We start from the raw sequence: 72,089 nt of genomic DNA, 5'->3' as shown, positions 1-72,089 counted from the left end.
ATGGCAGGAACCTAACCCTAGCAGAGCTTTCTGTGAGAGGGAAAAGAGGTGACGGCTGAATCTGTGAGAATGTGAGAGTGGAAGCGTTAGGGCAACTGCGGACCAGCTTTATCCTTTGGGCCAGCTCTTTGGCCCATCAGATTTTGGGGCAGCCCTTTTTATTAAGGGTTATAAAAGAATAGGGCCTTACATTCTCCCCAACAAAAAAAAATTTCGACCTCGAAAATGAAAGCTTACCAGGTAAAAGGATGTGGATGTGATTTTCTCATATCCTCCTCTAACTCCTAAGTCGAGTCACCTGTCCTCCGGTCCCAAATGACTTTAACAAGGCTAACAACTTTTCCTCGGTGCTCCTCAACCTTGTTGTCCTCTAAAGCGATGGGTGGTACTTCCATCGTGAGATCTTCCCTAATCTGTATATCCTCGGCTTCCAACACATGAGCCGGGTCAAACACATACTTCCTCAACTGCGAGACATGAAACACTAGGTGAAGATTTGCCAACTACGGGGGTAAGGCTATCTCGTAAGCCACCGACCCAATCCTCCTCGTGATCTGATAGGGGCCAAGGAATTTAGAAGAAAGTTTCCTTGAGCGGAGAGCCCTTCCCACTCTAGTGGTTCGGGTCACCCTCAAGAACACATGATCGCCAGCTGCGAATTCCAAAGGCCTCCTCCTATGGTCTACATAAGCCTTATGCCTACTCTGAGAAGCCTGCATCTTGTTCCTCACCATCCTCACTTTCTCAATGGTCTGCTCTAACAATTCCGGTCCGACAAGTACTGCTTCCCCATCCTGATACCAACACAGGAGAGTCCTACACTTCCTACCGTAAAGAGCCTCGTACGGAGCCATGCCGATGCTCGCATGAAAACTGTTGTTGTAGGTGAACTATATCAAAGGCAGTACCTCATCCCAAGCACCCAAGTGGTCCAGTATACATGTCCGCAATAAGTCCTCCAGTGACTGAATGGTCCTCTCTGATTGGCCATCAATCTGGGGATGGTAGGCTGAGTTCATAGTCAACTTGGTCCCCAAAGCCTCCTATAAGGTTTGCCAGAACCGGGATGTAAACCGTGGGTCTCTATCAGAAACTATGCTCGAAGGTACTCCATGCAACCTCACGATCTCCTTAATGTACAACTGAGCTAACTTGGCCATGGACATCCTCAAGTTCATCGCCAAGAAGTGTGCACTCTTGGTCAACCAATCCACTATCACCCAGATGGTGTCATGTCCTCTAAAAGTCTGTGGCAAATGGGTTACAAAATCCATGAAGATGCTGTCCCATTTCCACACTGGTATTTCCAAGGGCTGTAGATTCCCACCGGGCCTCTGGTGCTCCACATTCGCCTTCTGGCAAGTTAAACATGCTGATACGAACTGAGCAACATCCCTCTTCATTCCCTGCCACCAAAAGGTTTCCTTAAGATCCTGGTACATCTTAGTCATGCCAGGATGCAGACTAAGACGACTCTTGTGTCTTTCCTCCAGAATTAACTTCTTCACCTCAACATCACCAAGTACGCATACCCTACCCTGAAATCGCAGTATACCATCATCACCCAAAGCAAAATCTCTAGTGTGAAGGTTGAAAAGCCTTGGGGATTAAGGTCTGGGCCAAGAATTAACTAGAATAAAATAGATGGGTGTATCTTGATTTTTTTTATTAACTTATATGTTAATTATTTATGAGCTCACCGTATCTGCTTGTGTTTGGCGATGATCGTGTAATGCGTTACACGGGAGCAGATGATGTTGCAGGTGGTGCTGATGAGGCATAGCATCGGAGAGAGGGTTAACTGGGAAAAGCTTTTACTGGAGTTTTACCGTTATTATTTTTATGAAATTTGTAAATAGTGTCTTACTGATTTGTGAATTTGGATACTGTATTGGAGTTTCATAACGTATGGATTTTTGGATAACATCCGATTAATAAATGTTTTAAAATTTCCCGCGTTTTGGGAAGCGAAGTATAATAAATAATGTTTTCATCATATTTCTTAATTTTTATTACTTAAATTAGTAATATCCGACCGGGATGTTACACTTAGCGTCTAGTTCCAACGCTAAGCGTCGTTCGTCTCGCAAATTTCACCACTTAGCCTCATATCCAGCGCTAAGCCTTGGGATTTACTTTTCGTTCCAGACCTGTAGAGGTCCCAACGCTGGGGCACCGCTCGGCTGGCGCTCAGTGCCATTCTTCTCACATTTTTCAACGCTAGGCACCGCTGGGCTGGCGCTCAGTGCTGATCCTCTAGCATTTTTCAACGCTCAGCCTTGAATTCTGAGGCTTAGCCTCACCAGAAGAAAACATAGATTTGGTTTCTCTTGAGGACTTTGTTACCTGCTTTCATAACTATAATTGGCAGGTCCTTTGCAGAGTTGTTAGGTTTTCAAATTAGTTTTTAATTGAGGAATCTAATGCCAATTAGAGTTATGACTCAAGTATTCATCATTCTCAATTCAATCTCAATTCATACAATGCATACACATCTCAACATATATCAACACCAATCAGTTCAAATTCTAACAGCAATCAAACAAGCAGTTCTAATCATACACAATTACACTCACTGAATTCCTTTAAGCACAATCAATTATTAGCTTCCCTTACCTGATTAACTCGCACAATTTATTGCCAAAAACCTAAAATTTCCCCTTCTCCTTCTGATGCTCACAAATCAACCTAGAATTATCAGAAATACGATCAGAGGACATCATGAGAGCCATTGATCAACATGGATTCTTACCATATGCAAATCTCACATGTGATACGAATTACATCACATGTAGGGTTTTCAAGAGAAGATCAAGAAAAGAGTAGAATTATGACTTACTCAATTCAAGGTTCTGATCGGATAAACTTAAAGATCTTGCCGTAGTGATCACCTCTGACGGTCTCTGATCTTAAAAAGGATGAGAGAATGGTGATATATTTTAGAGAGAAGTCAGAGAGAATTTAGAGAACGGAGTTTTAGAGAGATAGTGTTTTCTAAATAATGAAATCCTTTTATGAAATTTCTATTTATATATAAGCGGTTTATTATTAAAATAATAATAATAATAGGATCTCCTTATTTTAAACACAATCACTTTTTTAATGTGATTTTCTAGATTCTCACAAATTCAGTGTGAATAAAATAGTTGAGTGTTTTTAACTTTAAATATCATTTTGAAGGAAATTTGTAAAATTAAAATATTGGAAGGAAAACATAAACTTTATAATCTATTAAGTGTGATTTTATTACATGTAATCAAAATCTTTTAATTTCATATATTATTGAAGATAAATGGTTATTTTAAATATAAGACTTTGGCCTTGGTAGAAACTCTTGGATAGTTAACATCTCATTCACTCCAACTTACGACTAATTCTTAGGTTCAACAACTATTTTCCTTGGTCAGATGCTTATCGGTCCTCTGAGTCGATACGTCCTCAATCATATAAACAAGTGTAACAGATTCGGCTGAAGTTGTCATCCATCTATAAGTAGTTGGGCTCTAGAAGATCTTGGTGATGACTAGGGGAGCCACGACTTCCCTAAAGCTTTTTTTTTTAATTTTAATTTTTATACATATTTATATATTTTTAAAATTATATTTATATATTATTATATTATTTCAATTAATTTTATGTTATGAAAAATTATAATAAAAAGATAAAGATAAAATAAAAAGTAACTTGCTAAAGTCCTTTGTTAATAAAAGAAATTAGTGTTCTTTCTAGCTATAAGGTAAACCACCAAGAAAGTGTAAGAGGAAAAAAAGAGAAAGAGATAAATTGAGAAACGTATATTGAAGAACAAAGATATTAAAAAATGCACTCCCACATTATCCCTCATAGAGAGATTGAACAACGCACTCTCACATTATCCCTCACAGATAGATTGAATAGCACACTCTCACATGATTTCACCCAAATTAAGTTTTTTCCAAATTAGTATGAATCTCAATTATGATTTTAGAAATTCTTTTATGAAAAACCTTAATTATATTTTTTCCAAATTAGTATAATCCTAAATTTTGAAATTTAGGGATTTTTGTGTTTATTTTATGGTTATTTCATGATATAATAGTGAATGATAGTCATATTTTTTTTATTATACTATCATGTGTGATTGTTTTGAGTAGAGAAAATGAAAAGTTTTTTAATTACAAATAATAATTTATATATAAAAAATATAATTTGGCACCACTGAACATTTTGTCCAAGTTTCGCCATTGTAGTTGGGCCTCCTCGCTTAAGCCCATCTAGGTAATTGGGCCTCCTAGCTAAGGTCTATCCAGGTAAGACTCATAAATATTATTATAAATAACATATGGGTCAAAGTAAATAGATTACATTTTTCATTAATTAATGTATTGATTACTTGTTGAAATGTTTCACTGACTTGAGTGTCTGAGTGTCTTCTATAAACATAATATGTATCTAACTAGAGGAAAATAAGTATTTGAAAGAGAAGATGACAAGTGCATAGTGAAACAAATAATTTGGAGTGACTATAACCATTTGCATAATATTACTTTGACTATGATAATATTACTTTGACTATGAAAGAACATTCCTAAGTACTCTATAACAAGTAATAACATATTGTATTTTTAGGACACTAAAAGAAACCAATTTGAACAACTTGATTATGTTAGTTTTATTTGAACTAGTTAGTATATTTAAGCACGTATTTAATAACTGTGACGTGTTTATTAAAACAATTAATATTAAATAGTTTCTAAAAATTTTAAAATTATAAAAAAAAAACCAAAAAGTAAAAGAATTTTCTTAAAAATAAAATAAAATATTAATATTAATATTAATTTTTAACACATATGACAATTATTAATAAAGACAAAATTTTCAATTACCTTAATTATTAAATGAGTTAAAAAAATTAATTAAATTAAATATTTTCTTTTAGAAATATAATTTATTTATTATATTAAAAACGAATATTTTAAAAGTTTCTTTCAAATATTTCTCGTTACCAAAAAATGAATTATCACATGGTAACTACAAAAGTTATTTAGTTAATAAGAATTTATATGTCACGTTTATTTACACAATCTAAACTAATATTATTTTTATTTTGACAAATTTACCATTACAATTTTATTTTTATTATAAATTAATTTTTTTAAGTGTTTTCCTCATTTATTAAAAAAATTATTAAATTCTTTTTAGGTTAGAATTCTTCGAAAACTAAATTCTTTTTTTTTTATCTTTTTGGAAAATCACTCACAATTGAAATAGGTCTAGTGCGACACATAAAGTGTGCGGATTCAGATTTTTTTTCTATTTGATTAATTTTAGTCAGTCTAGTGTGATAACTAGTATACATGTACTATTGGGCCTTCCTTGTGTAATATATGTCAATGAAAATTAAACAGATTTCAATGATACAAACATTTTAGGAATGTCACAACCTAAAATAAGATAAGGATTCTTGGTCGTTTGTGACGACTATTTGGTTTAGTAATTACAAACCTATTCCAAGACCTCAAAATTGTTGTCAACTATATTTGTGTTAAATTTTAATCTTCAATAAGAAAATAGAAGTCTTCTTGGCCAAGGCAAGGTGGATGCTCCTTCTAGATGTTTCTAGACTTCTTGGTGGCCAAGGCATGTGGTCATCCTTTCTAGATGTTTCCAGAAAGCTTTGCCCTTTCTTTCCTCCACATGTCCTCTCCAAAAGCCATCTAAATGTGCCACTTGTCCTTCCTTGTCCCACCTCTTAATGATCCTACAAAACAAGTTATTTTTGAATTATCATGTTAGCTTTAGGTTAAGCTAATTCTTTGAGTCAACAAGTCAACCCAAAGTCAAGGTCAACAAGTCAACTTAAAAATAGTCAACCAAGCCAACTTAATGGAATTTTAAACTAAAGAAAATAAAAGCAAAGGAAGGAATCAAGGAACTCCCTTTCTTCTAAGCATGGGCCATGGGCCATCATCCTTGGTAGGGATCAATCCTTTATCACCCTGGGTTTTTTTGGATTCTCATAGGGGAGGAATTATGGAGTTCTGCATCTGATATCTGATGCATCGCCTGGCGACAGGTATGCATTGCCTGGTAGCAGGTATGCACCGTCATGCGACGCCTACTACGTAGTAGAAAATATATGTTTGGGTGCGTGTTGGTGCGAATTGAATTGCTATGTGAGTCCATCTTTTGGAATGCATGTTATATTGACATAAAATGGACCTAAGTTATCTTTGATGAGTCTACTGTGTAAGAATATAGGACTTTGTGATTATGACTTTGCATGAATTGTATGTAGTATTTGGTTTTTGGAGTTATCTATGATCATGTTTGAATCCTTGTTAAAGCCAAGTGTTGGCATGGCCTTAATTGGTGAATTCCTATATATATATATATATATATATATATATATATATATATATATATATATATATATATATATATATATATATATATATATATATATATATAATACATATGAAGTATGGTAGTGTAATTTTTAGTCACATTGAAATATATGAACATGTATTTAGTATTCTAGATGTGTGCCTTGGATGGTTGGATGTTAGAATTTGCTTTGAGGTGCAAAATACGCAGTTTCACACTACTGGTATAACGTCTGGCGGTGCTGTGGGACCGCCAACCGATAAATAAACCAAGGAAGTCCCTGCAGCGAGCGGTGCCCGGCGGCACGTTGAGACCGCTAGGTGGTCTACGTTGGTATCGCCTGACATCGCTTAGGTAGCGCCAGGCGATAGCGCAACATGCAATGTGCTATTTATTTTTTTTTTTTGCGTTTTGTGTCTTTTAAGATGTGAGACCTAAGCCAGGGTATGCTTGATAATATCATGAGCATGTAGGTTCGTGATTTAGTGATGTAACACATGATTAATATGAGGAGGGAGGTTTATATTAATGATACTCTCGTGTGAGGATACGAGCGGGGAGGTTTGTATGTTCTATGCTCACACTTGAGAGTTGCTACGAGTGGGAAGGTTCGTAGTGGAATGGATCACGCGTATTGGACTACGGGTGGGGAGGTCCGTAGGGTTGGACTACGAGTGGGGAGGTTCGTAGAGTTGAACCACGAGCGGGCAGGTTTGTGGAAGCATATGGAATCCTTAAGACCCATGATGTGTGTGTACTGATCTTGTATAGGTCAAATTAATGAGATTGAGAGTTTTACATGACTTGTGATGATGACTTTGAGTATGAAACTTGTTAAGGCCCATTCACGAGTTATGGCTCGGAATGGATGGTAAACATGTGGGATCCTAGGTAGTGGCCTGGTGATATTGGAAATCTGGTATGAGCAAGCGAGTTGTGGCTCGTATTGGTTGGCTCCATTGATTATCAATTATGGGTAGTGGCCTGTGATGTAGGGAATATTGTGTTTAGAATATGGATTGTTGTTCGTATTGGGGAGCTCCACCTGACATTATGGATGGTGGTTCGTAACATGATATTTCTGAACGTGTGATCTACGAGTGGGTGCTTGTGTCAGCCAGTGTTATCTTAAGGTCATTATCAAAGTGTGTAGAAGCTGGATGAACATGGTGGAAGGCCATGATTTCTTGTGCATAATTAAAGGTTCTCAGAAGAGGTTGTCGAATAAATTATTATGCATTGGGTGAGGGTTTATAATTCTTTACGCATGGTTAATTATATTGAGTTCACCCTTTTTGTATGTGTTTGGCGATGATCGTGTAATTTGTTACACGGGAATAGATGATGTTTCAGGTGGTGCTAGTGGCGCATAGAGCCAGAGTGAAGGCTAGCATAGGGATGATTTTAATTAGGCATGTTTTTTTGACATTTCCTTAAGAAGGAGGTCTACACTTTTGTAACTTGTAATAGTTCAATTTTAAATTCTGAATTTTGGAACTACACGAGTTAGTAAAGATTTAAATTTCCCGCATTTTGGAAAAGAGAGGTTTGTTAATTGAAGAGTAATTATTATTTATACTTTTATTTTTATTTAAATTAGTAATATCTGGCCAGGATGTTACATAGATTCAACACTAAAAGGTGGGTTTCAGTAGAAAGAGCCTAGACTTATCCAGTTCTCACGATACACAATTTTCATTTTGCATAATTAAGCTTTTTATTCATTTATTTTTTTTTTCTTACTATATCAGCCTTAATTCAGCATTTTCCTCCATTACATCACTGCACCCCCACACATTGAATTTCACACACTCTTTTAACGTTGTTCCACTACCTTACACTCTTAGACAAGGTGAATTTCATGGTTTTTCAGGTTATTGGTTGATCAAAAGTTTATTAGAATAAAGAAAAGGCATAAAGGCTCAAATAATGGGTGCAATGGAGTATGAATGTAGGTAAGTTGTATTAGGCTAGTGATTATCATAAAAAATGGCATATATCACGTTAAAAGTGTGTTCAAAACATATGGTATCAACAAGAGTCATCACAAGTTATGGAATGTATAAAAACACAAGTGAATCACACTAACAATAAAATATTTATGCTCTAGTCTCTCAAGGTATTTATGTTACAACTTTAATGTCTTTCAAAAGTAAATATATTGTAATAAGTACATTCATTCAAAAATATAGATAAACATCTTATTTAGTACTAAGTTATATGATAGATCTTTAGTGACATGCCCCACCTCTTGAACTACTGACACCATTTGTTCCTACCTTTGCTCACATATTATTGTATGATCATCGCAGGAAGAAAAAAAACATAAGGGTAAGCTAATGCATTTAAATTGAAGGGAACTAAGACATAAATCAAGGTAAAATAAAAATTCAATTATTAACTTATGATGTAGCAAAAACACTTCTCAGATTTACTAGCCATCGTTAACATAATATTCTTCTCAATCATTAACTTAGTGAACATTCCATGTAAGTCAACGCACAACTCATACACTACTTATGTATCCCAATCAACTATTCACAAGGCACTATCCATTCATCTCAGAATAAATCAACCCATATGGCTCATATTATAACCATACCCTTAGGCTAGTGTATTGAATGGACTCCTAAGTCTCTACTCTTGTCATACTTACTCACTATCCATGAGACCATGATTAAAAATGGTATTAAGGTGAAACTAGTTTGATTCAACAAGTCATGATAAGGTTAACTTCACTAGCTCCCTAAGTATGATCCTCTTTAATATCATATTGTTTTCCATGTGAAACCTCCTTCAACTCTCACCACCTAGTTATCATACCTTGTGAGGTAGATAATATAGTAGAGTCAAAATATTCTCACTCTTGGAATCTCCTTTCAATACATTTTGACACCCTAATCAGTAGTATTTTCCCTTGCAAATAGCCATTGGGACTCAACTTGACATTTTCAAGCCAAACAAGGTTTACAAAATATACATTCATATAACATGAATAAAAATTTTCCATCTACCGCAACGTCCCCACCGCTTTGCTCCCTTGAACAAGGAGCTATCTGTAAAATAATTTGCCAACTGTACAAACAAGTCACAAAGCTCAACTTAGACAATGGCTTATTGTCAAAAATCGCGCCTAACGCCATCCACACATCGCCTAGTGTCAATTTTCATTGGAGCCCTCTATAAATAAATTATTTGTTTCGCTGAGTGCTTAGTTTTCATCACTTAATGCCTACACCCCTACAACTATAGCACCCAATGGTATACAAGGCTTGCTCAGTGGTAGAAAGTCAGTGGTTGTTTCCTCAAAAATATTTTTATCCTGAAACCCATCAGTAAGGCTTGTGCACCCTGTGATATCCCAATAAACACGAACAAAACACCTGTACAAACTTTAACTATCATTTATCCAACAATACTACATTCAATCTTATCAATAAACTCCAAATCACATTCACAACCACATCAATTCAAGACTTTCCTTTACTATTTATTTCCATTTATCTATTACATACCATAAGAAACATAACAACTCATAACATTTCAGCATATCAGATATCAATCAAACATTCAGTCTCCACTTCAATTTCTATAGGGCAATATCAATTTCAAACCTTTCTTTACCAAAATTTCATCCCAAAGCCCTAACCCTCTCAATACCATATCTATTTTACATTGACCTATTACTTATGGTTCATAACACAATTTCTTACTAAAATTCTTCACCAAAATGATGCAGATCTTTAATTTTTGAACTTTTATTTATCATTCAGCACCTCAACAAATAAAAGTTTTGCTACATCTAAAATTTTAACACAGTGCATAAAACTCAAATATACATTTCCTGTGCTCTTTTCCTAAATTTTTCATTTTCTCCAAGCAACATGAATACTAAAAAAACAACTTAAATGATTAGCTTCCTTTATTTTAAAGAAGACGCCTATCATTACTCTCCCCTTACACAACTTCACCACTTACGACTGTTTTATCTATACAACCAAAAACCCAATCAGCTATTAGAGCATGATTTTAGGATCACAACTAGATGAGGTTGACCTAGCAGTCAAAATGCAACCAAAGAAAAGGTTATGCACAAGAAATCATATTTGCACTTTGAAAAGTGTTGATTTGAACTAACTTAAAGTTAAAAATGATTGGGATATATGGTAAAACTCTTTGCAAGGATTGCTTTTACGACTTTAGATCTTCAAAAGGAAGAAAATTGAAAGAGTGAATCTAGCTTTGAGAGAAATAATAAAGTTTTTCTTTTATAAAAGAAACTCTACACTTTCCATAATATTTAATATTTAAAAACAATGTCTAAAAATACGTTACTCTTTAAAAATTATTTTCTTTTTCTCGCACTACTTACTTATTGATGAACTAATAAAAAACTAATAACTAACATTTGTTGATAAAAAGTAATTTTTAATATTTTAACATCGATAGTACTACTCAATATCGCATTCTTTAGTGTAGTTCAAATACTAACAATATCAAATTCTCCACCTTATGTATGCTCAGATTTTGTAGATAAACTCTTATTTGTTACGAGTAATTTTCATAAATGAGTATGAGAATTGTTTTAATTTCTTATAAGTATTTTTCAAAATAAATGTGGATAAGAATTTTTTAATCTCTTATAAATATTTTTCATAATAATTAATGTTGACAATTGTTTTTAATTTATTATAAGCATTTTCCAAACTAAATGTGGATAAAAATTTCTTAATATCTCATCAGTATTTTTCATAATAAATAAGGATAAGATTTTTTTTTTGAGAGAAGATAATATGTTTTATAGAGTATGATCATTGGGAAGTGAAAAAGTTTAGTAGTGTGTCTGGATATGGTAATTTAGTGAGTCAATTCATTTTTTTAAGGAATTTAAATTTCCTTGTGATGAAATGTGTTGTTTGGACAAAGAAATTAAAAAAAAAAACATTTGAAATGCAAATATTTGTTTAAAGAATTTTAATTAACTAAAACAGTAGTAATTGAAATGCTCTCAAAATAGTTGGAATTTAAAATTCTTCATCCCACACTTTGGACTCTCCTTGCTCACGAGACCATCCTGGTGCTCTCTCTAGCTCAGCCTCTCACTGCTCCTCTCTCACTGGCTCAACCCATTCTACTCCTCTGTAGGTACACACCATTCTTCCTCTTCCACCACATTTTTATTTCCTTCACACCATCACAACTTGTTCTTCCCCTTTTCTTCTCTACTCTTTGTTTTATCTTCATTGTTCTTCCTTTTTTGGTTGTTGCTTTTGGGATTTAGGTTTCAATGTTAGTTTAATTATTTTATGTTTATCATTTTTCCCATTTGCCTACTACATGTTTGGTGAAATGTTCGAGTCACAAATTGTTGTAACGAGAAAGAATTGTGAAACCATTTTAATAATAGCTATAACTTATTGCTTTTTCTCCTTCTCTTTCATCAAAATTTGTGGACTGTGTGCATAATGTAATAGAATAGAATTGTGAAACCATTTCAATGTTATTTATTAATTGATAGGTTTGATACTGTAGGAATGTCTACGTATAATTGGTAGGACTCACCCTCAATATATATATATATATATATATATATATATATAGAATTTTATGCATTACAAAAATTATTAAATGTCTATTTAATATAGAAAGTATCTATGCACCATTTCTGTTGTTTTTGAAATATTAATTTAGTAAAATGGTATACTTGAAAAAGGATTTATCAGTGTTTATATATGATGTCGACAATGACCTAAAGCCTCAAGTAACGAGTTAGTAGTTATTTATCTCTATAATTTTACTTAGTTAAAAAAAATGTCATATATATGTTCACTATTTCCTGACGCTAAATATATATATATATATATATATATATATATATATATATATATATATATATATATATATATATATATATATATATATTTGGTTTACTTAAAGTTTGTTTCTTGTTGCATTTGCCAAATATGGTCTTTTTTCAAAAATAAAAAATAAAAAAACTTAACAACTGTTTAAAGTTAGACCCATATCCCATTTGGTTTCTTTTTAGTATAAAAGACAAAAGAGATATAGAAGCAGTCAATTGACTATAATAATTTGGTGTAATAGCACTCTTTCTTCCAACTTTTAGCAATGGGGTTGAATTTAAGATCTTGAATTAGAGACCACCAAATTTGTATGATAGTCCCTGTTGGTTTATATTAGATATATGTGGTCCTTCACCCATGACTAGTTCAAATGGCTCTAGATACTATATCATTTTTTTCCTCTATTTTTTCTCTACTTCAGCTCATACCAAACAATCGTCCAAATTTATGGCATATTCAGTATGGATTTTGTTATTTAATTAGTATTTCCTAAAATGTTCCCATCTACATTCATTCAACCCAACTTCCACTTTATGATTGACTGAATTTTGCTATTGTCACGTAGTTAATGTCCAAGTGCTCTCATGAGTCAGGTTCCACGAGTACATACTTAACTAATTGTTGTTTCTTTTTACCCTTATAGTGCCAACATATTGTTAAGAAATGGATACTACTATAAATGATGGTGCAATTATTTCAAGGAAACGTAAAAGAGAGGAATTTAAGAAAATCATTATGATTGTTGCTGCTTATGTCGTCTATATGTTTATGAGTGTAGCAGTATGGTATCACAATAATTACTTAGATAAGGAACCTGCTCGTAATTGGGAATTGGAACGACATAATTTCCTTAATCGTCTTTATAGAGGGACAAAAAGAGATTGTATTGAACAACTAAGAGTTAGTAAAAGTGCATTTATCAAACTTTGTAAAATTTTACAATAGAGAGGTGGATTGGTAAGAACGAAAAATGTTCCAATAACTGAGGCAATGGCGATGTTTTTACATATCCTGGCTCACAATCTTAAGTACAGGGTGATATAATTTAGTTATTATAGATCAAAAGAAACAATAAGTAGACAATTCAATAATGTCTTAAGAGCAATAATGAAAGTGAGCAAGGATTATTTGAAGTTTCATACTTATAATCTGGAAGGTCTTGATGCAAGTAGATGGAGATGGTTTGAGGTATGTTTATTAATAATTATACTAGATTAATTAACTTTACACATTTTTGTAGACATTATATATTACTAAATGTATGTTGCTTGTAGAAATGTGTTGGAGCACTTGATGAAACTCATATTCCAATAACAGTTTCTCTTGAAGATAGGCCTAAATATCGTAATAGAAAGGGTGATTTTTCTACAAATGTGTTGGCAATTTGTGGTCTAGATTTAAGGTTGATTTACCTGTTACCTGGGTGGGAAGGTTCTGCAGGAGATTCTTGAGTATTACAAGATGTTTTACATCGTCAAAATAAACTTAAGATCCCAACTGGTAATATCTATTAAAAATAATATTTAATTTAATTTTAATTGAAGCCTACTTTAAACTGTTGTAGGTAAGTAATTTCTTATGGATGCGAGATATATTAATGGTCTAGGATTTTTAGCACCATATTATGGGACTAGATATCATCTCAATGAGTGGTTTAGGAACACCCCTCAAACTTACAAGGAGTTGTTTAATCTTCGTCATGCAAGTGCACAAAATAAAATAGAAAGGTCATTTGGGATATTGAAAAAAATGGTGGAGCATATTAAGAACTCCTTCAGTTTTTTATATAAAGACACAAATAAAGATTATCAATGCTTGTTTTATGTTACACAACTTCATCAGAAATGAGGGACTAACTGACAAAGTTTTAGAAGTTTAAGACCTAGAGCTTTTAGCTAATGTAGATGAAGAGTTAACCCAATCAAGGGAAAGGGTTCAAAACAATATCACAGATCAAGTTGCAACTATTCAAGTCACCAAAGAATGGACAAGATTTCGAGGCACATTAGCAATGAATATGTTTGCTAGTTATCAAAGATGAAGTCACGTTTTATGTCATTAGTTGGCTTATTTCATCATATGATTATTTCATTAGGTTGTCTTGTGGCTTATTTCATTAGGTGATTACTAAACATGCCATTTCTTTATCTAAGACTAAGACTAGAGTTTTTAAGAAGAATTTATTAATTTTAGGATATGATTCTTTCTTTGAGTTACATAAATGTTATGCTAATATGATTTTTTGATTATAACAATTGTCGTGGTTTATATAACATTATTATGATTGATGGATTACCTTTAATAATTATTGTTGTAAGAAAAATATACTGGTTTGTTTGAAATTAAACCAGATTTGTATGAAGGCTTCTTAGCCCTTAGCCAACAACTATTTGACCAAGCTAAGCTTTCTTAGAATTATGCTTATATAGGAAGAGTTAATAGGGCAACAATTATTGTAAACTTCAAATCCGAAGGATACTTTATTACATTTAAAGGACATATGGTTGGACCAACTATTCAAAAATATTTCAGTTCTTGAAATTGCTACACAAGTAGCATATGTGATATTAGTCTAAGAATCTTGTACATTTGAGCATTGATAAGTAATTGTAGATTATCTTGCTTATCTTTTAGAATCACTTCTGTAAGTTATTTGTTTAGATGTAGTGTGTTGAATATGACATGTAGTAATGTGTTGTATATGGTATTTGTTATGTGTATGCTGAGAAAATATGAAGGGTAAAAAGAACATGACAAAAAGAAGCAATGATGAAACAAGAAGTTATTTTTCATGAAATTTGGAGATGGAACATGTGTTAGCTGAAGTATTAAAAGATCAAAGAAACATGGGCAATAAGAGCGACGAGCTTGGAAAAGGGTTGCATATAATGTTGTAGTTGTAGTGTTATCCAACAACTTCAAAGTCCAAGTCACTTGGGAGAATGTTAAAAATCGAATCAAACTTTGGAGATCATGGTATGAAGTTGTTAGTGACATCCTTTGTTAGAGTGGATTTGATTGGGATGGAACCAAACACATGATTACAGTTGGTGATGAAAATGTATGGAAGGAATATGTCAATGTAAGTACTCTTTTACATGCAATCCTGTAGCAATTACTTTTTTTTATATGGCATTATATCTTTGAGTAAGCAATGATTGTACAGTCTAATTCCTTTGTATGGAATTGTAGTTGTGTTCTTATTGTACTTCTTCCTTTTATTCAAGTTGTATAAGGAGACTAGACATTTTTTATTCAAAGAAATTCCAAATTGGGATGATATAGTGGATTTATGTGCTAAAGATAGAGCTACTGGTCATGGAGCTAAAACTGCTATGGATGCTGATGAAGTCATGAGTAGAAAGGTAAATGAAGTAAATTTTGTGGGTTTAGAGGACTTGAATGCTACTATAGATTTGGAGGAACCAAACTCTAACTTAAAAAGAAAAGCACAATCTACTTCAAGTTCTACTAGTACACAATCTCAAAGGAAAAATATTAAGGAAAAAGAGCTAATGACTGCTTCAATGAAAGATGTAGCTAAGTCTTTTAAGCGATTGACACATGTATATGGTGAAAAGGTTTATGAAAAAGAAATCAAAGAAGTGTTAGATGAGGTGCGTTTACTGCCAAATCTTACTAAGGAACAATGGGCTAAATCTATTAAATAGTTAGCTGACATGCCAAACTAATTAACTATTGTAAAGCCCTTCCAATTGAGCAGAATGAAGATTATGTTTTAATAAATATTTCTAAAACTTAAATCATGGTATGTAATATATATTTTCTTATGATTGATTAATTTTATGGTATTTGGTTAAGTCTGTTGTATATTCGCATTAATTGTACAACACTGTGATTGATAAATTTTGTTGCACTTTTGTAGGTCAAGCAGATGTTGAAGAGGACTAAAACAAGATGTTGAATGGAACTAAAAGAGGGTGTTGAAGGACTTGCTAGTTAGATGTGGAAAAATTATAAAACAAACATATTAAATAAGAAAACACTTGTTTTAACAAGTTATTTAGTTTTCATTTTTAATGGTAAAATGCTTAACATCATAACTTTGGATAATAAGTTTGGTTAATTGTGATATCAATTTATGGATTTATGTTATATTTGTGGTTAATTATATCACATTAATGCTATTGTGTTTTTATGTTATATATTATGATTTTTAGACTTATTATTTTATTGTTGGTAAATGAAGTAATTAGTAATTAATATTATATTTCTTTGATAAAGTGAATCGATATTGATATAAAAGTATATTATTGTTGATCCAGAATTTTTAATATTAATTAATATTAGAAAGTTGGCTAATATTGTTAAATTGAATTATTAAATATTATTTAAATATTTTAAGTTCACTAATATTTTTTAAATTTAATTTAAAAATTTTATACATTAAAATAAATATTGTTAAAATAAATTTTATCTTATCCAAATAAGAAATTCAAATGTAAGGTATTTTAATTACACTATCTAAACAAATTATTTAGAAAATGATGAAAATTCAATTGAAAGAATTTTAAATGCTATACATTACAATTTTTTAAAATTGTTAAAATCTTCATCAAACACGAGGTCGAGTTATTAGGTTCAACTTTTAAAATATTTAATACAATCAAATATTTTAATTTAAGCTAAAAATTACTAATTTATATAAGTTTCAATAATCTAGTTTTAATATGTAAGGCCCACTATTTATTTTGCCCTAATATTTAAGGGCGGCCCCAAAATTTGTTGGGTCTAAGGGTTGGCCTATAGGGTGCTCAGACCCTTAAAGCAACCTAACCCCTCTCATTTCAATTCACTTTCAGAAAATCAGTACTCTCACACTATCCCATTTCTCTCTACAGAGCCTCTGCTAAGGTTTGAACCTCCATCATCTTCAAGCGAGCCCAGTCCCGTCCTCTAAGTCACGTAAGTTGCTTCTTGGCTCATATTGGTTCTTTCCTAGTCATTTTTTTCGTAATTCTAGTTAGGGTTTTGTGGTAACCCCATCCCTGTTCTGTTCCACTGTTTGTTTTCCAACTTCGTGACCTGTTCTTAGAACTGTTGTGCTCGCTGCTTGGTGTAGAAGTCTTGTACTAGCATTTTTCAAGTAAGGGAAGCTAGGGTTTTCATATTTTGGTTGTATGTTGGTTGTTTTACCTCTGTTTTATGATTAATCTGCCTGGATGATGTTTGGGTTTGGATGAATATGAACTGAACCTTGTTTGGAGTTGGTGTGCTGCCACTATTACGTGAAATAAAGGACCAGAACTACTATTTTCGCCAAAGCGAGCTCATCGCGCCTAGGCGAGAGTAGCAGAAACTCACCCAACGATTTTGCTCGAGTACTCGCTCAGGCGATCGAATTGAGTTTTGAGCGAAAGATCATCTTGCTCAGGCGAGATGGCCTTGCCTAAGCGAGCATTCGTAAAACCTCCAGGGCCTCTGTCACGGTCTCGCCTAAGCGAGAGTCTGCAGCTTGAGCAAGAGCACTCCTCTCGCCTGAGCGAGGGCTCCTGGCTTGAGCGAGATTCGCTACAGACCACATTGTTTCCTCTCCTGGTTGTTATTAATTGAATGATTGTTATGAGATTTCTGATGTTATGGACTGGAATTGTTAAGTTTGACAAGACATTGGCATGTGACATGTATGGTATGGTTGATTATAAAAGTGACATGGAGTTGGTATGAGCATGAATGTTATATTGATTAATGGAACAAGTTAGGACGTAATTCCACGATAGTTTCATGGTGGTGCCTCATTGGTCAGGGCGTAATTCCATGAGTCTCTAGGTGAGACCTCATGGTGGTGCCTCAGTTGGTCAGGACGTAATTCCATGACCCCTGTTAGTGGGAGTTCATGGTGGTGCCTCATTTATATAATTTAGTAAGGATTCAAGGTAAGGATTGCATCCTGACACTCTAAAGAGTCAGTTAGTCTCAAATAGAGTGTACTGACTCGAGTGGTGAGAGTAGCAGAGGCCTGAAACACTTTAAGGATTAGCCTTGTGTGAGGGGGGGGGGGAAGAAACACTGTAACAATTAGCTCGGTAGAGCAGGAAAAGCCACCACAAGTGCAAACATCCACTAAATTTGACTAATTATATGTATCCGGATGAGTCGTGTCTTGAGTCTTAGTGTATTGTTTGCAAGTCATAATATAATTGGTTGACATATGCATCGAGCTATGAAATTGTATGTAATTGTATGATAAATCATTTTCTACTTTAACTTACCCTTTGCTTGTTTGATTGTTGTGTGTGTGATTTTCTCCCTTTGCGATGATCATCCATTTATTGATGTGAGCAGATGTGAGAAATCCTCGTGGTCAACAGGAAAATGGTGATTCCACTGCATAGCCTGCTTGGGCTGGATTCCTTTTGCTTGGGCTTTTATTTTAGGGCTATGGCCCGTGTATTGTCTTGCCTCTGGGTTTTATTTTGTACTATTGTTGATCTATTTACTATACTTTATATTGCCATCATGGTGTGTCTTGTCTTCTCTTTTATATCTTAGATACTTGTGGAAGTGACATTATACTCTAAAACTTTGCTCTTCATATTATAATATGTGACGTATCGTTTAAGTAAGTTTATTTATTAAATGAGATACTACATAATACATTAAAGATTTTTTTACATAATACATTAAAGCATTTTTTTATTTATTTGTTTTTGCAATTAATCAAGTTATGGCCTCGCTTTCCCCGAGGTCGGACACCAGAGTGGAATACTTGGTCTCCGAGCAGAGTTCCTCGCTGGAACTTCCTCTACCAGTAGATTCTTCACACACCTCGAACATTCTGTACTACGCCATTTTTCATCCATATTCCGGTTTGGTGCAAAGCATTTTTAAGAAATTTGTATAACCAACACGCAGTGGAGGGAAAGATGGGTAGTAGTGAACATCACCCTCTTCACATCTTCTTCTTCCCCTTCTTGGCTCCTGGCCATATGATACCGACAGTTGATATGGCAAAATCATTTGCTGAAAAGGGTGTGAAGGCCACTATAATCACCACACCCCTCAATGCTCCTTTCATCTTCAAGGCCATTGGAAAATCCAAAACTAACGGCAACGGGGTTCACATCCAAACCATTCACTTCCCTTCTGCGGAGGCTGGTTTACCTGATGCCTGTGAAAACTTGGACTCAATTCCTTCTCCAGATCTGATTGAAGCCTTCTTTTTTGCCACAGCTTTGCTTCAAGAGCAGCTTGAGCAACTGTTACTCAAACAACGTCCCAATTGCATTGTCGCTGATTTTTTCTTCCCATGGACTGCTGATTCTGCCGCCAAGTTTGGAATACCTAGGCTCGTCTTCCATGGAAGTGGTTTCTTCTTCTTGTGTGCTTCCACGTGTTTGAAACTGTACGAGCCTTACAAGGATGTTTCATCTGATTCTGAGTTGTTCCTCGTTCCTAATCTTCCGGGAGAGATTAAAATCTCAAGGATGGAGCTGCCACCATTTGTCACGAGTAAGGAGAAGACAGCCTTCGCCAAATTGCTGGAAGAGGCAAAGGAATCAGAGGAGAGGAGTTATGGGGTTGTTGTTAATAGCTTCTACGAACTTGAGAAGGTCTATGCAGATCATTTCAGGAAGGTGTTTGGAAGAAAGGCATGGCATATTGGTCCCTTGTCTCTTTGCAACAAAGATGCAGAAGAGAAAGCACATAGAGGAAAGGAGGCATGTATTGATGAGCATGAGTGTCTGAAATGGCTTGAGATAAAGAAACCAAATTCAGTTGTTTACGTGTGCTTTGGAAGTATATCAATGTTCTCTGATTCTCAACTTAGAGAGATTGCTATTGGTCTGGAGGCTTCAGGGCAACCATTCATGTGGGTGGTGAGGAAAAGCAAAGAAGATGGAGTTGAATGGTTACCTGATGGATTTGAGAAAAGAATGAAAGGTAAGGGACTAATCATAAGAGGGTGGGCACCTCAAGTGCTAATTCTTGAACATGAGGCAATTGGAGCGTTTGTGACTCATTGTGGATGGAATTCAACTTTGGAAGCAGTGTCTGCAGGGGTTCCTATGGTCACTTGGCCTATTGCTGCAGAGCAATTTTTCAATGAGAAGTTGGTGATTGAGGTCCTGAAAATAGGGGTGCCTGTTGGTGCTAAAAAATGGTCACAATTAGAGGTGGATAGTATTAGATGTGATGCGGTGGAGGAGGCAGTGAAGAGGATACTCACCGGGGAAGAAGCCATTGATATGAAAAACAAAGCGCAGAGGCTTTCGCACTTGGCCAAGCAGGCTGTGCTTGAAGGAGGATCATCATACTCAGATTTGAATGCTTTAATTGGGGAGTTGAGTTCATTGAGCCTCTAATATACATCACCACAACACAATCCAAATGTGAAGTTCATTTCCTCTCATGATGTTATTTTGCTATTTTAAATTACTTTTCTATGATTGAACTAGAATAGTTTGAAGTCCTATAAACTTATATTTAAATATGCTTTATTCAACATAACCCTGTTAAAACGTTCTGTCTCATTCTTCTTTTAAAGTTTCCCTGCAAACTGATATAATGTGTTACAAAATTGGTGGAAGGTGGGGGAAGTGTTCATACTTAGTCTTATATTATTATACAATCAGTTATTTGGCTCGATTCGTTCAGATATTCCTTCGCTTCTGAAAAAGGTTTTGCTAGTTTAAAAAGTTTATTTGTTCATGACTGAGAGTTACGAATTAATGAAAAGGTTGTTTATAATTTATTAATCATGAAACTTTGTAACTCTTAAATGTCTTCTCCTAATTGTCTCTGAAACTGAGAGTTACATTGTTTACTGAACCAATACATTAGTATCTTGTTCTTTTTATATTAGTTAGTTGTCAATATGTATTTTAACTATCTTGTAACTCTTTCAATAACTGCTGAGGTACCGAGACAAATATATCAAAAGACAAAGGTACCGAGAAGTAGAGGAAAAGAAGGATGTGAAGAACAAGAGTAAAAGAGAAGTCGCGACACAGGATTTTATTTTTATTTTGAACTATCTCTTTATGATTTTATAACCTATAATTATTTCTTTTATCTTACCTTCACCTTATTCATAATTCAAATATAATAAATTTATTTTGATATTTAATTGTATGTATTTCAAAATAATAAATTAGAGATATAGCAAAATTTGGCAGTGTTTAATGTATGAGTTACTTAAGTGTTAATAAAAATCTAAATAAAAGAGAGTTTAGAAAAAAAAACCAAAACAAGTAGAAAGTATTTAATTTTATAATTCTTTAATTTAGTTTATGTTTCTCCCTTTAATACTTTTAAAGTAGAAAAAATAGAAATACGTTTATTGTATGGGTTGCTTAAGTGATAATACAAATCTAAATATAAGAAAAGAGAGTTTAGTAGAAAAAAAGAGAGTAGAAAGTATTTAATTTTTTCATTCTTTAATTTAGTTTATATTTCTCCCTTGAATACTTTTCAATTGGTGTGACATCTTGATGTTTAAGATGTAGAAATTAGAGTTCTCATTTATAAGAGTTTGAAAATTTATTGAAGACTTGATATTTTTTTCTTTTAGTTTTAATTATTCTTCTTTATCAATACATATATATTAGAGTTATTTAATGATCATGAATCAGCATAAAATTTTCATAACTAAAATAATGGCGATCTTGATATAGACACTAACATCACGAGAAAAAATAATTAAGCTTAAATACCTTTTTTTTTTTTTTCAATATTTGTGACTTTGTTTTGTTTGTTCCTCGTTCTTTCAAAATGTTCAAAATGGTTCTAATTTTTGTAATTTATGGTCAATTTGGTCCTTTTTGCAGACGCCATTTAAATTGTTAATGGGAGGTGAACAATAACTGCTACGTGTCACTTTGTAGTTTTTTAATTTTTAAAAAAAATTTAAATATTTTTTAATTTTAAAAATGTTGTCCACGTGTCAAGTCAACATTGTGGCATGTGGTAGTATCTTGTGGCTTATATTTAATTTGGTCCTGATTTTCGTTAATTTTGTTCCATTTAGTCCCAATCTTCGTTAATTTTGTTCAAATGAGTCCCAATTTTGCTCCTCTCCAAATTGACCAAATTTAATTTCTATATAAATGTTGTACTGAATCATTTAAAAAATAATGAAGAATTTTCTTTCTAATTATAAAAACAATGAAGAATTTTTTCTCTAATTTTAAACTAACTTTAACCCTATTTTTTACATGTACCAAAAATCAAACATATATAATAATTTCCCTCCAATATTATAGTTAGGTTTGGTATAAAAATAATGAAAGAAATATTTAAAATAAATTTTAATAAAAATAAAAATAAAATTTTCAATATAACATTTATATAAAAAATAAATTTGGTCATTTTGGATAGAGAGACAAAATTGGGATTGAATTGAACAAAATTAACGAAAATTGGGACTAAATTGAACAAAATTAATGAAAATTGGTACCAAATTGAATACAAGCCACGAGATACTGCCACGTGTCACAATGTTGATTTAACACGTGGACAACATTTTTAAAATTAAAAAAATATTTTTTTAAAATAAAAATAAAATAAAAAAACCACGGAATGACACGTGGCAGTTACTGTTCACCTTCTGTTAACAATTTAAACGGCGTCTACAAAAAAGAACCAAATTGACCACAAATTACAAAAATTAGGATCATTTTGAACATTTCGAAAAAATGAGGACCAAACGAAACAAAGCTCACGAAAATTGGAACCAAAATGATATTTAAGCCAAATAATTATGTCTTTTTTTGCATTTTAAATCGGAAAATGGTATAGTGACTACCCATTTTGACTACCCATTTACTACCTTACGTGGAAAATAATATTTAATTTATTTTTAATTGCATCAAATGGAGTGGCACGTGACTAAAGGCAAATGAAATTAAGTTACCGTTTTCCATCCTGCCGTCAATTAACATCCTTTCCGTGAAATTGAAAAAAGAAGCTAAAAGTGAAATTTCAGAAAAAACTTCGCAGTCGCATATCACTGTGCCTCCAAACCAAAAGTTTTCTTCTCCATCGTGTGTCTGAACTCCACCACACCTTCGAAGTCCACCCCGTAGGCACGAATTCCACCGTCTGTTTCGAAAATCCACCACCACGACGAAGTCCACCGGTATGATTTGCATCTGAAGAATATTTATTTTTTTACTGTTTCAATTTCGTCTCATATTTTTTCGTGTTTCATTTCTAGATATGTAATATTTACTTTTGTAATTTTATCTATGTTTGTAATCAACCAAAAATGAACAATTTTTTTTTGAAACCATAATTTGACATCTTTGGCTGTTGTAACAGTGTATATAACTCTTTTGGAATTGAGATCAATTTTTCATTTGTTGTCATCCAGTTACACAAGGCATATCATGTAGTCTTTTTTTATTTTTTGGTACAACTTTGATCCTCGAGATCGATGCTTTTGTGTAAAGAGCTAAGGAGGTAAACTAAACTCTTTTGATATTTTTATAGTTTTGACGTTTTTCCATTTGACTATTTGAATTGCTATATTCATAAAGGATTCTGAGTCTGAAGTTTGTACTCTTGGGATGTTGTTGCAGTGCATAATAAATTTTTATTCTTTGGTGGCTTTGTTTTCCTTTGCCTAACATTATCATATTTGGTGATACAATCTGCTTCAAACATTAATTTGCAAATCATTTTCCTTTTTAAAACTCATCACAGGATAAAGGTAGTTGTCTCTAAAGAATACATATGTGAACGAGTCGTTGTAATCCTTTATTGATTTCATGGAATTCAATAAACTTTGTTTGTGATTTAGGAATTGTTATAATATTGATTAGATAGACAGTTGAATAATTAAATTTGAGGTATGTTGGTTGGACTAAGTATTTTTCCCATTAAGTTCCTTCAATGAGTTCACTAGTATTCAATATATTGATAACAAATGCATTGATGTAAGTTTCACTTATGAATTTGTGATGACCTCAATTATGTTTTCAGGTGAGAATTATGAGTGAAGTTAGTGAAGGAAGCGATTTTAGTGTTGACCGGAAGGTATGATATGTTTTAATTCATTTTGTTTTGGATGTGTCTTTGATTAAAATTGTTATAACTAGTTTTTTTTGTTTGTTGATCCAGATTTGTTTTAGGCATTCATGCCGAACCAAATTTATTGGTAGTTTGAATAAGAAGTTAACAAATGATCAAAAGTCATTTATTGAGGCAACACCATTTGCATGGTTGGTTGAGTTGAAAGAGTCTGTGAAGATATCTAGGAATATGTTGAGTCTGTTAATTAGTCGGTGGGTTGAAAGGATGGTGGGGGGGAGGGGTTTGACATGGGTACAAAAGTTGTTGCTTTAAGCTTATTAGACGTATGTCTTGGTCTTGGTTTGAGGGTAGTTGGTCAGAACATTGATTTAACCCGAGAAGGCTTAGATAGTCATTGCAATAAGTTATTTGGACCTAACAAAGTTGTTGATGTTGAAATGGTATATGACTACCTATTAAAACATAGTAAACATCTAGAAGTTAATGATTTTTGTAAGTTTTATCTTTTGTTAGGAATTTCTGAGTTTTTGTTGGCCAATCTAATGGTAGAGTCTTTTTTATTTTGTTCAACATTGTTGCTGACGTTTGTAGTATTGGGAAATATAATTGGGGTGGTGTGGTGTATGGGTATTTGGTTGGAAGCATTTGTAAAGCTAAAATGTTGATGAGAGATAAACCAGGTTCCAAAAAACTTCCATGTTATGGGATGTGTTTACTTGTTACAGGTACCGTATCTTTAATTTGGTTGATTTTCCATTTCATGAGATAAAACTACATGAGATAAAACTAAGTGGTGAAGAGTTGTGACTAATTTTCCTTTAAAATGTTCTAGTTATGGTTGTTCGACCATTTTCTGATGTCCAACTCAAAGGAACGACGTCCAACCACCAAGTTCCCCAGAATCTTGCATTGGATGGAAGTGAAAGTAGGGGACTATGTAATTAAAAGGAGTGTGCATAGAAACATGGTAGGCTGTTTAACATGATTAATATTAAGCTTTTCTTAATTATGTCATTAGTACTTGTTGAGAGTTTTTCTGAATTCTTGCAGGTTGTTTCAGATGTTGCTGCCTCTGTAGAAGAGCTCAGCAATACCTTTGTCAAAGAAGGTTTTGAGGAATTTGGACGTGGAAGTAAGGCTTGCAGAAAAGATAAACTAATGGAAGTTGTTGAAATGCGAAATACGAAAAAAACTTTATGAGTTGAAAGCAAATATGAGTGACAGGAAGAAGCAAGGCTGTGATGAGGTTGAAGATAATTATTATCAATGGGATGAATCTAGTGTTGCTGACATAGGTGAAGAAAAATTTAGCGAGATTGCTCAACATAAATCTGGGGATATTGATGAAGGTACAACTTTGTTGAAATTGTCATTGATTTCTAGACTTGTTACTAATATTCAATTATTTTGTTTAAGATACATATTTTGGTTTATAAAATTATATTGAAGTGAATACAACATATTGTATTTTATAATTGTTTGCCATGGAACCCAAACAGTAGACCCCACTTCATATTTTTGTGCAAAATGTTATGAGCAGGTCACCAAGTATTACATCATGGGTCAACAGATTATTCAGTCAATGTTAGGTTGTGTGTGCTGAAGCACTTGTGGGCTAATTATTCCTCACCATTTTTTGTACGAGTAGATATACCTATTATAGTTGTCATTGAGGTATTCCCTGACAACATGAAGGTTTTAGTTATGGACATCCTTACAACAAAGCAGGGGTAAATAAGTTGTGCAAAAAGTTCAGGGAAGGTCACTAGTTATGAATCGTGTGGTCACCAGATATTCCGTGCAAACTTCATTTATGTGTGGTGAATTTTTTGGACCAATTATGTGGCATCAATATTTATTAGGTTCAACATACTTTGCACACATGCTTTGAGGGTCATTTTTGTCACTAAATGTGGGGAAGAATTTTACTGGCCATACACCAGACCCCAATTAATATTTTTGTGCAAAATGTTATGGGCAGGTCACCAGATAATACATCTAGTGTCAACAGATTATTCAGTCAATGTTAGGTTGTGTGTGCTCAAGAACTTGTGGGCTAATTATTCCTCACCATTTTTTGTACGAGTAGATATACCTATTATAGTTGTCATTGAGGTATTCCCTGACAACATGAAGGATTTAGTTGTGGACATCCTTGCAACATAGTAGGGGTGAATAAGTTGTGCAAAAAGTTCAGTGAAGGTCACTAGTTATGAATTGTGTGGTCACCAGATGTTTTGTGCAGACTTCACTTATGTGGTGAATTTTTTGGACCAATTATGTGCCATCAATATTTATTAGGTTCAACATACCTTGCACACATGCTTTGAGGGTCATTCTCTTCACTGTATGTGGGGAAGAAGTTTACTAGCCATACACCAGACTTCAATTAATATTTTTGTGCAAAATGTTATGGGCAGGTCACTAGATAACAGATTATTCAGTCAATGTTAGGTGGTGTGTGCTCAAACACTTGTGGGCTAATTATTCCTCACCATTTTTTGTACGAGTAGATATACCTATTATAGTTGTCATTGAGGTTTTCCCTGACAGTATGAAGGTTTTAGTTGTGGACATCCTAACAACATAGCATAGGTGAATAAGCTGTGGAAAAAGTTCAGGGAAGGTCACCACTTATGAATTGTGTGGTCACCAGATATTTCGTGCAGATTTCATTTATATGTGGTGGTTTTTGTGGGCCAATTATGTGGCACCAATATTTATTAGTTTCAACATACCTTGCACACATACTTTGAGGGTCATTCTTGTCATTGTAAGTGGGGAACAAGTGTACTGGCCATACACCAGACCCCAATTAATATTTTTGTGCAAAATGTTATGGGTAGGTCACAAGATAATACATCAGGGGTCAACAGATTATTCAGTCAAAGTTAGGTTGTGTGTGCTCAAGCACTTGTGGTCTAATTATTCCTCACCCATTTTTGTAGGAGTAGATATACCTATTATAGTTGTCATTGAGGTTTTCCCTGACAGCATGAAGGTATTAGTTGTGGACATCCTTACAACATAGCATGGGTGAATAAGTTGTGCAAAAAGTTGAGGGAAGGTCACCAGTTATGAATTGTGTGGTCACTAGATATTTCGTCCAGACTTTATTTATGTGTGGTGAATTTTTTGGACCAATTATGTTGCATCAATATTTATTAGGTTCAACATACCTTGCACACATGCTTTGAGGGTCATTCTTGTCACTGTATGTGGGGAAGAAGTTTACTGGCCATACACCAGACCCCAATTAATATTTTTGTGCAAAATGTTATGGGCAAGTCACCAGGTAATAGATCCGAGGTCAACAGATTATTTAGTCAGTGTGTGCAGAAATATCATATGCAGTACGATTTTATTAGTGAATGTTGCTTAGATGAATAAAAAGGTCTGCATAATAACAACAATGTCAGACATTTACTACATTTCTTTAACCAAATATTGTTTGATATTTCAAAGTACAAACAACAAACTTCAATACTTAATCAAAATTTAAATAGCATAGAAATAAAACACATCAAATACTTTTTAGCTAACTAAGTGAAATATTATCCAAAGCAGATGATTCATCCTTGGAGGTCTCCCTAAGTTCATAAGAAGGACTTTGAGTTGAGGGAGGAACCATCTTCTATAGTATTTTGTCCACATTGACCGACACAGCTGGTGGGTTGTTGGTGTCCACATTTGCCCCCACATTATGATCCATATTTATGTTTTGATTTACGTTTAAATCAGAATGCACATTTGTCTCCATATTCTCATGGACAGTTTGTTTTGGAACATAGTTAAGTCGCACTACAGGCAAAGAAGCCTTCACTTCTTTTTCAGTTGGAGGGCTAATGTCATATTTGAAAACCTATTAAACAGAAAAATGAGGAAAGTGTATCAAATTCAACCACCAGTACAAGTAAAGAAAATAGATAATTATGTGTTGTTATTTTATTTGTCTGTACAATGTTCCTTAGAGTGATATTTAGGTATTGAATCCGTCGATCAACCTTGAAGACGACAACCTACACATTCAATATGCACGCACTTTTAGCAAGAGTAGTTTATGATGATGACGAATAATATTTTAAAAAATGAGTGCTCTGTTTTTGTACTTCTTTCAATAGCAGAACAGATCCAACAACAACGTCTGAACCAAATTCAGCATCCTTAAGCACTTTATTGTGGATGCTAGCTTTCGCGATATCATATGGGTCCTAATATAGTCATTTTCAACATAAGTGATATCATAATGAATGAGTACATCACAATCGCTTAAAATAAACTAACCTTCATAGTGATAAGCATGTCACCAAGCCCGTTTGGCTTACATTCTTTCACTACACAAGCCATAAAAGGCATTCTTTTCAATGATTTCCTTTGTGACAATGGAGTTATATTTTTAATGTCTCCATCCTCAACCAAAGCTACGGGATAAATGATGAAATCACTCATTAAAGTAATATCATGGATATATATTTTGAGAACTCATTTAGTAGTACGACAAGGAGGCTAACCATGGTGTTTGATGAACTGCTCTACCCATTTCCAGGCATTTGAGTAAAAATCACGTGCATGACTCGCAACAACCATTTTGTTCATAAACTCCTGTGTATTATGTGCTTCATCTAACTGCCTGTTCAGGATAACAGATTGGGCGTTTCTAGCTGGTCTAGTGATGAAAGTTGTGGCTGAGTTCGACCTTTCCAGAAATTCTTTGAGAACCTCATCATCTACCGCCAATGCCTCCCACGGATCCATTATTGAAACAAAATGGACTTCCCTTTAGAAGTGGGTTGAGAAAACTCCAAAGTATACCTTGACACTGCGAGATGTACTTACGGACTTGTGAGATACTTGGTCAGGTCATCTTACTTTTATACATGGACAAATAAAAGGTATAATTACTACTTTTCCCTTCACTTGCTTTTTGAACACGCCAGACTTAATGCATTCCATTCAAGCTGCTCTATTTCATTGCATTTACGCGTCCCCCCACCCACCACCCTAAAATCATTTACGCAGCATTAAATGGGTTTTATTGCATTGCATTGAACTACCGTCTTAAAAAATAGGGTTTCATTGAAGCAAAATAGAACCATGGAAATGAGCAATAAATGTTAAAGGCCTACTTCCCAACTGCACAAACAAGTTTGCTGCAAACCATCAAACAATGTAAGTGTTTCCTTTTCATTTATTTATTTCAAATGCCATTTCGTACCAAAGCTTATTTAATGAACACTGCACCACTGATGCGAGGGTTTTTATATAATGAACACTTCAGTGGACGTCACATGAAAGAACTTTTTCACACTTATGAATAAACTATTAATGCTCATCGTTATAAAGATCAAATTTTTATCTTTAAAAGGAAGGATTCCTTTGAATACATTAAGTTTTAAGCAACTTCTATGGTCATGTTTTATATGATAACTTACGTACCTGGGCTTTCATCATGATATTCGATCTTTTAATAACAGATGGAGGACGATGAACAAAACAACATTATGGGCTTGGATGACATAACTTTATTAGACATAGATGGGGCCACAGGAAGTGTTATTCAGGAGCACTGAAATGATGACTACCATCATTCAAAGCACTTTGATGAAGTTCTCTGTCCATATGTTGGGATGATTTTTGAAAGTGTTGATGAAGTGAAGATTTATTACAGAGAGTGCGCAATTAAATCTGGTTTTGGAATTAGAATAAGAACATCTAAAAAGGACGTTGACAACCAAATGTGTTACTTAAAGTTAGTTTGTTCTCATGAGGGGAAGGGTGTCTTCCATTCCACCTGAAATGAAGACTCTTCCAACACAAAGAAAACAATGTCCAGCACGCATGATAGCGGTTAGAAAGCAAGATATGTCGATGATTAGTATTGTGGTAGATGAACATAACCATGACGTTAGTCCAACAAAATCCAGGCTTATTCGTGGGAATAGAAAGCTGAATATGCAAGTCAAGAGAACCTTTGACCTAAATGACCAAGTCGGTGTTCGCATTAACAAGAGCTTTTGGTCCTTGGGGTGTGATGCAGGGGGATTTGAAAATTTACAATTTGTGGAACGAGACGCTAAAAACTACATTGGTAAGCAAAGACGTGCATTAGGGAAGGAAGGTGACGGACAAACTTTGTTAAACCACTTTTCAGCTATGAGGGAATTGAACAAAGATTTCTTTTTTGAAATTGATATGGATTCAGATAATCAAATAAGCAATGTATTTTGGGCTGATGTTAGGAGTAGGGCTACCTTTATAGAGTTTGAGGATGTTGTATCGTTTGATACAACGTACTTAACCAATAAGTGCGACATGCCATTTGCACCATTTGTTGGGGTTAATCACCATGGTCATTCAATCTTACTAGGATGTGGACTTCTATCTGTAGAAGACAGTAGTACATTTGTGTGGCTATTTTGATGTTGGTTGCGATGCATGAGAAATAAATCCCTGGAAGACATTGTCACTGATCAGTGCAAGGCTATGCAAAATGCAAACCAAATGGTCTTCCCCAACACACGACACCGTTGGTGCCTTTGGCACATAATGAAGAAACTTCTCGAAAAATTGATTGGATATAGAAACTACAAGGAAATCAAGCATACCATGAAGCAATTGGTGTATGAATTATCTACTGCTGAGGATTTTGAGAGTGGATGGAATAATTTCATTGAAATGTATGAGCTACAACTAAATGAATGGTTGTACACCCTATTTGAAGAAAGGCATCGATGGGTGCCATGTTATTTGAAATGTGATTTTTGGGCTGACATGTCGACAACACAAAGAAGTGAGGGGATGAACGCCTTCTTTGATGGGTTCATCAACTCTACAACCACACTAAAACAATTTGTGGTTCAATATGACAACGCCCTCCGTTCCAAGGCAGAGAAGGAGTATGATGCGGACTTCAGTTCTCTTAATACTACCTTTCCTTGTGGATCTCAATCATTTATCGAGAGGCAATTTTAGGAGGAATACACTCATATAAAATTTGGGGAAGTGCAAAACGAATTTCGGTGCAAAATGAATTGTAACGTGAAAAATGTTGCATTTGATGGGATTAGGACAAAATATTTTGTCAAAGAAGCTTTGATATGGAAAGACAAAAGTGCAGACAAGATGCATGAAGTTTTATTTGATCCTTCAACAAAAGACATTGAATGCTCTTGTAGGCTGTTTGAGTTTAGAGGTATTCTTTGTCGACACAGCCTAATGATCCTTGCACAAGAAGATGTGAAATGTGTTTCACAAAAGTATATTCTGGGTCGGTGGAGCAAACGAATACAAGAAGGCATACTTTGATAAGAGCATCATAAAACACTAAGAAAGGCGAACCTAATGTTAAGAGTTATGACTTATTGTGTAAGAAATTTTATGACATTGTTGAGGTTGCATGTGAAAGTCAAAGTGGAACAGACTTCCTTGTTGACCAACTAGAGTTGTTGTAAAAAAATGCATCCATAAGAGGGTCCAATGTGGGGGCAACTTCATTGGGGACTGAAAAAGACATTTCTTTTACACCTAATACTGCGATTGAACACAACAATATACTAAGCCCATCCCATGTGAAAAGAAAGGGTCGACCACGAGGATTAAGAATGCAATCAACCGTTGAAAAGGTTTGCAAAAAAAAAATGTAAGGCTGCAAGGAACAAAGCATGTAGGGATGGAACCTCAGTCCATGACAGTGACCTTGGAACTTCTACTAAACATCCTACTCATGAAGAAATACATGGAAGAGATACAAACAACATGGTAAGTTTTATTGTAATAAGTAGGTTTGCTAAGTTATACAAAGTCATTAATTATTTTAAATTATGTGTTTGCCAAGTTTGTGATGTGTAGTGCACAGGCTTTGTATCCTTGTTGACATCAGTATAAAGCACACAAATTCTTCATGAAAGTCAACACATTAAGGTCAAGTTCAGATATGAGATATTTAATTATAATTACACTTCATCACTTCTACCTATTATGACCATAAGTTTTGTGTTATGTGCAAGAACTAGTTTGCAAAGAACATCTACTTTTGGATTGGTTGATGTGTTTGTGAATGACATGTTTAGTTATCGACATAATTATTTTGCTTCAAATTTTAATGTGGGTGAACTTCATTGCAGTGTATCCTTGTACAAAAATATTGTATGGGTCACCACTTATTTTGTTAAGACTCATCACATTTCGTAAAGGCTGATAAATGTTATTAAAATAATTTACCCTACAAACATTTTGATGGATGTATTTTATTGCATTTAAAATGCATGTGGAAGTAATGGTAGTTTTCGAGTGAATATGTGGTGATAGCTTCCCTCATTCATCTCACTTGCACAACAAACAAATTCCTATTCTAATCATTTCAGTTGAGGTTTTAAATACCCAATTTTAATAGCATATTCAATTAACAACAATTCCTATGAAGGAGTTCATTTATGCCATTGCATAACTGATTCAAAATGATGTAACTTCAATTTACTTAAAATGAGTATGTCGAATTGATTGTATGGTTGGTTTCATTTATTTGGTTAACTAAATTAACTATCTCTTTGGTGAGAACTTTCTTTTAAACAAAAGAAAATAATTAATTTTTACTCGATCACTTAAGTAAGTTAAAGGTGATGTCAATTTAATCATTGTACATGAAATAAATCATTCAATTCAAAACAGGAGTGCAAACTACCTTGTTAACTGAACATTTTGTCATTTTAATCATTGTACATGAAACGGACATTCTTTTCAATTCTGGAGACAACATATTATTTATCAAACAATCCAATATTGAGATAGAAAGTTGTACTTCCATTTAACATGGCCACAAAATTACATAAATAATTGTTGTCAAATGTATTTTAAATTTTTGATGTCAATATTTAAAAGCGTAATCAATCTACAAAATATTCAAAAGACCACTACACACCCATATATGGACAAACTCCCAGTGACTCCCATATAATACTAATTCCTAAGGTATGGTTGAAATCTTTGAAGAACATTCTCTCTATGCAAATTTTCTGGTCAAGCAACCATTCACAAATGTAATGTTGTCTCAAAATGTTGCAGCTCCTCCTGTAATTCAGAAAATAATTAGAAAATTCCTATTTAAATATCATAATTTAAGGAAATGAAAGTTGAAGGCAAGCACTTAAAAGGTTTTGGTACTTACACAAGAGTATGAAGGCATGTTCTTTCCATCAAATCTTTTAAGTCCATCCCACATTTAAAGATACTTTAAGACCAGAATGCCACAGTAATGCCTGAAATCACCAAAAATTAAATGTAATCAAATATACACAAATTTTTACAATGGCATTACCGATATAGAAGATCGACGTCCATACAAATTTGGTTGATGAGGAAGGTTGTCAATGACTAGTTCAAATGTTGGTTTCATTTGGTTCTTATCATTAATTAGAAGCCAAAAAAGGTTCTCCACATTCTACATCTCACCAGTGTAATAAGGGCTTTTGGCCCCGGTTATTTTCGTCATTCTGCCTCGATTTTAGAATCGAGGCATATTGGGGTGAGGCCAAAAGGGGGTGCCTTTTGACCTCGGTTATAACCCGAGGCCATAAAAACACTTTTCTGCTTCGGTTGCAAAGGAACCGGAGCCATAGATTCACAATATTTTTTTAATTAAAAATTTTGCAGAGCCTTTGGCCTCGGTTATGGTAAGAATTGAGGCCATATAGTCACATCTTCAACCCCGTCAATACCCATCAACTCAGTTCGATGATGATAACCATTCTGACCAGCCCTGGCAACAGTGAAAGAAACACGGGTAGGGTGCCAAGCACCAATACAAGCAACCTTCCTCAGACCTCTGTGAGTCTTGCGAGGGAGTCGAGTAACACCCCAACGAGTCACAACACCTTCATAACCCTTACCCTTAGTCACACCAATGATATCAATCATCTCATCTTTCTGAAAAACTACATCCATTGGGATTTGCTTCTCAAAGAAGCTGTATGCGTAGTCCATCTTCTGTGCTACTGTTCCACCATTAACTTGGATCTCCATCAAATGTGCTTTCTTCTATTTCAGACCCCTCAACATAAAAACTAACCAAACTCAGACAACCTAAACACTTCCTCTACCTGAGTATGAGCAAGAACACGAATGATAGTTGAATACTTCTTCAGTTTCTCAAGCTGAGATTCAACATCTTTGAGTGGTGGGTGGCTGGAGCAGAGGTTGTAGAGAGAGAGAGGAGAAATGCAGTGCAGGGACCTCCAAGGGTTTCTTCTCCTCCATATGCTCGGACCACAACATCTCCCTCCATTCACGGCCACGACTTTCTCACTCAACCAAGGACCCTCTCACTCGTTGTTGTCCATTAGAACACCACCTCCCTCACACGGTAGGCCATGACATGCGTTGACAACGCCGACCACCATTGAAGGTCACGACCTTGCAAGCTTCCCGGTCCACCAGAGCCACCGGTGACAGCTCGCGGAGACGGTGGCCAGAGTAGGGCAGTGGCAGCACAGCGTGGTTGCAGAGCTTCACGTGGTGGTGGGTGGCTGAAGCAGCAGGTTGTAGAGAGAGAGAGAGAAAGAGGAGAAATGCAGCACGGGGAAGAATAAGGGTTCGCCAATTTTGAACCCTAATTAAACTATATGGCCTTAGTTCAATTAATAACCGAGGCATATAGCCCTATTTGGCCCCAGTTCAGTGACACCCGAGGCCAAAGATGTAATGGCTAGTGGCATTTTTGAAATATCCAGCCACATTTTTGGCTTCGGGTCTATGGAACCGAAGCATATAACCCTCTTTTGGCACCGGTTTTTTTGAACAAAAGCATATAACCCTCTTTTGCTTCGAGTTTTCGTTGAACCGAGGCATAAAAGTTGCCTAGAATTGCAAAAATGCCACCGCGCCATTATATGCTTTGGTTCCTGACCAACCGAGGCATATAAGGCGAGGTAAAAAGCAAAATTTGCACTAGTGTCTGAAAACACAAATATGTTACAATTCAATTGTGCAAATTAAGTAAGCAAACAAACTTATAATTATCCAAATGCTATAACATACTTACAACATGATTATCTATTTGTTTTTTGCGACGAAAATTGTGGGGAAAAGAATCCAATATAATAAACTTCTTGTTGTAAAATTGGATAGCATAACACCACCAGTGTCCATCGTAAACCACTGGTGCAAATAACTAAACGGAACAACCATTAATTAAAGTAAAATTCAATTTTATAAATTCATTACTTTATCACATGACATTGGATACTAACCAGATCTGCTCTTAAAATTTCTTGAATAGAACACAAATCAGGCGGAAGGTAATGCCTATACTCGTCCACACGCCAGACACGTCTATTAATCTTTCTATTGTTACAATCGATGATCACTGCATTCTGCAGCACAAAAAACTCTTTAAATTATTTCAACTATTTAAATCACAAATATTAAGCATATATACTTACTGTATACAAATGGATTAAATATAACTCTATTTATGCTCCCAGTCTGACTTTTCTCTTTGTACATGAAGTAACTTGCAGCAAACAAAAAAGACTACACATACACAATTAATCATCATTATATTCCATTCATTTCAAAAAGTACATAAATCTGTAAAAAATTTAAGTGGCAGAGAATACCATGTTATCAATCCAACCCCGAGGACGAAAGCCATGGCACTCATTGCTTCTTAATAATTGCCCTTTGACTTTAGCGTAAACAATGCTAACAAGTGAATTTAAACAAGTCAAAATAAATTCTATTCAATTTAACTATATTTGTATAAAGTAACTGAATTCCATACCTACAACTAACGGTAGCTGTCACATCCTTGTACAATTTACCCATATCAATTCTTGATTGATCACACTCTTTTTGCGGTGAAGGGGAAGCCTCAGCTTTGTCACACTCTCCCTGCTGTTTTGGAGAACCATGAACTGAATTCAAAACATTACCTTCAGTAACACAATCCTGAGGTCCAGACTTCTGCTGCTTAGAAGGGGGACAATGATCTTCATTTAACGCATTTGCTTCACCACCACAAGTGTCAGTTGCAGTCCTTCCAAGGTATTCAGAACACATCTTTTTAAATTCTGCCTTCATCTCCTAATTAGCATTTCATGCTTTTGTATTTTCTCTTCCAATTCCACTTCAGCTTTAGAACGACCACAACATTCGTTATCATCGTCTTTTGCAGTGCCTTCATGCAAAACACTAAGTGTAGTTTGAACAATTGGGTTGTTATTGTCATAATCACTAAGAGACCAATCAAAAACAACCTACACAAAAATTAGTATATTTTCAAAAAATTTAAACCAAAAAAAAAACAAAATTACATAAGACTAAGTTAAAAATCTCAATTTTGTATACCTTACTCTTTTCAAAAAGGGACTCAATGTTAACTGTCCTAATCTTAACCAATGGCCAGTGCAAAATTCTTGGGAATTGATTTTCAGTTTGTACATCTTCTAACCCAAGTCAACGGGCAACCCAAATCTATATAAAGGAATAATCAATTAATATATCAAAATTCATAAAAAAATTACAACACAACTATTGAAATTATTAATTACCTGTATAACTGTAACACAACTGGCTATGTTAAGGCTACTTGAATTTTGGTTTTCTAGTAGAACCTTACATCCACGATTCATACCACCAATAAAAAAGGTATGAACAGAATCAACCCAATTAAAGTCACAAAGTTGTCCAGATTGTCTAAGATTTTGAAAGGCATATTGTTCACAGTTCTAGATGTCCTAGGAAAATAAAAGACAAAGAAACAGAGTAACAAGTACAATCTACAAACACTCTGTACATCATCATCATCATCACTACTAACATAGTTCTTAATCTTGTTACTTATATCTCGGACTGAAATAGGTTTGTTCTCAAAAAGTGAACCTACTAACCCACTAACTTCAAAAATGGAACAAATTTACCAACCATGCTAAGACCTAAGCATATACAAACATCATATATTGATAAGCGAACTAAGTGCGGGCCAACACGAATGAATCCCCATTTATAAGCCACCGATTCAAAACTTCCCTAATCAAAGGGCAATTTATTTCCAACATCTTGTCCAAAGACAAACACCATCTAAATGGTGTTCCTTCAATCCGCTTATGGTGGGTTGCTTTGACTACATTGTTTACTTAAACAATGTATTTTGTATCACAACGATGCAAGATCCTCACCTATAATACACGACAATACAATTTAGTTGAACAATTAGTAAACATAATTTCATTTAAATGGTCCTAAGGAGTGAAAATTGACCTGGGCATCCTTCTCCATCTTGGTCTTCTTACCCTTATTCCATGATTGCGGAGAAGATTTCACTTCCCTTTTCCCTACCATATAACTAATTCAACTATTAATCAATTGTAATAACTAAGACCAAAATAAATAAGTAAGCAAGAAAAAATGTTACATAATACTTTTAATTATCAATAATATCCATTCTACTGAATTCATTCAAGTAAATTCATGGTATCAAAGACTTATAATCTAAAGTGAAAACCCACAAACATTACAATCTAAAGTAGAAAGAAAATTCCTTTAAAGTCAACCAAGAGTGGAAAGCCAAAAACATTATAATTTAAAGCAACCAAGTAATAAAGCAAGAAAGATGGACAACGGTATACTTATACAACATTAACAATTGAGATTTTGTATCAAAGTTAAAATTAGACTATCTTCTTTATAAAAGGTACTGCATTATGAATGACTAAATTAGATTAAGTGCAAGGTACTTCATTATGAATGAATAAATAATAGTTTTAAACTAGTTCTATTTGGGAGAATTAAAATCAATATTTTCTTTTTGATTCAAAACTACATATATCAAGTGATGGCTTACATATGGATTTCAATTCTCTAATGATTCATGAACTCGTATGATTTCCTATCGCTGACAATGCTTTAAGGCTTAGAACAACAGAAAATGAGTATATTACTTGCTAGTCACAGCTCCTACTATTTATTCTATTACAGATTCGTCAACTGCATGAATTATGAAGGTATTAGGATAAGCATGCTAACCCAACAGTTTTGGAAAGGACTAAGAGAGACTTCGACCAAATAGAGCCAACATTTATGCTTACCTTTACTCTTAATTGTCTTTATTTTACATTATATGCAATGCAACAGTTCCTCAATTATTTTGAACAATTAGAAGGAGGTATTAACATCAGTAAAATACTTGTCAAGACAAATGCACTGGTCAAAATTACTACAAATCATCCACTCAATATTACAATTTAATGACACACTACTAATCAAAACCTAGATTCAACACAACTATTATCATGCAAATCTTAAAAAAGTAAGTAAATAATGATATTAGAGATACATTTTTTATAAAATCCACCATTATTAGACATACATTTTTCAATGCCAAACCAAAATGATACAACCACGACGTCAATGCTTCGGAGAAAACAAAAAAATCTTACCTTTAAATGGAGAACACTGTGATGTTAAAAATCTTACCTTTAAATCTTACCTTTAAATGGAAGAATACCCTGCAAATGGAGAACACTGTGATGTTAAAAACCCCCTTTCACTGGAAAACCCTAAACACTTACCATTCACACAACGGCACAAAGAAGGTACCTTTCGGTGTTTCGGGGTGGTGGATTTTCGAAGGAGACTATCAACACGATGGACTTCGCAAGGACGGGGGACTTCGCAGGGACAGGAGACTTCGCAGGCACGGTGGTCTTCGGAAGGACGGTGGACTTCGTCGTGGTGGTGGATTTTCAAAACGGATGGTGGACTTCGTGCCTGTGCGGTGGACTTCGAAGGTATAGTGGAGTTCAGACGCATGGTGGAGAAGAAAACTTTTGGTCTGGAGGCACAATGATATGCGACTGCGAAGTTTTTTTCTAAAATTTCCCTTTTTACTTCTTTTTTCAATTTCACGGGAAGGATGTTAATTAACGACAGGATGGAAAATGGTAACATAATTTCAGCTTTCCCTTCCGTCACGTGCCACTCCATTTGATGCAATTAAAAAAATATTAAATATTATTTTCCACGTAATTAAGGTAGTAAATGGGTAGTCAAAATGGATAGTCAAAATGGGTAGTCACTATACCATTTTCCTTTTAAATCAACATGAGACACTCTAAATTTTTGTGCATTAATTTATTGTTAAAATGTACTTTTAATATCTCATTTTGTGATTAAAATTAGGAAACTTTAGAAGATAAATTTATTTATTTATTTAGTTTTTAATTTTTCAATTTAGTTATTACTTATATAAATTTAATTATTAATTATGTAAAGTTTGCTGTCTAGTTTTATCTTTACATGTTATACCGTAAAGTAATTCTTCTCTTTAATCATATATTTTAAATTTTTACTAAGTGCCACAATTGAATTTAATTTCTTACGTTTGGTCGTCCATGTTGGCAATGTTTGACAGCAATTCAATACAATTAACTAACCTAGACATGACTTAGAAAAGATAATTAGAAATCTAACTAAATAAACAATATTAAAGCATGTTTGGGTCGTAATTAGATTGATGGTAAGTAAAAGCTCATTATGAATAGTATAAATAAAAGATTAATGTAAGATAGTTGTGTTTAATAATTACAGCATTCAATATAACCTCTACTTTGACAAATACTAACTTAAGCATTAGAGTATCTTTTACAAGTACACCTCGAGCAAGAGCAATTTGGACGATAAGGAACCATTTGTAGTGGAGAGTTGAAGATAGAAGTGATATGAAGACCAAAGCATTTAGGAGTGTTCGAACGAAGCATGTGAGAATTAGGTCATTGTTCAAATATATCTAGACACCACTTTTGAACTTGAGTTGAGCTTGAATCTAAAAACAAAATTTTTCTACCTTAAATGCATAATTGGTCGAGTGCTTCTAAGGCCATTTGGAACTTAAATATTGTTTAGAAAATTTGTGTGGTATGATTCTAGCTTGCATTGCTTTGAGTGCTTGATGTATATGACAGATTAGTTTCATCATTAGTAGGACCTAGTCTTTGGGTATATGCAAGTTGGTTGGGAACTTTGTTGATGCATGATTAAGTGCTTTCTCGGTTGTTGTGATTTTACGGTGTAGATGGTGTGGTGTTTGGGTGCTCTCAAGAGGGGTTGAGTCAACTCTTAAAGAAAAGTCGTTAGATGAAACCTAGAAGGGGTATTCTAGTCTTAGTAACCTAAGTTAAATAGTATGAGACAAAATTCACAGAATAATTTTACTCAAATTAAAGGTGATTGTTACATGGGGAGAAACCTCTATTTATAAGCTTTGTTAACCTGAAAGGTAACTCCAAATTGTATAAGAAAAACCCTAATACTCTAACTTGGAGGCCAAGAAAAATCCCTCTCCATTAAGAGTATGACACATGACCACTACTAAGGAGAAATCCTCTGGATTAGGAGCATGAGACATGACCACTACTAAGATTACTTGACCCATTATACAAGGCGTAAAGGAAAACCCTAAATCCCAATACTAAAAAAATCATAAATTTATTTTATTATTTTGTTAAAATTAAAGTTTGAAATAACAAATTTTCATTAATTAAAAATTACTTGAAGTAATTATAATTTCATAACTTACATAGTATTTAAACTGGATTATTATTTGACCTAAAAACATCGAAAATATTTTCCAGGACATCCATTTCAAGTTGATGATAACTTTTTGTTACAAATACTATGTTGATATCATTATTCACAAATAACTTCCATTTGACAATTGTTTTTCTCAATAAAATATTATGCTATAATCAAAATATTAATTTACCTTCCATATATACTTTTATATGTCGAGAAGGAAACAAGAATCCAAATCCAACGACGAAAACAATATTTTGACTCTGTTTTCTTACTCAATTTTACACTGTTTACGTGTCATTTTCAAATTACATTTTTCAATATTTTATTTGCATTGGTCACAGGTGTGGTATTGGGACAAAAAAATTTCAACTTTCGTTGAGAAAACATTTTTCAAAACGACACTAATATTTTAACATCGTTTTTTACTTATTTTTGACACCACATATGTGTCATTTTAAAATTTCATTTTTCATTTTTTTTTTTTTGCATTGGTAACATGTGCTATGGGGCCAAAACTTTTCCACAGTAGGAACAACATATTTGAAATTGGTGAAAACTGAGGCATCCATTTTTCTCTACATTGGCACATTGTTAGAGTGAGCATCGTGTCTTCATTCAGAAATTGCAACCATTATTGCCGCCTTCTTTCATTGTGGTTCATTGTACTGGCTTTGTGTTTGTTCAGAAATTGCAATGTAATTCGGAATCGGTGGAAAGTAGAATATCTTATTCGTTCGTGTTTTGTTTGTATTGACGCGAATACAAAAATACGCATCATGTGCAAAGTAACAAAGACATTACTACACTCAAACATACGCTAATGCAGATAAAACACGAACCAAGAGGATATTCTACTTTCCATCAATTTCAAATAATATTGTAATTTTTAAATGAATACGAACTCCAAGACAGCATAACAAACCACAATGAAAAAAAGTGGCAATGTTGCAAAAAAAAATTGAAAAATGAAATTTTAAAAGGACAGTATGTTGTGTAAAATATCATTTTCGTAAAGTTAAAATAATTTTCATGTAGAATATACTGTATAATATTTTAAAATAATTGAAAAATTTGTATATAATATATGAAGAGTGCCATCGAATATTTTTGTAATTTAAAAGGAATTAGTTTAAACCAAAGGTAGATAACAAAATCAATGAAATTTCAGAGTAATTAATATTTTATTATTATTAATTAGCCAAGAAGAAGACTTGTACAAACAACAGAGATCACAAACGGTTTTAGCACTTGTTCTTGCATAAGCACATGATAATTCAATCACTTGTTAACAAGTCTCTCTAATATCACTCTTATTTATCATAAATTCTTATTAAGAACACACAACTTAATTAAGCAGCTCTATGAGATGCTCTAAAATAATAAATCCATCCTCTCTTTTTTCAATAGGATAAGATAGGAAACTATAAAATTACTTTATATTAGATGGTGAGTGAACTCAACTCAGCGATTAAAGCATTCAAATCTGAGTTTGAAGATCCTCCTTCTGCTACAGCTTCCCTAGCTAGATGCGACAGCACCTTAACTTTGTTCCTCATTTCATTTGCTTCTTCCCCACTCATTATCGTTTTCACAGCCTTCTCTACAGCCTCCCATTTAACAGTATCTCCCACTCCTGCAGCCCATTTTTTAGCTCCACTAGGCACCCCAATTTTAAGAATCTCACACACCAATTTCTCATTGAAAAACTGCTCATAAGCAATAGGCCAAGTTACCATAGGTACCCCAGCAACCACTCCTTCCAAAATTGAATTCCATCCACAATGAGTCACAAATGCTCCAATCGCTTCATGCTCAAGAATCAATACTTGAGGTGCCCACCCTCTTATGATTAGTCCCTTACCTTCAATCTTTTTCTCAAATTCCTCAGGTAGCCATTCAACTCCATCTTCTTCGCTTTTCCTCACCACCCAAATGAATTGTTCCCCTGAAGCCTCAAGACCCGTAGCAATGTCCTTAAGTTGAGAAGTTGTCATCTTTGTGGTAGTTCCAAAGCATACATAAACAACTGAGTTAGGTTTCTTTGTGTCAAGCCATTTTAGACACTCATGCTCATCTTCTCCATGTGCCTTTTCTTCTTTAACCCTGTTGGAAAGAAACATTGGGCCTATGTGCCATGCTTTTCTTCCAAGAACATTCCTTAAATGATCTGCATATACCTTCTCAAGCTCATAGAAGCTATTAACAACCATCCCATAGCTTTTCAACTCTGATTCTCTTACTTCCTCCAACAACTTTGTCACGCCTGGGCTTTCATTGCTCATGACATGAGGTGACACCTGCATCCTTGTGATTGTAATCTCCCCGGGAAGGTTGGGAATGAGAAAGGGTTCAGAATCCGAAGAAACATTCTTGTAGGGCTCGTAGAGTCCCATGCACTCGTTAGCACATATAGAAAAGAAGCTTGTCCCGTCGTACACAAGGCTAGGAACTCCAAATTTGGCTGCTGAATTAGTTGCCCATGGGAACATAACATCCGCAACGACACAATTAGGACGCTGCTCAAGCAACAGTTGCTCAAACTGGTCTTGAAGTAACCCACAAGCCCTAAAGAATGCAGGAAATAAGGCCCCGGAAGTGATGGAGTTAGTGTTTTCACACCCATTAGGTAGACCAGCCTCGGCACATGGGAGCTCGATTGTTCGGACATGAATCGTGGTGCTGCTGGTTTTGGGTTTTCCTGTGGTTTTGGTGATGAAAGGTGCGTTGAGGGGTGTGGTGATGATAGTGGCCTTCACACCCTTTTCAGCAAATAATTTGGCCATGTCAACGGTGGGAATGATATGGCCATAAGCCAAGAAAGGGATGAAGAATACATGTAAAGAATGAACTTCATTGCTCATCTTTTTTAGTAGTAAATAAAGGGGGAATTTCAGAATGGATATTTTTCCTTTTGGTTCTACAGTGTGAAGTTTTTATAGTAGCACTTCAAAACAAGTGTTGACTTTCCAGTTGTGATTATGGAAAGTCTATGGGGAAGCGGGGGATTAGAAACGTGAAGTAGAATGGGCGTTGCATGCAGCAATTGTTTCCGGAGTTTTTATCATAGAATTTAAATCTAGAAAAGGGAAAAGAAAATTGAGAGCAGACATTTATAACTCCAAATTGTCATAAATAAATTGATGAGACTATAAGAAAAAAAGAGTAAATTCAAGTTTGAAACAGTAGAGACAGAACTCATTTTAGAAAACATATAACATGAATAATGTACCACATAAGATAGCGAGAAATTAGCATTATATATGATAAATCAACTTTCTTTTTCTTTTTTTCTATTTTTGACGTGTTAAACTTAGTTTCATAACTTCATTGTCATCTCAAAAACTATAGATTAAGTAGATTAGTTGTCGAGTTGTGTAAGTAGTGCTTTGGTTTGCGGACAACATCAGTACAACCTCAATAATAATGTTTACTATTTTATTTGAATACTATATTTTATGCAATATTTAGTTACATTGAATTGCCACAAAAATAAAACAGTTAATTGTTACTCGATCGTTGCTGGGGGAAAATAGTAGAATGCTAGTTGCTGATGGGAAGCACGTGAGAATTATTTCTCAACACCCATTTGAAGATATTTTGCCTGACCAAAGGATGCAGGCAATTATGATATACTATGTAATATTTTTTTTCTTGTCAAGTAAAGAAAAAAGTTCTCTTGTTTGCTTTGCATGCATTTTATCTAAGTTGAGAAGGCAAATAGAAATAAAAGAAATATTAATATGATGTTTTTTTTTTATTTAGTTAAAACAAAAATAAAGAAAGATTATTTAGGTTTGTTCATTTCCTCTTTAATTTGTTCTTTTTGTTTCTATTTTTTTCATGTCATTGGTTTGGGTCCTTTCCGGATGTACTTTCTCCAATCAATATGTGTTCTCATTGAACTGAACTGAGATGTACTTATCCGAAGGGTTCCACAAATTTTATTCCGAGACTTCATCTTCAAAATCGAAATCCTCCAAACTCACTTGCCAATGTGGATGAATAGTCGGATGTCTACAAAAACACTCTAAAGTCAATAACGTAATAAATGTGTTATGCGCTATTTATGGTATTCTAGTGGACCTTATCTAGATGGACCTTGACTAATTAAGTCCAAGGTAAGTTAATTCATAATTAATTATATTTATGTTGTCTTAACATAATTTATTTGTTTGTGTATTGACAAAGATGATGTCGTTTCGTGCTCAGGACATCATATAGGTTCTATACCATACATTAGTCCCTTAGGCTAGTCCAAAAGTCTTTCTTGCAAGAAATGAGATTCATTTTCTTTATTTTTTGGATATCTATCAAGATCACTCATCATTACCTTTGTATCCTTTACTCTATCCTCGACTTGCAAGCATTGACTACTCCATGAGTTGCGGTTGACCATAAGATCAAGTTGCTCCGTCTTAAAACTTTTTTTCTTGACATAATTCTCGCCTTGACGTGTACCTCATTTGCACAAAGCTAACTTAGGATTTTTAGGATTAGAACCTTATAAGAAACTTACTTGACATGTACCCCATTTGCACAAAGCTAATTTAGGATCTTAAGAATTAGAACCTTATAAGAAACTTAGAAAATTAGTGAAAAGGTAAACAAGAAAGTGACTAAAATTTCAGTTTGAACAATAATTTAGAATCGTCAATATCTCATGGTATAAAACTCCAATTGAGATAATTCCAAAATGAAATGAAAGTTCACGTTCATATATAACTTTAGTTTAGGCTTAAGAATCAATAATTTTGGATGAGTATAATGAGAGTTATGACAACGAGATAAATATGGGCAGAATTGAGTTTTCTTTCTGAAAATTGGGTAAAGAAGAAAGAACAAGAGGTGAATATGAAAGGTGGAAGGAAATAATAACTATTTCTAAGAGAGGAAACACACAAAGGATTGGGAAGTCCATTGATACAACCAAGGGGTTCTTGAACCACTCAAGAAATTAGGAGAATCACTCTCACTAAGATAGAAGAGAAAAACTCTAATATTTCTGAAAAAAACTCAACTTGTCTTCATTGATAAAATGGTTCAACTTATATAGAAGTTTTAACCACTAAAATTACAAAAGACCCATAAATTGCAACTACATCCCACTTAAGCTATTAATGATCCCACTACTTAATGGCCGATTTAACTGAAATTGTAGCAACCCAAAAGTCACCAAAAAGCATTCAGCTATGCATCCTCTTGGTCTCCCAAAGGCTTATGACTAAGTTGCCTATTGGGCCATTATTACAACTTGAAATAAAACTAAGCTAGAGCCCATTAATTGATTAAACCAAAACATAATCTGGTCAGCAAATTTTACAAAGAATTGGGTCATTATTTAAACAAACTAATAACATAAAAAAAAATTGTAGCAAAGTGGTGCATTAGTCCTTCTCCATTTGGGCCATGATGTGATTCATATCATACCATTCTTCTTCGAGAAGATTCGTCCAGAATCTTAAGCCTTTATTTTTCTAGTAATTTTAATATAAGTTTATTATGTCCTTGTGAAGGACTTTGTTTTTCCACAAATTGAAACTAATTCTCTTGCTCCAGGATCAAATACAACTTGAGTAAATTTAGATTAGTTCATTTCCAATGGTTGCAATCCATGGAGCACCTCTTTTGCTAACACTGCCCCACCTTGATATGTAACTACAAATAACTCCATGCATTATGTTTGAAGACTTTGTTTTTCATTTGCGGACAAGATGCATAATAAATCACTATGAACAAGCTTCCTTTTCAAACATGGAAGTTGGTGTATTTTATTCTCATGCCTATCCTTTTGTTCCTGTAAAATGACATCATAAGCTATAGAACAAAAATCATTGACAAAAAAATTTTCCTTCCTCTTTTTCTCTACTTCCTTTTCTTTTTCTTCAGTTTCCCTTCTTTCATCACTCGCTATTGCTTCTTCTTCTATTTTTTCCTTTAGCATATGTTGATCCTTACTGACTTGTCTTGGTGTCCCTTATGCCTCAAATAAGCGAACGTTCATTAAGATTGAGTGTTTTAAAACGAAGTCATGCCCAATCCAAAAGAAGATGACAAAAGTCTATGGGAGCAATATCACATAATACTTCCTTGATACATTGCCCTGTACTGAATTTGATCAATGCTTGATATGGATGAAAACTTGTTGGTAATTGGAGTCTTTCCACCAATCTTTAGCTCATAACATTGTTGTCGCTTCCGTAATCGTATACAACTAAACATGGGTGGCCTTCGATTAAACACCTTGTATAGTAAACTTCCATTGCTATTCCAATCCCAGAGCCAAGCTCTGATACCAAATGATGTGTACCCGATTTGCATAAGGTTGACTTATGATCTTTAGGATTAGAACCTTATAGGAAACTTGGAAAATTAGTGAAAAGGTAAACAAGAAAGTGGCTAAAATTTTAGTTTGGATAGTAATTTAGAATTGTTGATATCTCGTGGTATAAAACTCCAATTGAGATTATTCCAAAATGATATGAAAGTTCACATTCTAAACTTTATTTTAGGCTTAAGAATTAATAATTTTTTATGAGTATAATGAGAGTTATGACAACGAGATAAAACTGGGCAGAATTGAGTTTTCTTTCTGAAAATTGGGTGAAGAAGAAAGAACAAGAGGTGAATATGAAAGGTGGAAGGAAAGAATAACTATTTCTAAGAGACGAAACACATAAAGGATGGGAAAGTCCATTGATACAGCCAAGGGGTTCTTGAACCACTCAAGAAATTAGGAGAATCACTCTCGCTAAGATAGAAGAGAAGAACTCTAATATTTCTGAAAAAAACTCAACTTGTCTTCATTGATAAAATGGTTCAACTTAAATAGAAGTTTTAACCACTAAAATTACAAAAGACCCATAAATTGCAACTACATCCCACTTAAGCTATTAATGATCCCACTACTTAATGGCTGATTGTAACTGAAATTGTGGCAACCCAAAAGTCACCGAAAAGCATTCAACTATGCATCCTCTTGGTTTCCCAAAGGCTTATGACTAAGTTGCCTATTGGGCCATTATTACAACTTGAAATAAAACTAAACTAGAGTTCATCAATTGATTAAACCTAAACTATTCTTGCAGAAACAATAAGAAAATATTAGGGAGCACAAATCACATCTTAGCAATATGTGGCTTCCTGAGATGTCTACTCCTTTACTTCTTGGCTTGGATGTATCTTCTTGTAATATTGGTGGATTGAACGTTTTTGGGGTTACCTGCGAAGAAGACTCTGATGGTCAAGTCAACAAAAGCTCTCAATAATCAAATCACATATTAGGGAATTAATGAATTGCGTACCTTTAATTGTTGGGGTCCACCTGTATTTATAGAGCATTAATCACAGTTTACCTCATTCATGGGCTGGACCTTCACTATGCTCGAAGGGCCTCTTTTGGGCTTGTATGGGCCTAACTAAGAACCAAGTTCCATACTTATGATTTGATTTATGGAGTTTAACTATTGTTTCCTATGTTGGGAGTAGGCGGTTTTTGCTTGTATGCAACCTTGGCCGCTATGTATGCATAATCTTTTTTTATAGTTAACCAATATTTTTTTATACTAGTACTATAAGTTGGTGGCAGGGAGTGGCATGGACCAAGTAATTAACCATATCGGTCTTTGCCGCCTAGTATAGTACATCAGTCCCCTAGTCTTTGGCAGGATACGTCATGCCAAAGGTTTCTGTGTTGTCCTGGTGTTACTATTTTTGCAAGAAAAATTACTCTTTTCTTGGTATTCCTTGGGGTATGGTAGTCCCCCAGTCTTGAGAATTGAAAACGTCGATAAGACTTGTCAGAGGTGATAGGAATAGGTGAACGGACTTATGTTGTCAGGCGTAGAATGAAAAGGAGTTACATAGTCACCATTAATTGTGATGTTTCGTCTTTCTAATATTTAAGCGAGAAAATTTTTTGGGAGCGTGGTGTTGTCTTATAAATAAGGGGTTAGAAAAGGATTTGCGTACACTATCTCATTTTACAATGGAGGTGTTACGACTACTGAACATTGTGCCTACCCAATTACATCCGATCAGTTGGGGTTATCTTCAGACGTTTCGAGTATTATGTCAGTCATTATATCTTCAGCCCTCTCTTCAATGCTTCTTGTATTTTTATGACACGCGTCCAAAAAATCTGATTACCTGGTTGTGGTTGGTGAGTCGGCCAAGCATAAGCATACTGGATGTTTTTTCACAATCTTTTAAACATTTCTAAGATGGCTTCTTTAAGGTCATCGTGAAAGAGGCAGGTCGCTTGCATTTTTACAACGAAGATGGGAGTACTAAGTTCCCATTTAGTTTGACGGATAATCCCCAGTGATATAAGGATATAAAGAAGGGAGAATTGTCAGTGGAGGATAGACAAGTTATTGAAGTGTTGGGGAAATTTAACAATAAACTGTCCACTAAGGACTTAGTTGGAGTTTATTTATCAGTGCATCCCCTTGTGATTTAGAAGGTATCATGTTTTTATTTTTTCCCTTTGTTTGTTGTGAGAAAAGTAATCGTTTGTGTTTTTTTTGTAGGTCATATGGCTCAGTTGGGAAAAAGAACCTGAACTTATTTCAGACACTACGTAGGGAGCAAGCCAAGAAGTCTAGAAACGCGGGGAACACTGAAGTTCCTAACTTACAATAGCCTTTGGTTGAGGTTCGAGTTCATGGTGGATCCAAAAGGAAGGCGCCCATCCCCATTCAACAGGGCATTGGAAAGGACTTGAAGAAGGTTAGGTCTGTACTGCTAGAACCGAAATCTACATCTGGAACGAAAAAACCTAAGTCTTGTCTGATAGAGTTGTCAGAAGCAACTATTCGTCGTGACATTGACATCCATTTACCAGAATCAGTGATCTCTTCCATGGATAACATGGAACCTAACGCCATGATTAAAGCTATGCTTGAATTCAACAATAAGGCGTTAATTTTGGGTCGCAGAGTAGGTACCCTTCTACAGAAGGAGTTGAAAGAGGGAGGAAGGGTCAAGGTGCAAAAGCTTCAAGAAGAGTTGACAACTCAAGCGGCCAAACATGAGGAAAAAAAGGCGACCTGGGAGAAGGAGTGGGAAGAATAGGTGTCAGAGAGGAAGCGTCTTGGTACCTGGAAAGTCTAGTGTTTGGACTCGAAGAACAAGTTAAGTATTAAGATTAGAGAATTAGAGGCTAATAACAAAGAGTTGACAGAGAAGTATTGTCACCAGTTTTAAAATTTGTATGATAATATCTTATGTCTGTGAATTATGAGTATATGTTCGTTTAGTTAGGGGATTATGTGTGAATATGTGTTCGACCCAGGCCACTTGTTTTGGTAAGTGGTGTGGAACTCGAGAATTTATTATTTTGATGAGAGCATATTCGACCTAGACCGCTTACTTTTGTTAGTTGTGAGGAACTTGAGAATTTATTATTTTGATGAGATTTATGTTGTATTGTTGGGATGACTTTATCACTTATCTTATTTTATTAGTTTAGATTGATTGGGAAAACTAATCTTAAATTATGGCCTAGTCAAATCACCTTCTATTTTTAGATGCTAGTAATATATCCAAGGCTTTAGTTGGATACAGGGTCTTGCACTTAAGGCAAGGATTCATTCAATCAAGAGTTGAGGAATCACACTGGTACGAAATGGGTATGAAATCCTTAGGTTCTAGATGCCAAGAACGGATCAAGAACAGAAGAAGGTGAAATAAAGTTTAACCTCAACACATTTTTACTATTATATTCCTTAAACACTCAATTAGTTTTGGTTTGCTTGTAGGTTTAAATTGTCTTTCTTATCCAAGTAGGGGGGTTGAATTGGCAGAGTACTTTAAAAATTGCTCAATTAAAACTTGTAGAAACCCTTTCTGTTTGAATTCAATTGACCAACAAATCAGAAGTTCATTACTATAGAACCATACATTTCAGTTGATTGAAAAATAGAAAGAACTAATTAATTTTTTCATGTCGTATGAGTCAATAAATTGAACTATAAAATCAACCAACTGATATTCTGAGAAATTTTGCAGAAACACGAAAAACAACAAACTCACTCAAATAGCAAGATTTACCATACAAGATTGATTCCAATTGATATACCAAACTTAGTTATATCACCAGATTACATAAAAGCACACATAAACCTTATAAAGATTAATTTAATGAGTTTTCTTGAGATTTATAAGAAGAACAAGATAAAGGAGAGAGGATCACAAAAAGATTTTTATATTGGTTCACTCAATATCTAAGCTACATCTAGGTTATCACATTTGAGCCAGATCATGCACTATATCAAAAGAATTACAAAATCCTTTAAAGATTACACTTTTGAATAAAGAAAAAACACCATTATTCTTGAATCCCACAAGAATCTTAATCCCTACACTACAAGATCCCACTTACAAGGCTGGAATCACACCAAGAAACACCCAAAAGCACAAGAACAACCAAACTTTGGTGGTGGCTTTCCCTAGCCAACCAAAAAGCGCTCTTCAAGCTTCAAAACCAAGCAAAATTTGGTCCAAGATACAAAGATCTTCCACTCACAAGCTGCACACTGTGTGATTCAAAGAGATAGAGAGTTTTCCAAATCGATTTCACTGTTTTCGTGCTCAAAAATATCAAAAGTTATCCCACTCTCTGAAAAACCAGCTAATATAGTCTAATCATAAGTGAATTCAACAAGTTGATTTGTCCGTTCTTTTTGATTTCACTTGACTTAAGTGAATCAATCGAAAATAACAATTCAATCGATTGAATACATTCATACCAGAACTATATGCAACATGTCTTTTAACCTGTTAAAACCGTTTTTGACAGATTAAAAAGGACAAACATAAGAAAAAAAATATATTTATTCATATGTTATACGATTTGTGTCCAAACAACAAGCTTTGTGATCTTCCCATCACTTCCAGATTCAACAAACCACAAGCTTGATCATCAATGAATCACATTAATACTTCATCAATCATACAGGATCTCATGCACTAAGTTTATCAAATCTATAAGCTTAAGGTTACTTGTGATAACATTGGTAACCATCAAAACTACAACAAACATTGTGCCATTGAATCTAATTCAAATTTAAATATTGGATGATCTTAACAAATACTTGTAGATACAACACTTGATTGAGACTACAAGTACACCAGTTACACTTGCTAGAACTGATTTGAAAAAGACATTCAATAGTTACAAAAATTGAGAGAGTTAGAAAAAGGTGAGTGTGAGGGGAGGTCAGGGTGTGAGATGAGTTTTAGTTTTAAGGGGAATGTTTGGTATGTCTTTAAAGAACTTGAAGGCACCACAAATACTCTCACTTGGCGCTAACGAGTTGGTTAGAAAAGTCTCAATGAAGGTTTTTATCTTACCAATACTAACCATCATTGATAATTATTTGTAAAAATCTTGTATGGTTGATGTATTGTCATCTTTTCATGATTCTTCCATGTGTTGGTAGTCCTTCATGATTATTATTTGTAGGTAGGATGAAATTTTACCTACCCTATAATGGGTGCTAATTTATTTCACTCTTGGTTTATGTTAAATCAAAGAGCAAAAATTTATAAAATAATTATTATTTTTTTGTTCTATTTTGAAGCTATTATGAAACTATCGTGACTTCAAGGTAAAAATTTCAAGTGTCTAGACCTTAGTATAACGAAGGATGATAAAAGGTGACAGTGTTTGGCAATAATCAAAAGGTGTGCATTAGTGTGCATTCAATAAAAGACCATCCAATATTTATATACAATCAGTACCCTAAATACAACCCCTTCTATTCTAGAATTCTAATAGCAGAAAGGACAAAATAACATAACAAAACAGAAAGGAAAAAATAACATAACGAAAAAATATGCAGTGGTGCAAGATTGCAAGTTTGTTGCAAAAGGAATATTGTACAAGTTTGTTAGCCTCCCGCAAGCTGGAGAGGAGTGTCAACAATCTCTAGCTTGGACATGTTTGCATGGAATAGCCGAGGGGGAAGAGCTTTAGTGAAGATATCAGCAAGTTGCTGATATGATGGAACTGGAAGAAGTTTATTTATCCTGCTTGTACCTTTTCTTGAACCAAATGGCAATCGATCTCCAAGTGCTTTGTTTTTTCATGAAAGACTGGATTTGTAGCAATGTGTGAAGCACTTCGATTATCACAATAATGTGTTGCTGACTTAGAACACTGGATTTTGAGATCATGGAGAAGGTAAGTTAACCATTGCAACTAATAAGTACTAGTAGCAAAGGCTCTATATTCTGCTTTGGAAGAAGAACGTGACACAATATTCTATTTTTTGGTTTTCCAAGAAATTAAAGAGTTCCCTATGAAGAAACAATAACCTGTGACTGATCGGCATGTGAAGACACATGTTGCCCAATCGGCATCACTAAACCCAATTAGGTGGATAGGAGAATTTCGTTTGAAGTAGAGCCCCTTGATTGGACAGCCTTTCAAATATTTAAGAACTCTTATTGCAGCACCTAAATGAGACTTTATAGGATTTGCCATGAACTGACTTAATTGCTGAGTCGCAAAAACAATGTCTAGACGAGTCGTTGTGAGGTAAATCAAACAACCAACAAGGCGCCTATAGGATAGGGGATCATCAAGTAATTCACTCGACTTATCCTATTTTAAACGAAGAGAATTATGCATAGGAGTGGAACTCGATTTACAACCCAATAATCCTGAATCTGAAAGCAACTTAAGGCAATATTTTCGTTGAGATACAAAGATGCCATCATCAGACCTGCTTACTTCTAATCCCAAAAAATATTTGAGTTCCCCCAAATCTTTAATTCGAAAATTAGATTGAAGTATATGCTTGATGTAACATCCCATCAGGATATTATGGGTTTTTAATAAAATAAAGAAAAATAACTAACACATCGCATTTAATAATACCTCATTTCACAAAATGCGGGAAATTTAAATTTTATTAACCTCCAAGGATAAAAGAAAAATCCATAGTTAATAAAACTGAACAACAAAATAAAACCTCTCATAAGAGTTTACAAAATAGTCCAACTCGAAATAATACAAAAATATATAAAACTCTCAAGCTTTTCCCCCGCTCCATGACTAAGCCTCACCAGCACCACCTGCATCAACATCATCTGCTCACGTGTATCGCGTACACGATCATCACCACACACAAGCAGATAGACTGAGCTTAACAATTAAAGCATATAAAAACTGTATACACATATACAACATATCAATATGAACAACACAATCATTCGAAAAGGCATCTATTTGTTTATTTGATACCACCTGGCCACAACTAGGTTATTCGTGTTCTACATCTTCTAGTGATCACTTCAAGATGACTTGCTGCCAAACCTATCGGGCACAATCGATAGAGCACGTGCGGGAAACCATGCTACAGATCATACACCGTAACGCCAGGTGGAGTTCCCAAATACGAATATGGTTCGTACGTCCCAAGAGGGCAATCTATCTTGACCCATCCGTATTGGCCTAAACCAGCACACTCACACCGGCAACACTCGCCAACCAGAGCTCAACTCAAGGGTTCCCCGTGTTCATCCGCCATCCCAAGCTCAAGTCGAGGGATGCCATTCCGAGCTCAACTCGAGGAATGCTACGTGCTGAACCCCTATCCCGAGCTTAACTCAAGGGATACGTTCCGAGCTCAACTCAAGGAACCCAGCAATCTCACCTTTGAAGCATCACCAAAAGTCTTGTAGATCACGCCTGTAGAATCCAACAACTAGGACTTACAGCAGCTAAATTGCCTAGCGGGGGACACATACCGCTAGGCGCTACAGTTTCCAGATCGCCTGGCGGGGGACACGTACCGCCAGGCGCCAAGCGCCTATGAACCACCAATTTCTGCAACCACTGCCTGGCGGGACAGTCCACACCACCAGGCGGACGTGCTCCAGGAGGCTACTGTTTCTACCGCTATCGCCTAGCAGGACTTTCCTCTCCGCCAGGCGCCACTTGCACTAGAACCCCATTGTTTTCTTGCTATCGCCTGGCGGGTCCAATACATCTGCCCGACGCTATACCGGTACTCACATAGAACCAAATTCCATCGCTCAGAACAGATTGTAGTCACGAATTTTGGTCTGTACACTACTCCATTTTTCACTCCAATCCATCCAATTCCTCAACCTTTTCCTTTTTGCCTTTTTCATCCAAGCTCACTTAGTGATGCTAGTAAACCAGACATTTGTAATGGCTAAAGTTCCCATTTCTTCCTATCTAAACTCAATCCTCTACTTAACACATTTCTAATTCAGCAATCAAAGTTCCACGACCCCATTTCCTTCCCTCCCTGGACCACAAATTTCCCAGAATCTGCTTTGTCTATTACGGCGACACAGAATTAATGCCACTGAGATGGCGCCTGGCGGCAAGTCTCGTGCCGCCAGGCAGTGCATAATTATCTAGACAATTTTCCAGGTTTTTTTTTTGCACTAGCAATGAGGTTTCTATCCTATCTGTATACTCTTCGATTCCATCTTAATCGTTTCCCTCCAAGAACATGACTCCAGAGACACCAAAAATCTCTTAGCTAATTTCACAGAAACTGGTTTTAGAAGAATTAACAACTATCACGCTCTATTCTACCAAAACTCCAACATCAAAACCCTAAGAATGCATTTTTATTGTTCTATTGAATTCCACCATCAATTACGCAAAAAATCTCTGAAATACATGTTATATCATCCTTTAACTAATACCCGTTAGTGTTCTCCCGATCAAAACCATTCAGAATGCACGGAATCAGAAAATCGAGCCAACATGGCTCGCGTCGCCTGGCGGAAATTCATCACCGCCAGGCAGTTAATCAGAGAAACCTAGAGAATGGTTATAGGCTTGCATCGCCTGGCGGTACAGGGCTTAACCGCCAGGTGGTTCATCAGAAAAACCCAGAAAACGCACAAAACGGTATATGCTGCCTGACGACTATATATAGCCCGCCAGGCGGTTTCTGGAAAATTTCTAGAACTCAGAAAAATCACAGAACAATCGAAGTTCATGCATAAATATCATATAATTATCATGCCATTCATGCCAAGACATAAAATTAACTTGGAAAACTCCCCTAACCTGGATTCCTTAGCTTAAACTTTGGCAATTGAATTCTCCCTACTCCAAGGACCTCCTTAGTCTTCTCTCTATTCAGCCCCAAAATGCCTCACTCAAACCTCACTAAGCCTCAATTTCGTGCTCTGTTTCTGAGTGTAATTCCCAGCCTTGCAAAACCCTATCTATTAACCCAATTTTACTTTTTAAAGGGTGCCTAAAAGCTAGGTTAATTACCTAAAACGAAAAAATGAGACTTAATTGGTTGTTAATGACATTCATTATCTCATTATGGTTGTTTTTCAGCCACCTCTAGGCTGCCATACAACTAGGGTTTCCATCAACTTTTCATATTCAAGCCAAAGCCAAAAATACCAAAAATAAGGTTTAATTTGGGTTCTCCAGTTTGAACCCATAACCATACCAATGCCAAGTCAATGCTAACCATCATGCCAATTCATTTTTCATGCTAACTAATACAATTCAAGCATTATATCATGAGAAACGTGATTAATCATATCATTAAAACAATAATAATTACATAACACATTGGTAGAGGTCGTACCCACCAAATTAAAACATATTAATTGCAGTATATGAAAGTGAACCAAGTCGTCTCCCAACGACCAATATTTTCATTCAAAGCGAAATTTCCAGATGAACACAACAATAACATAAGGGGGGTTGGCAGATTTACGGATGCAACACACAATTGAAAACTTCAATGCAGACGTGTAAAATCAATGTAAAAACAATATTGATTCTTTGCTTCAAATGAACATCCACCAATCACGGATTACAACTCAAAATTGCTATATTAACTCTAATGAGACCCGAACTAATTACTAAGCACAAATGAACTCGAACTCAAGTGCAATTAAGCAAAGCACACAACCATGAATCTGCTACAGTTTACTAAGCATGAACACATAATGATTCCACTCTGCAAATTAAGCAAAAACAGAACGGTTTCTTCATTTAAACCCAACGCAAATTCAAAATTAAGAGATTAACATAACTCCACCGAACAAAACACTAATCTCAAGGTTTCAATCCATTCTCTACAAAGAATCAACACAAAAATTTAGTTCCTCATGGAATCCGAATAAGGCTTAAACATAAATTTTGATTCAACCATCCAAATGAGTGCAAATTGATGCAGAAAACCTAAATTGGTGCAGGAATCAAAAATGAGCAAGGAAAGAAAGGGGCAACAACGAAAAAAAAATGAGAATACTTCAATATAAATGTTACCCAAACGGTAGAAAACGTTAATACAACTTCAATGTGCTGTCCAAGGCTCATAAAACGTGAAAAAACCAATGGAAAACATGAAAAATTCGCTTGTGCCACCATGGGTCACCTTCCAAAGCTTAATAACAACAAAAATGGAGGTTTGAGAGACTGTGGAAGAAGAAGGAGCGGTTGGTCTCCCCCATGCAGACCTAATTTCGTGGTCATATCACCCTTGCCACTCAAAATTACAAAAATGCCACTCTGGGCCTCAAATGTTGACCCATTGACTTTGCTGACGTGGAAATGACATGGAAATGATGTGGAAATGATGTGGTGACTCTCTTCAATTGAATATTGACGTCCAAGCTCCAAAATTGCTTCAACGAAATACCTAAAAATAATTAAAAACAAATATTAGGCCAAATAATGTGAAATTAGTCCAAATTCGGAACAATGGCCCAATAAAGCCCAATAGATGAAAAACACTCTAAAGTTGAACAATTAAGCACTAATCAACTATCTAATGGGTACACAAAGGCTAGTGGAATGGAAGAAAATAATGACTCATCACACATAAAGGGTATTCATAGGACATGAACCCAAGTCCTCTCACACAAACCAAGTACTCTCAACCACTTGAGCTAGTACTTTTCTACGTCATACCAATTAGAATTTAATGCCCTAAAGGCTTCTACTACCCGCATTTATTAATTAATTATTTATTTAATTAATTAAATTTTGTGGGTCTTACACTTGAGCTTTGTTATTTCAGTGGAAGAGTTGCCAATTAAAACAATATCATCAACGTATATCAATAAACTAGTAAATTCCCCTTTTTCATGCTTGATAAACAAGCTGTGATCGACATGTGATTGCAAATAACCATATGAGAGAAGAAGGTTAGAGAGTTTCTCATACCATTTATGACTTGCTTGTTTTAGGCCATAGAGAGATTTCTTGAGCTTGCAACACTGTAAGGATTCATACCCATATAGACCTTGAGGAATCTTCATGTATACCTCCTCGGAAAAGTCACCCTGAAAAAAGGCATTACTAACATCCAGTTGTTGCAATTCCCAATTGTTTATGGAAGCTAGGGCAAGGATAACTCGTATGGTGGTCATTTTAACCACTGGAGAAAAAGTCTCAAAGAATTATATCCCTTCAACTTGAGAGAATCCTTTCGCAACAAGCCTCGCCTTATATCGCTCCACACTCCCATCTGGTTTCCTTTTGATTTTGTAAACCCATCTACATCCTATAGGCTTGACATTCTTAGGAGTTTCCACAATCTCCCAAGTTTTGTTCAGCTTTAAAGCCTCAATTTCATCCTTCATGGCTTCTTTCCAACACGGCTTCAAAATTGCTTCTTGATAGCTTAGGGGCTATATCTCAGAAGTTAGGTTCATGACATAATGACACTCAGACTCATTAATGGAAGAAAGAACGGATGAAGGATTATCTTTTTTTTCTTTTAGAGTTATGAATATGGTGAAGTCATTTAAGAAAGCTTTTTGAAAATTCCCATTGCACATTAATATAACATGCTATTTAGATGTGAAGGTTCATTTCTCAAGCTCATGAAAGGAAGAAGAGAGTTGGATTCAAGCTTAAAAACACACACGGAAATAACAACACTTAAAGAGCAAAATGAAAGAAGAAACAATAAAAATGAAAAGCATAGAAGATGAACAATGGATGAAGCATGCCACTCATAGGGGGTATCTAAGCCAACCAAACCCTAAAGATGAGTGATGGTGCCGCCACTTGCAAGCAAGATAAGGCAAAGGTGAGTTCACTTATAGGAAGGAGAGCTCACAAAAATGGTGGTTGAATACATAAAGTTTATAACAAAATGATCAACCCTTTTACAAGACAAGGAGCACCCTTTAAATAGGAGTTCATAGGGGTCCTTTAGCAAATACAAAACATGAAAAGGATTAACTAACAAACCCTAAAAACCTAATACTAGAGTGATTCTCGGTCAAGTGAAGGAAGGTGATTGGTGGATGCATTCCCATGAGGATTCTAGGCCAAAAGAGGAAGGAGACCAAGTAGCCTTCAAAGGAATAAACCAAAAAGGCAAAAGGAGACAAGGTACATGTCTACTTTTGCTTTTACTTTATGCTTTTTGCTTTCCTCTCTCTTCCACATCATCCATGTGCTCCAATCACCATGTGCCACCTAGCATGCTCTACTTTCTCTTAATTACCTACAAAACAAGAAAAACAAGGATTAGCATGTTGGTTTAAGTTAATCTAATCTTGGTCGAAGGTCAACATTGGGTCAAAGTCAACAAGTCAACCAAAATAAGTCAACTAGAAACCAACTTAGGGAATTCAAACTAAAATGATAAGAAACAAAAATAAAGGTGATGGAATAGAAGACTCCCCTCTAGACATGCTTCTAGTGATCCTTCTTGAGGGAGCTTCTAAGGACGTGGTCACGCCTTCATCATCCTCCCTTTCTTGGAGAGAATTCGATCACGAATTCTTAAACCCTACATCAAAAGGAGAAAGGTCACAAACATTGAATGAGTTACTTATGTTGTAGCTTGGTGGTAAGTCTAACTCATAAGCATTGTTGTTAATCCTCCTAATGACTTGAAAGGGGCCATCCCCTCTAGGAAGAAGTTTAGACTTCCTTTGAGTAGGGAATCTCTCCTTTCTTAAGCGATGTCATACCCAATCTCCCTCTTGGAAGATGACTTCCTTTCTTCCCTTATTACCATCCTCTTGTTGTTTCTTAACTCTTCTCTCAATGGTTTCCTTCACTTACGAATGCAAGTCTTGGATGTACTTGGCTTTGGCTTCACCATATTGGCAATATGCCTCAAGAGTGGGTAGGGGAAGGAGGTCTAAAGGAGTTAGGGAATTGAATCCATACACAACCTCAAAAGGGGAATGAGAAGTAGCGGAGTGCACAACCCTATTGTAGGCAAACTCTATGTGGGAAAGAAGTTCCTCCCACTCTCTAATGTTTTGCACTATAATACACCTCAACATTTTCCCTATGGTTCTATTAACCACCTCGGTTTGGCCACCACTTTGGGGGTGGCAAGTGGTGGAGAAAAGAAGCTTGGTGCCAAGTTTACCCCACAAAGTTCTCCAAAAATGGCTTAGAAATTGGAGTCCCTATCACTCATAATAGACCTAGGTAGGCCATGTAGTCTCACCACTTCCTTGAAGAAAAGATTTGCAATATAAGTTGCATCATCAATCTTATGGCAAGGAATGAAATGAGCCATCTTAGAGAACCTATCTACAACCAAAAAAATGGAATCCCTACATTTTTTTATCCTTAGGAGGCCTAAGACAAAATTCATAGAAATGTCAACCCAAGGCTTGGAAGGGATGGGCAAGGGGGTATAAAGACAATGGGGTTGGACTCTAGAATTGGCTTTCATGCATGCTATGCAACTCTTGCAATGCCTATCTACATGTTTCCTCATGTGAGGCCAATAGAAGTGTTCCTTTAAGACTTCTAAAGTCTTGTTTGGCCCAAAATACCCCATTAAACCTCCGTCATGTGCCTCTCTAATGAATGATGCTCTTAAGAACCTTGGGGAATGCAAAGTTTCTTACCTTTGAAAAGATATTGATTGAGAAGGTAAAAGTCTTTGTAAGCTCCTTGGTGGCATTTACTAAGAATGGGGGAGAAATCAACATCCTTTGGATATAATTCCTTAATATAATCAAAACTAAGAAATTTAGTTTCAAGAATGGAAAGGAGGGAATGCCTTCTTGAGAGTGCATCCACCACAATATTGGCCTTTCCTTGCTTATGTTTGATCACATATGGGAATTCCTCAAAGAACTACCTACCTAGCATGTCTCTTGTTTAACTTGCCTTGGCTTTTCAAAAATTTGAGTGACTCATGGTCACTATGTATCACAAACTCTTTTGAAAAAAGATAGTGTTGCCAAGTTGCAAAGTCCTCACAAGAGCATAAAGCTCTTTGTCATAGGTGGAGTAGTTAATGTGACTTCCCTTGTGTTTCTTACTAAAATAGGCTATGGGGTGTCCTTCTTGGAGAAGCACGGCCCCAATACCTACATTGGATGGATCACACTCAATTTTAAAAGTTTTGGAGAAGTTAGGGAGGGCTAAGAGTGGTGCATTGATCAATTTTTGTTTCAAAGTTTCAAAAGCCTTTTCTTGATCTTTGCCCCACTTATAGACCACACCTTTCTTGACCAATTCATTGAGAGGGGCGGCTATGGTGCTAAAGTTTGGCACAAATCTCCTATAAAAACTAGCCAACCCATGGAACAACCTAAGCTCACTCACATTCCTTGGGGGAGGCCAATCCTTGATAGTCATCACCTTTTCTTGGTCCACATGGACCCCATGTTGATTTATTTTGAAACCTAGGAAGATCACATGATCCATCCCAAACACACATTTCTCCATGTTAGCATACAAGGATGTCTTCCTTAAGGTCTCTAACACACTCCTTAAATGATGCATGTGGTCATCTTGAGACATACTATAAATGAGAATGTCATCAAAGTACACCACAACAAACTTCCCTAAGAACTCTCTAAGAACATGGTGCATGAGTCTCATGAATGTACTAGGTGCATTGGTCAAGCGAAAAGGCATGACTAACCACTCATATAATCCAAACTTAGTCTTGAAAGATGTTTTACATTCATCACCTTCTTTGATTCTAATTTGATTGTACCCACTCTTCAAGTCTATTTTGGAAAATATGGTTGCACCATATAACTCATCAATTAAATCATCTAACCTAGGAATGGGATGCCTATACTTGATGGTTATGTTGTTGATAGCCCTACAATCTATGCACATTATCCATGTCCCATCCTTTTTGGGGACAAGAATCACGGGCATTGCATAAGGACTCATGCTATGTTGAACCCACCCCTTTTCTAACAACTCATTCACTTGTTTTTGGATTTCCTTAGCCTCCTCGGGACTAATTCTATTGGCTGGCCTATTAGGCAAAGATAAGCCTTGTATGAAATCAATTTGGTGTTCTATACCTCTTAGGGGTGGGAGAGCCTTTGGAGGTTCTTGAAAAACATCTTTAAACTCATTTAAGACTAATGACAAGTCTAGGGGACATCTAGAGTGAGGGTTTTGGAAGGAGGGGGAAGATTCACTAGGATAAGCTAAGAAGGTAGGTTTTTGGGCAAGCATTATTTTTTTCAACCCTTTGAGGGAGATCATGCTCTTCTTGGACTCATTGTCATGCCCTTGCGCCTTCTTTTGCACCTTCTCTTCTTTTCTTTTCTTTAACATTTGAATTTAGTCCTCATTGACTTCTCTTGGTGAAAGAGGTAGTAATGTAATCTTTTTGCCTTGGAAGCTAAAGGAAAACTTGTTGGTATGGCCATCATGAAAAGATTTTATATCAAATTGCCATGGCCTTCCTAGCAAAATGTGAGTTGCTTCCATTGGCACTAAGTCACACAACACCTCATCCTTATAATTTCCAATGGAGAAGTTAATAAGCACTTGTTTGTGATAATGTTAATTTTTACCATTATCCAAGCTATATTTCATTAACAAAATCATCTCTTCCAAAGCTTTTAACCTACTTAATCCTCAATTTTACCTTACTTTTGTAAATAAATACATTGTGGGTTACATTGATCTAAATATACTACTAATCCCCATTTTTGTGTCCTTTTTGTAGATTGGAAGCTTTGCTCCAAAATTTCAAACAAATGAGTGACCCGGAATAACAAGGAGAAGAGCAAAAATGTCAACAAGAAGTGCCTGGTGACACAGAGCCAGCGCCAGGCACCAGACTAGCGCCAACCAGGCACCACTGTTGGTCACCGCCTGGCGGCACATTGGACAACGCCGGGCGGTAGCGAGAAGTTTTGGCCCCTGTTTATTAGTCACCGTCTAGCGGTGAGAGGCTTCCGCCAGGCGCCTGTTTTCGCTGATGTGTCAAGTGACCCTTTTTCTTCTGTTTTCGCGGAGGGAAACGGATCTTTGGCATTTTGGAGGCACGAAGAACACATTTGGAGAGCTTGGAGGAGTGCTAGGGCTTGTGGGAACAGCTCTATCTTCCTCTTTGTATCTCTTTCTCTTCCATCTCTTCCATTTTTAAGCTCGAGCTCTCCATGGTAATGGAGAGCTAAACCCATTTTTGTTGGGGTTAGATGTAGCCACGAAACTCTTGTGTAAATGCAAATGTTTGGATTATATATATGACTCTTTCATTAATTGCTAGTCTTCTTATTTCTTCACTTAAAGCTTGCATTGATTTAGCCATCTCTTGCATGATTTTTGGTTCATTGGGTGTGGAAATATCTTGTGAAACCTAGATTCGGAATAAGAAAACTCAATGGAGCTTGTACCTAGGAATGGGGCTTGACTCATTGGTTGTCTTAAACCTTTGTGCATAAAGCAAATTTGCTTATTAAAAGTTCAAGGAATTGGCCTTTAATAAGGAAGTTTAGGCTCAATCTATTAAGGAATTAGGGTTTGAGTAATATTGTGGGTTGGCATTAGCATATTAATGAAGAGGATGTTAAATTGTAGTTGCATGAGAGCATAGTTGGTGAATTCTAACCCCGGCAATATCAAGTCATATCATTTCTAATCTTTTCCATTCACTAAGTTCCTTTAACTTCCAAAGTTCAATTTTAATTATTTATGCAAAGTTTAATTTCATACATTAAAACTCAAAATATGGATTTATTCATTAGTTTAAATTAGTCACTAATTACACAATTAATTAGTATACACGAGTCTCTTGGGAAACGATATCCCGGTCTTACCGGTTACTACTTGCGCGACTTGGTACACTTGCCAAAGTCTTAATAGTTTGTCAACTTTGATCTCACCTTCCTCACTAAGCCAAGATAGCTTATAGGGCTTGGCATGAGGGATGGTTTTCAAGCCAAGCTTGTCCACAACCTTTGTGCTAGTCACATTGACACAACTTCCACTATCAATGATGAGGGAACAAGTTTTGTTGTTGATTTGGCACCTTGAGTGAAAAATATTTTCTCTTTGGTTTTCAAATTCTTTAGGCAATTGGCCTAGCATGCGCCTAACCACCAACAAACCTCCTTCATTAGGTTTGATTTCATCCTCACTTGAGGATTGGGAAGAAGTGTGGGAGGAAGAACTTTTTGGGGAGGGGGGAGAAGAATGTTCACTTTCAACCTCTCCTTTAGGGTTCAAGATGATGTTCCTTTTTGTTGGGCAATTTGAAGCAATGCGACCATATCCCAAACACTTAAAACATTTTATGGAACTAGTTCTTGAACCTTGGGAAGATTTTGCACTTTCATGGGAGTTTCTAGACAGATTAGTCCTAGGTGGGTGGTCTTTGGAAGAAGGTTTCTCATCTTTTCTATCTTTTCCTTTCAAAGTCCTAGAATAGTAGTCATTGTAAGAAGTACTCTTCTTGGCCTCTTATTTCTTTTTCAATTGACTTGTTACTTTTAAGGCCAAGTGTAAAATTTTGTCAAGAGTAGAGTACTCATACAACTCAACTACATCTTGAACTTCTCTTCTAAGACCACTCACAAATCTAGCTACCTTTTCTTATTCACTTTCAAATTGGAGTCCTACTTTGAGAAGCATGGACTCCAAAATACTCATTCACACACATGGACCTTTGTTGAAGCCTTTGGAGCTTCAAAAGAGTCTCCCTCCTATAGTACGAAGGAACAAATCTAGCGCGCATCAAAGTTTTAATGTCCATCCAAGAGGTCGCGAGTGGCTCTTGGTTAATATTGTCCATACACAATTGATGCCACCATGTCATGGCATAATCCTCAAATTCTAAAACTACTAAGTCTACTTACTCTTGATCACTAACTAAATGAATATTAAATATTTGGTCCATATTCATGTTCCTACACCAAAACTCACCAAAAACCGAGACAAGAAAGATGTTAGACAATTAAACAAGCCAAACCCGAGACCAAGTGTGGTCTTCACAAGCACCCAAGTGTTTTTTATCACACTCCCAAACCACACAAGCAAGGCTAGCACACAAAATCCTTCCAAACAAGTGAAAACACCTTAAAAATGATGAAAACCTTTCAAAAGCAAAACAAGTGACTCGACCACAACACTCTAGGAAAATAAGGAAATGAAAACAACTAAGACAAAACAAAGATTACCTAAAGACAAGCAAGCAAAGCTCAAAAATAAGAAAGTTTAACTTTTAAGGAAAATTGTTTTAAAGACAAAACTTGAACAAGACTAAAGCAAGGAAAAGTACTTTTAAAGACTCTATGGAAAGCATTTGAACAAGCCAAGATTATACCTCAAATTATGCATACACTAAGAAAGATCATAACCAAGTTAAAGCATGGAACTAATTTGTCAATATCACCCAAAATCCAAGTATAAAATTGGTAGTATAACACTTAGTAAAAATGGCCAAATGGATTCACCAAGCAACACATTAGCTCTCGGCCAAACTGTTTTTTGTCATGAAAATAATTTTTCTTTTCAAAACTAGGTACTTAAGATGATGAGAAGGATGCTTTAGGGTGACTTGAACACTTAGTTCCTTAAAAATTAGGTCAAAATCAATTTCAAGGAGCATACAACAACACAAGGCATAGATCTCATGCAATAGCTCAAATGCTTAGAAACAAGAACAAGAAAACTCAAAGAAGCATATGACAAGAGACTCAAAAGTAGCTAGGAACATTTTAAGAACACTTTCAACATGTGAAGAAAAAATTTGGCATGGTAACAATTTAGTAAGCTCTCGGCCAAAGGAAAAATAAGCACCAAAATTTCATGTTTTCACTTCACCAAGCAACATATATCAAGAGATAGAGTTTTTGGATACTTTAACCTCAAGTGAAGTGGAAAAATTATGTGCCCACCATCTTGAACACCACAAGGCCAAGAGGTCTCCAAGCCAAATAAGCCACCAAAAAAAAGTTAGCACAAGAAAAACACCATATTCAAGATAACCTAAGCTCTAGATACAAAATGATGAAGGATTATCTTGTTTTCTTTTAGAGTTATGAATATGGTGAAGTTGTTTAAGAAAGCTTTTTGAAAATTCCCACTGGACATTAAGATAGCATGCTATCTAGACGTGAAGGTTCATTTCTCAAGCTCATGAAAGAAAGAAGAGAGTTGGATTCAAGCTTAAAAACACACACGGAAATAACAACACTTAAAGAGCAAAATGAAAGAAGAAACAATAAAAATGAAAAGATAGAAGATGAACAATGGATGAAGCATGCCACTCATAGGGGGGATCTAAGCCAACCAAACCCTAGAGATGAGTGATGGTGCTGCCACTTGCAAGCAAGATAAGGCAAAGGTGAGTTCACTTATAGGAAGGAGAGCTCACAAAAATGGTGGGTGAATACATAAAGTTTATAACAAAATGATCAACCCTTTTACAAGAAAAGGAGCACCCTTTAAATAGGAGTTCATAGGGCTCCTTTAGCAAATACAAAACATGAAAAGGATTAACTAGCAAACCCTAAAAACCTAATACTAGAGTGATTCTGGGTCAAGTGAAGGGAGGTGATTGGTGGATGCATTCCCATGAGGATTCTAGGCCAAAAGAGGAAGGAGACCAAGTAGCCTTCAAAGGAATAAACCAAAAAGGCAAAAGGAATCAAGGTACATGTCTACTTTTGCTTTTACTTTATGCTTTTTGCTTTCCTCTCTCTTCCACATCATCCATGTGCTCCAATCACCATGTGCCACCTAGTCATGCTTTACTTTCTCTTAATTACCTACAAAACAAGAAAAACAAGGATTAGCATGTTGGTTTAAGTTAATCTAATCTTGGTCGAAGGTCAACATTGGGTCAAAGTCAACAATTCAACTAGAAACCAACTTAGGAAATTCAAACTAAAATGATACAAAACAAAGATAAAGGTGATGGAATAGAAGACTCCCCTCTAGACATGCTTCTAGTGATCCTTCTTGAGGGAGCTTCTAAGGAGGTGATGTGATCCCAGCAAGGCTTATAGCTTGGGTCAACACCTACGCCCAAATCATGCTCAAGGCCCAATACATGGCCCACATTCACCTTCAAGCCCAAGCCCATCAAGAGGCCCAATAATAAGGAGCATGCTCAAAAAGATCCAATTGGGCTTCATTCAAGATGACCCAAACCCACATGGACTTCTCATACTCTTCACATGGGCCAAAGAAGATGTGAAGATTTGAAGAGGTGTCTCAAAGAGCAATAGAATAGCAATAATATTGGCCCATTGTTTAGGCTTTGCTTTCTAGAATAATAAGTCAAACAATGAGTAGTTCAATTGATAAAATTGGGCTTGACTAAGCCCAATAGGAGATTTGGCCATGAGCTATCAAAAGAGCCAAGGTGGATGAAGTGGAAGTCAACACTTCTTCCTACACCTCATGGATCCAAAGCATCCAAGGGTTAGGAATGCTTCCTCCTTTTCCAAGGCATCACCAATGGCTAAGATCAAGCCTTCTTCTCCAAGCTTGATCTAAGGGCCAAGATCAAGGCCCACTCCATCCAAGGGCTCTCCTTTCTCATGTGTAAATGGCTTCATATAAAAGCCAAAATTTCACTCATTTATAGAAACTCTTGAATTTTTGTGCAATAGACACTTTGAGTTGAGATCACTCCTCCCTCTATTGCCTTTGAGAGTCACCCCTTTCTAGAGATTTCCTCTCTCTACCTCTAGCCACCTTCCTTAGGCTAGCATAGATTAGGAAATCCAATCACCTCTCTGTCACCTTCCATTGCTTGCAAGTGCCTTCCAACTTGCCTCCATTCCTTCATCCATTTCCGCTGCCCATGGAGCTCTTCATACACCTTTGAAGCTCCACCAGGAGGTGGTCACGCCTTCATCAAGAACAAATTGGATAGGATACATGTATGTTGACGATGATTGATTTGGTTTGGTCTCTAGGTTGTAGCAAACAAAATCCGCAAGTCGAACATTGGGTTTAGAGCTACGAGTGGTTCATCTTGGTATGAAAGGAATAGGGTTTGGATAAGGTGAGGAAGAGATATGTGGTGAGATTGACTGGGATGGAGAAGTTGATGGCGACATATGTGGAGAGGATGAGGTTGTTGGGGAAGGTAAGGTTTGAGGTAAAATGGGAGTTTGTGATGGATGTTGGTCCTAAGGTGTAAAATTATTATGGTGAGGTGTAAGTTGGAGAGGATCAATGTCATGGAAGGTCTTTGTTTGTGGAGGAAATAACTTTTCTTTTTCTTGGGCCTCGAGTTTGTTATTAAAAGGAAAATGGGACTCATAGAAGATAACATCTCTAGACACAAAAATGTCTTTATTTTGTAAGTCTAAAATAATATAGCCTTTTGTGCCAAATTGATAGCCGAGAAAAACTCCTTTTCTAGACCTAAAATCAAATTTTTGTTTGGGCCCAGTGGTTGATGCATAACATAAAGAACCAAAAACTTTAAGCATGGAAAAATCAGGTTTTTGGTTATGCAAAAGTTCGTAAGGAGTTTGTTTCTTTGTAACTAGTGAAGGTATATGGTTAATAAGATAAAATGCATGTTTTATTGTATAAGACCAAAAATGTTTGGGCAATTGAGATTGAAACATGAGAGCACGTGCCACATTAAGAATATGTTGGTAATTTCTCTCAACATGCCCGTTTTGTTGAAGGGTATAAACACAATTGGTGTGATGTATAATCCCTTTTGAAGCAAAAAAATATTTAAGAAAAACTTATGGACCATTATCCGTCCGAATACATTTTATTTTAGAATCAAATTGATTTTCAATTAAAGAAATAAAATTTTGAACATGAATTTTCACTTCGGATTTTGATTTCAATAAGACAATCCAAGCATATCTACTAAAATCATCCAAGATAGTTAACAAATATTTTTCACCATGAATGGAGGCCTTAGAAAAAGGTCCCCAAATGTCCATGTGCACTAGATCAAATTTTTTTGAAGCTCTACTATCACTAAGGCAATAAGGCAATTTTCTTTGTTTTGCAAAATGACAAATGTCACAATTTTCATTTATATAGTTTTGGAATAAAAGGGAATTGTTCACATAACATATTTAATCGATTTCCCGAGAGATGTCCTAATCTATAATGCCAAAGGTTGGAGTTTGAGATGGTATTGGTAGCACTTTCATTAATGGAAGGTTTGGTTGTTGAAACAACCTTGGCTTCTTTGTTGACTTGTAGATGATAGAGACCTTGTTGAAGATTAGCCAAACCAATCATCCCCAACGTACGCTTGTCCTAGACAGTGCAAAAAAAATCATGGAAAATGAGAATATATTTATGAGTCAGTATGAGTTTGAATATGGATAAAAGATTAAAATGAAAAACTGGAATTGTACCACACCTAACCGAACTCAATCAAATAAGTAAGAAATACATCAAGGCAGCCAAGTATTTAGCCTAGGCCGAGCAAATCTAACTTATACTGGACCTGGTCTATTTAACCACATAAATGATAAACCTCACGAACATGCCAGAAGACAACCCAAGTATACGACCTGGGCCGCCATGGTCTCGAATTTAAATGAACAAAGGCTAAAGTAACAACAAAATGGCCAACACGGATAGTACACGGCCAAGGACGACATTTGACAAGCCAAGAAATAAACGGATCAGACCGTCCTCGAAGACTTAGTAGAATGGAGGTCTCCGCGTTCGATGGACCTTGGGGGCCTGGGTTAGGGCCCAGGCCCACTCATAACCCAGGCTAGGGCCCAAACCAGGTCCGGCCCATTGGGTAAACGACCATCATTAATACTCTATAAAAACGCATGGACCCCACGAATTAAAGGTACGCATTCATTAATCATTGATTTGACTCTCTGAGAGCTTTGACTTACTTGAGCTTCGGAGACTCTTCTGCAGGTAACCCCACTTGGGTTCAAGCTAACATGCATCGACTGGAGCGAAACCAACCAAAGAGTTAGCGGACTACATGGTAAGGTGATACTTGTGCCTAACTCATCTTATTTGTTTTCTGCAGGAACAATTGGCGCCCACCGTGGGGCACGAGACGAACACCTTTAGTACTCGCTTTTCTCTGAAGATGGTTTCCACCCGCAGCAAGGCTAAAGTGAACAAGCAGGCGGATGCTGGTCCCTCAGGACCTGTTGGCAGCACCCTTGACCTGGCCGCGATCCTGGACGGCCAAGCGAAGATGCAACAAGAATTGGCAGACCTGAAAAAGCGCAGTGCTGATGAGATGGAGGCGCTGCGACAAGAGAACTCTCGCCTTAGGCGAAGAATCGAAGCTGATCCCAACTTGAAAGGAAAGGCCAAAGAAACCTCTGAAGCTGCGAAGTCTTCGGCCTTCCAGCTCACAGAGGAAGAAAGCGAGTACAATCCCACTCCTCACACCTTCACCACCACCCAACAGACACCCGTTACCTCTACCCATCCCCATCACTTCCCATCTGGTTTACCGGGGCTTACCGCACCCCAACCCCCGCCTCTACCCTCCCTACCACCTAGATCCCCTACAACATACCCACCACCCTACACACCACACATATTCCACCCTATAACCCGTAATACCTTCCGACAACCCACATTCCCCCTCACAACATCACCTCCACCTTCCCCGCTATGATCAACCACCCCGTTCCACCTCACCTGCTCCCTCCTCATCAGCCCAGACCCGTCACCCATCACCCATGTCGCCTTGTACACATCACAAGACGCAGTCTTTTGCAAAGCTTTCCCCACCACCCTCAAGGGCCCTGCCCTAGAATGGTTCACAACCCTTCCGCCCTACTCAATCGACAGTTTCGACGTCCTCTCCCACATGTTCTCCACCCACTTTGCCGACAACCGTCCACATCAAACTACCACCATATCCCTCCTGGGCATCAGACAAGAGCCAAACGAACCACTCAAAGCATTCATAGATCACTTCAGTAAAGTAGCTCTTCGTACACCACACCTCAATCAAGAGATGATCCTCCAGTGCATGACCCTTACCCTACAACCCGGCCCCTTCGCCAACAACGTCTATCTCCACCCACCTGCCTCCATGCACGAACTCAAGTTGTGTGCAGCTGACTATGTTCGCATGGAGGAAATGCAGACACTTCACACTAAATTCTGCAACGACTACGCAGCCACCACCGCCAATCCCATCCCACAGCCTAACCCACGCCCTGATACCCGCCCACGCAAACCCTGCCAACCTCGCTTCACCAAATACGCCCCCCTCACCGTAGCCCGCTCCCGCATCCTCGACGAAGCCCTCCAAGCTGATCTAATCCCTCCACCACGCAAGACAACTACACCCCCAACACCGACATGACCAAATATTGTCGTTACCACCGCAACCATGGCCACACTACAGAAGAATGCAAAGCACTCCAGGATAAAATAGCAGAACTGGTCCGTGCTGGCCACTTTCGTCGCTTCATCCGTAGAGACGACCATTCCTCCTCCTCTCGATCCCGTCACCCCCCTCGATCTGAACACAGACGTCCACCACATGACTCCCATCACAACAGGCACCCCACCCAACCCACCAATCAAGAACCAGAGCCGGCCCGCACCGGCCCCACCCCGCCTCCACCTCTTCTGCCAGAAAAAGACACCTCTACCATATACAATCCATCAACCACATCACCCATTCCCACCACAGACGCCGTATGCCTCCTATCGTCTTCACAAATGATGACTTCCACGGCCTCGACCACCAACAAGATGACCCCATGGTCATCACTGTTGAAATCGAAACTTACGCTGTCAAGAAAGTCCTTGTTGATCAAGGCAGCTATGTTGATATCCTCTACTGGGCCACCTACCAAAAACTCCAATTTCCTGACACCGCCATGGTCCCATATGACGAGCCAATATATAGCTTTTCTGGCGAACAGGTATCCACCAGGGCTACATTGACCTTCACACCGTCTTTCGGGATGGAACCCAAACAAAAACCATCCCAATCCGCTTCCTTATCGTCGACGTGCTAACATCCTACAACATCCTCCTTGGCCGTCCTTCCCTCAATACCCTTGGTGCAGTCGTCTCCACCTCTCACTTGGCCATGAAATTCCCTGCCCCGTCCGGCGACATCCTGACCATAC

At 35.9% G+C, this 72,089-nt stretch overlaps 4 protein-coding genes across 4 annotated transcripts; 2 read left to right on the top strand and 2 right to left on the bottom strand.

Annotated features, from left to right (window-relative positions):
- The first annotated feature begins 18,921 nt into the window (after window positions 1–18,921).
- LOC114177431 (scopoletin glucosyltransferase-like) lies at window positions 18,922–20,812 on the top strand. The gene has a single exon (XM_028062763.1). It carries the CDS (start codon window positions 19,118–19,120, stop codon window positions 20,555–20,557), a length of 1,440 nt encoding a protein of 479 aa, XP_027918564.1. The 5' UTR covers window positions 18,922–19,117; the 3' UTR covers window positions 20,558–20,812.
- Window positions 20,813–27,861: 7,049 nt separating this feature from the next.
- LOC114175228 lies at window positions 27,862–28,982 on the bottom strand. The gene is made up of 5 exons (XM_028059995.1): window positions 28,739–28,982; window positions 28,512–28,648; window positions 28,337–28,438; window positions 28,187–28,246; window positions 27,862–28,089 (listed from the first exon to the last, which is right to left on the bottom strand). The coding sequence occupies exons 1-5, from the start codon at window positions 28,980–28,982 to the stop codon at window positions 27,862–27,864; spliced, it is 771 nt and encodes a 256-aa protein (XP_027915796.1).
- A 1,083-nt stretch (window positions 28,983–30,065) lies between these two features.
- On the top strand, window positions 30,066–30,647 carry LOC114175225 (protein FAR-RED IMPAIRED RESPONSE 1-like). The gene has a single exon (XM_028059989.1). It carries the CDS (start codon window positions 30,066–30,068, stop codon window positions 30,645–30,647), a length of 582 nt encoding a protein of 193 aa, XP_027915790.1.
- An 11,485-nt stretch (window positions 30,648–42,132) lies between these two features.
- On the bottom strand, window positions 42,133–43,657 carry LOC114174988 (scopoletin glucosyltransferase-like). The gene has a single exon (XM_028059732.1). It carries the CDS (start codon window positions 43,655–43,657, stop codon window positions 42,236–42,238), a length of 1,422 nt encoding a protein of 473 aa, XP_027915533.1. The 3' UTR covers window positions 42,133–42,235.
- Window positions 43,658–72,089: the final 28,432 nt, after the last annotated feature.

The sequence above is a fragment of the Vigna unguiculata genome, chromosome 3 (assembly GCF_004118075.2).
Source record: "Vigna unguiculata cultivar IT97K-499-35 chromosome 3, ASM411807v1, whole genome shotgun sequence".
Taxonomy (NCBI): Eukaryota; Viridiplantae; Streptophyta; class Magnoliopsida; order Fabales; family Fabaceae; genus Vigna; species Vigna unguiculata.
Note: the sequence above shows the minus strand (reverse complement) of the source record. Positions and strands in the feature narration are given on the sequence as shown.

Excerpts from the sequence above, each read along its gene's own strand:
- LOC114175228 (XM_028059995.1), bottom strand. The coding sequence starts at position 28,982 with ATGGATCCGTGGGAGGCATTGGCGGTAGATGATGAGGTTCTCAAAGAA. Across the intron at positions 28,649-28,738 it reads GCAGTTCATCAAACACCATG|CTTTGGTTGAGGATGGAGAC; the intron begins GTTAGCCTCCTT and ends TTTATCCCGTAG. Across the intron at positions 28,090-28,186 it reads ATATCACTCTAAGGAACATT|GTTTTCAAATATGACATTAG; the intron begins GTACAGACAAAT and ends TCTGTTTAATAG.
- LOC114175225 (XM_028059989.1), top strand. The coding sequence starts at position 30,066 with ATGATAGCGGTTAGAAAGCAAGATATGTCGATGATTAGTATTGTGGTA.
- LOC114174988 (XM_028059732.1), bottom strand. The coding sequence starts at position 43,657 with ATGAGCAATGAAGTTCATTCTTTACATGTATTCTTCATCCCTTTCTTG.
- LOC114177431 (XM_028062763.1), top strand. The coding sequence starts at position 19,118 with ATGGGTAGTAGTGAACATCACCCTCTTCACATCTTCTTCTTCCCCTTC.